The sequence below is a fragment of the Capsicum annuum genome, chromosome 1 (assembly GCF_002878395.1).
Source record: "Capsicum annuum cultivar UCD-10X-F1 chromosome 1, UCD10Xv1.1, whole genome shotgun sequence".
In the NCBI taxonomy this organism is placed as follows: Eukaryota; Viridiplantae; Streptophyta; class Magnoliopsida; order Solanales; family Solanaceae; genus Capsicum; species Capsicum annuum.
In genome coordinates this window covers 200,909,390-200,981,478 of record NC_061111.1, presented here as the reverse complement: position 1 = coordinate 200,981,478, position 72,089 = coordinate 200,909,390, and the positions used below count along the sequence as shown (strand labels likewise).

General features: G+C 34.3%; 3 protein-coding genes across 7 annotated transcripts; 2 read left to right on the top strand and 1 right to left on the bottom strand.

The window, feature by feature from the left end:
- Positions 1-28,982: 28,982 nt before the first annotated feature.
- Positions 28,983-33,006, top strand: LOC107844055 (sister chromatid cohesion protein DCC1). 5 transcript variants are annotated; one of them, XM_016688548.2, is made up of 4 exons: positions 28,983-29,422; positions 31,045-31,521; positions 31,601-32,524; positions 32,633-33,006. In XM_016688548.2, exons 2-4 carry the CDS (start codon positions 31,352-31,354, stop codon positions 32,733-32,735), a joined length of 1,197 nt encoding a protein of 398 aa, XP_016544034.2. In that variant the 5' UTR covers positions 28,983-29,422; positions 31,045-31,351; the 3' UTR covers positions 32,736-33,006. The 5 variants fall into 5 exon arrangements, with proteins under 5 accessions (XP_016544034.2, XP_047256120.1, XP_047256130.1 ...); XM_047400164.1 differs by having other exon boundaries at positions 29,161-29,310; XM_047400174.1 differs by having other exon boundaries at positions 29,171-29,310; positions 31,022-31,521.
- Positions 33,007-33,744: 738 nt separating this feature from the next.
- Positions 33,745-56,592, top strand: LOC107844063 (DNA replication ATP-dependent helicase/nuclease JHS1). The gene is made up of 34 exons (XM_016688560.2): positions 33,745-34,429; positions 35,688-35,855; positions 35,943-36,176; positions 36,261-36,323; positions 36,462-36,647; positions 36,729-36,782; positions 36,865-36,926; positions 38,183-38,315; positions 38,461-38,571; positions 38,702-38,798; positions 38,952-39,034; positions 39,843-39,908; positions 46,180-46,335; positions 46,459-46,514; positions 46,645-46,702; positions 46,821-46,931; positions 47,466-47,522; positions 48,563-48,697; positions 48,786-49,040; positions 49,859-49,933; positions 51,162-51,283; positions 51,390-51,462; positions 51,562-51,666; positions 51,771-51,938; positions 53,516-53,585; positions 53,670-53,821; positions 54,057-54,134; positions 54,206-54,298; positions 54,385-54,522; positions 54,926-54,965; positions 55,067-55,140; positions 55,249-55,383; positions 56,043-56,162; positions 56,268-56,592. Exons 1-34 carry the CDS (start codon positions 33,863-33,865, stop codon positions 56,424-56,426), a joined length of 4,254 nt encoding a protein of 1,417 aa, XP_016544046.1. The 5' UTR covers positions 33,745-33,862; the 3' UTR covers positions 56,427-56,592.
- A 2,311-nt stretch (positions 56,593-58,903) lies between these two features.
- LOC107844072 (eukaryotic translation initiation factor 3 subunit B) lies at positions 58,904-66,740 on the bottom strand. The gene is made up of 11 exons (XM_016688572.2): positions 66,328-66,740; positions 64,701-64,938; positions 63,416-63,562; positions 63,177-63,305; positions 62,851-62,979; positions 62,694-62,777; positions 62,493-62,617; positions 62,125-62,317; positions 61,506-62,038; positions 61,312-61,420; positions 58,904-59,470 (listed from the first exon to the last, which is right to left on the bottom strand). The coding sequence occupies exons 1-11, from the start codon at positions 66,447-66,449 to the stop codon at positions 59,126-59,128; spliced, it is 2,154 nt and encodes a 717-aa protein (XP_016544058.1). The 5' UTR covers positions 66,450-66,740; the 3' UTR covers positions 58,904-59,125.
- Positions 66,741-72,089: the final 5,349 nt, after the last annotated feature.

Genomic DNA, 72,089 nt, shown 5'->3' with positions numbered 1-72,089 from the left:
AAGAAAGAAACAGAAGGAAGAAGAGCAACCGGGTTTTTGACATCTTACTTACCCAAGTTATGAGAGAGTCCAATCACAGGTATCTCAAATGGTTGGAAGAAAAGGAATTATACCGAGTTGGAGAGTCGAGTGTGGTTCCATCGAGGTTTCGATCCGCGGCTCTGTCATTACATCAAAAATGAAAATTACAAGTTAAAAATATAACTTAAATTACAAAAATCCTATCTATGCAACTTCTGTTGGAATCTTGACTCGCTACTTCATCACCCTATTCTTCAGGCGGGCTCCTGACTTGCCATTTCTTCAACTTGTTGCTTGCCTTTCAATTTTTTCACCCTATTCTCCAGGTGGGCTCCTGACTTGCTATTTTTCAATTTGTTCACCTTGTATCTTGGATTTCAACTTCTTCACCTTATTGCTTGACTTTCAATATCTTAACCTTGTTACTTGACTTTCCATTTCATCACCCTATTCTTCAGGCGGGCTCCTGACTTGCCATTTCATCACCCTGTTCTTCAGGAGGGCTCCTGACTTTCAATTTTATCACCCTGTTCTTCAGGCGAGCTCCTGACTTACTATTTTTCAATCTGTTTAACTTTTAATTTCTTCACCTTGTTACTTGGTTTTCCATTTATTTGCCCTGTGCTTCGGGTATGCTCCTGAAATCACATCAAAACTGAAAAGAAAATTATCCAAAACAAAGAAATACATTTTCTAAGAGTTAATTAGAATGACTCGACTAAAAGGTACGTTTTATAGGAATCAAAGGGAATGACTCGACTAAAAGGTACGTCTTATAGGGGTCAAGGGAAATGACTCGACTAAAAGGTACATCTTATAGGAATCAAAGGGGATGACTCGACTAAAAGGTACGTCTTATAGGAATCAAAGGGGATAACTTAACTAAAAGGTACGTCTTATAGGAATCAAAGGGGATGACTCAACTAAAAGGTACGTCTTATAGGAATCAAAGGGGAAGACTCAACTAAAAGGTACGTCTTCTAGGATTCAAGGTGAATGAATCGACTAAAAGGTACGTCTTCTAGGAATCAAAGGGGATGACTCGACAAAAAGGTAAGTCTTATAGGAATCAATAGGAATGACTCGACTAAAAGGTACGTTTTATAGGAATCAAAGTGGATGACTCGATTAAAAGGTACATCTTATAGGAATCAAAGGGGATGACTCGACTAAAAGGTACGTCTTATAGGAATCAAAGAGGATGACTCAACTAAAAGGTACGTCTTAGAGGAATCAAAGGGGATGACTCGACTGAAAGGTACTTCTTATAGGAGTCAAAGGGGATGACTCGACTAAAAGGTACGTCTTCTAGGAGTCAAGGTGAATGACTCGACTAAAGGGTACATCTTCTAGGAATCAAGACTTACGTTAGGAAGTGCATTACCTAAGAAGCAAAATTCGAATTACCCAATCAAGGAAGTGTGTTTCCTTATCAATGTTGTTTGAATTATCAAAATAATGAAGTGCGTCTCCTTACCAAAACTGCTTGAATTACCAAAACAAGGAAATGTGTCTCCTAGAGATCTTGAATTATGAGTTTTACCATGGTTTTGATTACCAAACCTATGCAGCAACCTTGCCTCTTGCATTTGTTGAGGTGAGAAATTACGGCGTTTGATGTTTAGGCTCTGAAATCCTTGATCTAAATGCAACATGTATTCCTATTACATATAAAGAAAACCTGTGAGTTTAAAAAAATGGTGGCTAGTTTGTGGCTTTGGCTTTTGAGGCAATTGCTCCTGCCCCCGTCACATTTAGTTTTGCTTCTAACCATTAGCATATGTCATTGACTTGCTGTATCATTGACTCAAACTCAGCTTATTAAGAGTGACTCTGAAACAAACACAGTATTTCTTCTTTGTCGTGTTTCTCAAATAAACCCTTTGAACCTTGGTATTTTCATGAGTTTCCCGACTTCTCTGTTGACAAAACATCCTGCATGCCTTTTTGGGGCTCACAATCATGTCTCTTTCATGTGCTAGCTTTTGTCTTGCTTTGTGCAATTAAAGAAGCTGGTAGCCAGTTTTCAAATCTTTTCTCACTTATTTTGACACAGACTTGACTCAAAGACAAGAAACAAAAAAAGAATGACAATTTTTGTTTTGATAACTGACTTAAGAAAGATAAAATTAAAATAAAGAGAAGAAACAAAAGACAATGAATGTCCCCTTTTAAAACAAAGAAACGAAAAATTCATCTAAAAATGACAGTCAACACTAATGATTATGCAATGCATTTTGGATTAAGCAGCTTGATCTTTTCATCCAAACTTTCTACCCATTGTTGTTGAGTTAATGGCCTTGAAACTGAGTTGCTTTCTTAATCAATTGCATTTAAGACCCCATTCGGCTAGTGGCGCCTTGAAGGGTTTTCGCCAACAAGCTTCTTTCATTTTCTCTCGGCTCACTATCGCCTTATGGTGCCCGTGAGGGTTTTCACCAATAAGACTCTCTCATTTTTATTTCTCTCAACTTGACATCGCCTTATGGTGCCAGTAAGGGTTTTCACCAATAAGACTCTCTCATTTTTATTTCTCTCTTGATTCCCTATGCTAAGGAAGACAAATAGTTCCCAAATGCATCATCATATCCCTTGCATGCTCTGCCTTAACATCCTCAAAGATTGATCTGAAGGTTTTTCTTTAGTTGTAACTTGGCTTTTGGATAAGGTTAGAAAGAAAGGATGGCATGGGGCCCAAACGACACTTGAAGTGGGGTAGGACTTACAACATTTAGAATAGACTCAAACAATGAGGATTAACTCATGCTCCAGTTTCTTTTGACTGGGTGACTCTAAATTGTTTATTTGGTTGGACCGAGCCCTGAGTAGGGTAGCCTACGTATCTCACCCCCGAGAGAGGAGAATCAGGTCATGCGTAGTTCTGGCAGCTTGTTCTTTCACTTGATTCTATTTTTTTTCTTTTATTGACTCTTTTGTCTTTGGGACTTTTCTAACTTTATTTTTCTTGACACTCATCATTTCTTACTTTTTTGACATATTTTTTTTAATTTTGTTGACTCTTATCTTGATTCTAAAAGAGATGTATGAAACAAAATAACACTAAGGCCCAAATGGGGGTAAACAAAGGATGACACAGTGTTTGGATAGCAGAATGAAATACCTTCATCATATCAAGTCTTGAAAATGCTAGTACATAGCATGCAATGCGAAAGTGCACGATCAAGATCACTTATGAAATATTTTACAACACTAACTTTCCCCGAGCATGTGTGCTACCTCTTTTTCTACACTTGCCCAGCATAAAACTTCACTTTGTTGTACATTCCTCATGTTGAAGGACTCATGACTTCGTGGAGCTAATTTTCTTCCTGTTCCTCTTGATAGGATCACGTAGACGCTGTTTGACCTAATCAAGACATGTCTTTCAATTGATTACCAAGTTATCCTTGCGATTCTCAAAAAGTCTCAATTTTCAAAGAAGGCTTCAAGTTGATCACCAAATGCCCCAACACTCTATTTATTTTCTCAGATGTTCTCTTTTCCTAAATTTAACTCTCTGATTCAATGATTTATGATTAAGCTGGATTTTAAGATCTGACAGAAAATTCCGCGGGCATGTCATATCACTAGAATCAACATAAAGTGACTGTATAAAGAAAACAAACAAACAGCACATATTTGAAACACAAAAAGGAAAGGGACACTTCATTTAGTTGAAAAAAAAGATAAAAGGGTTTGAACATAAACGACAAAGGGATAAAACAAGATAGATCCCGAACTACAACCCAAAAATAATTAGAAAAACAGAAAAGAAAACAAAACAAACTACCAGACCTCTTCCTAGTAGGGAGAGGGGTGACTTTTCAATTGCTCAGCCTAACATATTAGCCACTGGTTTGCATATCAACATGACTGGAGCTTCCACCACTGTCAGACACATTTCCTTCAACAAATAAGCTCTGGATACCCATGCTTAACTCATTGCCTCCCACATATTGTGCAGTACCGCGTGCTGGTGAAGAACTCTGTGGGATGGTCAAAGGGACAATGTTTTGCACCACAATCAATTTATCTTGAATTATCTTTTCTATTTCCCTTTTCAAAGTGCGACAATCTTCAGTACTATAACCCTGAACATCATAATGATATGCACATCGCACATTAGGATCAAAGCTTCTTGAATGCGAGTCAGGAGTATACCCAAGGAAAGGAGTGATCATGCCCTGCTGTACCAATCTCTGGAATAAACTGGCATAGGATTCCCCAATAGGAGTGAAATTATCATTTTCCTTCCTCCTCTTTGCGAACTCTGGCCTCGGATGAAATTTGGATTTAGAAGTCCCTTGGTAAATTTGTGGGGGTTGAGGACGATGTTGAGGGACAGGTGCATGCCATTGTGGATAAGAAGATGGATGAGCATACAATTGTGCATTGTTCATAGGATATCGAGGAAGTGGAATGGGATTTCTTGGATTTCGGAAAGAAACCTTGTTGAAAGTGGTTATGTGGATCTGATATGTAAGCTCGGGATTGAGGCTAACAGTATTGGTGGGTTGGACCTCTCAAACTCTGCTTTGGCCCTGTCATGAAAATAGGTGCGTTTTTCTTCTTCTTTCCTTCAGTTTCCCTTAGTTGATTGCAATGTCGTCCCGAATGTTTCACAGAATCCTTCTATCCATCAGGCTCCCCAAATTTTGATGTCTCAAAGCTGGGAGAAAGGTTAACACTTGAAGACATGCCCCAGTTTTTATATGAAACATCTTCATAGCCCATAAGTCCAGGGGAATTTTTTATATCATTTTCTACACTCTTCACTTTCCCAACCATTTTCTCTGGCTCTTTTGGCATGCTAGGCTTCTTAGTAAGAAATTTTGGCGGTTCACTTAACTTAATTGTAGACTCAAGAGTATACCAATGATCATCAACAGTATTGAACGTAGAGTCACTAGTGGACTGGGGAAGCACAATCATTAGATTGATAGACAAAGTGGAAGCCTTAGTAGAAGGTTGAGCAACAAAAGCACAGACGGTATGTAGTGCTGTGAATGTGGTAGACTTATACTGAGGAGATAAAGAAAGAGTGGTGGAAGTGTTGAGGTGCATTTGACATGGAATGGATTCTGAGGCATGCTGTGGTGCATCAACAACAGTAGGAAACTGACTTTGCGATTTTGGTGGAAGACTCAAGGTATTTGCAGGGTCAAAAGTGGGGAACGGGGGTGGAGGCAGCCCACTAGCCCAAGCTCGGTCCATTCCCATCATTTGTTGTCTCAGTCTCAAATTTTCTTCCTTTAAACTCTCAATTTCCTGACTCTTTCTTTCATCCATGATGCCACTCTCTATATCCTTGTTGGACACAACTAACCCTTCCTTGGATTTGGTGTGATATGGAGGACCAGCCAGGAAACCACAAACCAACCACCTTAAACTAACTGAACAAGAGGCAACAAATATGTTAGAGTTCAACATTTTTCAAAACCTCTTTTTTTTTCTTGAAAAAAAAATCACTGAACCCTAGAAAGGCGCCTACATATCTCACCACCGAAAGGAGAGAATAAGGTGTGCGTAGTTCGTGAAGTCTTGCCAAAATGGCCAATTAAACTCTTTTTCCTTTCTTTTTCTTTTTCTTGAAACTTTAAGAAGAAAAGAAAAATGACAAATTGTCAAAAGAATAGACGAAAATCTTTTTTGAATTTTTCAGCTTTAATAATCTATAAAAAATGAAACCTATGATTACCAAAGAAACTCTTTTTGGGTTTTCAATTTTGCACTTCATATGAAAATGAAACTTGAACATATTAAAGGAAAATCTTTTGTAGTTTTCTTCTATTGATGCATATGACACCTACGCTAAATGAAGAGTGAAAAAAAATATTTTTAGATTTTTGAAATAAGATAAACCAAAAATGAAACCTACGACTATTGAGGAAAATATTTTTTTTTTGTATTTTTCTTTTCAAGACATGTATGAAACACCTACTCTAAATGAAGAGTGAACAAAATCTTTTTTGAATTTTTTAAATAAGATCCCCGAACCAACAGTAGGCTGCCTACGTATCTCACATCCCGAAAGAGGAGAATCAGGGGTGCATAGTTCGTCCAGATTAGACAATTAATGATTAACTAATAGATTGACCCTAACTTAAGAGACACAACCAAAGACAAACAAATAAAATCTTTTTTGAATTTTTAATTAGACACTTAAAATAAAACTGACACCAACAATTACGAAGGAAAATCTTTTTGACATTTTCACTATATAAGAATGTACAAAGCTCCTATTGAAAGGGAAAAATATTTTTGAAGTTTTCGAATTATGAATGCTAACTAAAGAAATAAAAGAAAAAAAATTTAACGTTTTTGATTTTTTGGGAAATGAGTACAAAAAGTAAAAAAAACATTTTATTTTTTTTAAATTTTTAAATTGTGAAAAACAAAAGCCATGAAGAACCCTAAAAACTACCAAATCTTTTTTTTTTCTTCACTCTTTTTTTCTTCTTTTTTTTTTCAACAATTTCTTGCCTACACACTTTGTTTCTAACTCATGTTTTTGCCCAAACCAGTCGGTCAAATAACCTCGTTACCCTCAAAGATGCAACATTTAGCACGTAAGGATGCCTTAGAGGTGAGTCTCCTACAAAGGGCCAAGTGGCCCCTGCTAGGTCTTCAATATGATGCACATAAGCATGATCTAAAGGCTGACCTACGTTGAGGTTCACTAACAAGGCTGTTCGGAGAAGCGTATGGTCGATAGTGGCTGTTTTGCTTTCCACCTACTCCATAACACCGACGGCTCCCCCCCTAAAGTAAGGGTGACTCAACTAGAGGTCGTGTACAACACGTGTACTATGGACTTGTTGAAGAAAGAAGGCCTGGGGGTAGACACATGATGCCAAATATAAAAGCAGTAACACATAGGATAAATACTGTAAACAAAGAGCACGAAATCGCACAAAAGTGATAACAATAACACAAACAAAAATCACAAACAATGCTTATACAATCGTAATGCCAAACAAAGCCGATACGACCCCAAAATAAGCTCAAATTCTGAAAAGTCCTCAGCAAGGTCGCCAGAGCTGTCACACCCCTTTTTTTAACTCCAAAAAGATATTGTTTTTAAGGTTCGAAAGGGTTTTTATTATCAAAGTGACAAAAGATTGAAAATTTATTTCGAAAAAGGATTATTTACATTTTTTATTCAGAGTCGCCACTTGACATAATCCGGTGTGCCAAGTCACCTTTGGAAATCCTTTTCGAAACGATTTTGACTCTATAACTGATTCGCGAACAGAGATTCCGGCTAAGGAATTCTGTTGACCGAGGGAAAGGTGTTAGGCACCCCTCGACCCCGTGGTTCGACCACGATCGCTTGGTGGAGCATATCGGCTAATTTGACATTACAAATGTATAAACCACACAAAAATACATAAAACAATCCATCAAACACATGAAACAAAACAAATCCAAAATATAATGTCCAGTCCAATCATACAGTCCGAAATAGAAAAATACAAAAAAATATAAAACCCATCTAAACTAGACCTAAACTAAGTTCCAATACTTTACCCGATGCTTCGGGCCTTGATCACGAACTTCCTTCTAAGTCATAATACGTCGGGGCATTCCCCGATAAATAAATACATGAAACCTCGGAGCATTCCCCGGCCAAATGAATACACTTGAATAGAATACGATAAATTAGAAAGAAACATTCCCACGCACATTCAACCAAATACAAGTTCTAAATTTGCCTACCCGAGTCTACATTTGTCTATCCGAATCGACATATCACACGAGACTATCAAATTTAACCAATTCGATGCTTATCCCGAATCAAGCGACTATCAATAAATCAACATAAACTAATGTTCATTTTTATCAATGTTTTCAATTCCCGCCCCTCAAATCTCATTTTTCGATCAAACAATCAACTTCAATATAGAAACATCCAATCATAGCCACGACAATCATAGATGTTCAAACATACAATCAAAATATATTATCAATCATCACAAAACACGCAAATCACAACATCAATACATCAAATTGAGTAAAATGAAAAGAAGGAGTTGAAAAATTGGACCTTAGAGGAAGCTTTCAAAATCAATGTATTATTCCAATTAAATTCGAGTTCTCTGCATCCAAAACCTTCGATTCGAACCTCAACAATAGACCAACTCCAACTCGATCAAACCCCAAGAAAGAAACCGATCAACCCCGAAACAATCCCCGCAAAATACAACATTTTGGAGGCTCAGTCGCCGATTTTAAGCATTTTCCAGTAGGTTTTCAGAACTGACTCGACGGAGTTGTTGTTTTTACAAAAAATCACAAAAAAACCACGACAATCGACCAACCCGTGCACGCTTTCCAATGAAGGTTCGATCGAAGACAAAGCTGAGTTTTTATTGTCACATCGCCGAAACTCCGTCGAACTCGATCGATCGGAGTTGTAGAATTTTCGAGACTGTAGGTCATTGCTTTCACTGCACTGGAGCTCCGGTGAGGGAAAAATTGAGAAAAATGGGTCGAATTGCAGACCTCCTCGATCTCCCTTTACCCTCAATCTCTTTCCAAAACTCCGACCAACTCCAGTTTCTTGTTGTCTCTCCTATCTCACTCTCGATCTCTCTCTGTTGTGTGTATGAATTTTAGTGAAATCAAAATGGTGAGAGAATTCTTGAGTGGAAATGGTCACTATCCATTGTGAATTTTGTGTTTTCCTGGGGAGGAAGATGATGACAAAATGGGTTCCCCTTTTCTCTATTCCTCTCACTGATCTCCCTCAATGGTGGGTGTATGAGTGAACATTAGTATGTGAGTAAGTGTGTGCAGCAGTGTGTGCACGTGAATCGTGTTGTTGTCGTGATGGAATTTCGGTGAGGGTGGTATATATGGCGTGAGGTGAATTTTTTTCGTGAAGAAGATGACCCCCCCCCCCTTTCTTATTTGTGCATATGTATATATCCCTGTGTGTTTTCTTGTGGATGAATCCTCCCCTGTATATATTTCTTTTTTGTCCCAGGAAAAGGAGGGGGTCACGTGGGGTAGGGGTATTGTAGGTAGGTAGAGGGTGGGGTGGTGATGTAGTTTATTTTTATTGCATAGGTCGTTAGGATAAAATAAAAAAAATGAAATTTTGCTACGGAGTTTGTTATTTTTTGTCATTTTATGGAGGGATAATTACTTTGGTTAGGGTATACGGTAGGATAAGGTAAAAAAGGGTAAACAAATGTTATTGGGGAGGGACGAAATTAGGTGTCTACAGTCACTGCTCCAGCAAGGAGCTTTAAGCTCCGATGAATTGAAAGCAAACCAAACAACCCCTTTTATCCTATTTTCTTTAATGAAACCCGTAACCACCAAACCACCAGCAATCGGTGGGGATGGAAGACTGGAGGACAGCGGTGGGGGTGAGGGTGGAGTGGGGGCTGCTGGACGGGGGGAGGGTTTGGGTTGTGAAAAAGATTGAAATTTTCATTGGTTTTGGAGGAGATGATGGTTATGGTGAAATAAAGAGTGGGAAAAATGGTTTTTGTGTTGGGTTGAGGTTGAGGGAAAGAGGGGGATGGGTGATTTATGAACGGCGGTGGGGTGGGGGACTGGCAGACGGCGATGGGGGTAGGGTGGGGGGTGTTGGACTGGAAGAGAGTGTTGGGAGAGGGTTTTTTTAAAAAAAATATTATTTTTAAAATTTTAAAAATATTTTAAAATTTTAAAAACTAAAAAAGAGTTGAGTGCATTTTTTTAATTTTTTTAATTTTAATATTATTTTAATATATATATATATATATATATATATATATATATATATAATGCTCTCACTCGCTCAAACGCGCATGACCATACGCACCATATCCTAGTCAGCAATTTTAATGCCACATAGATCAGGTCAACGGTCAAAGGGTTAAAATGTTATTTTTTAGTGGATTCAAGGGTTCAGATGACAAACATGTAAATATGAGTATCCACAGTACAAAACGGATATAGTACAAGGGTCCACTGAGCCATTTTGCCTATTTATAATTGATCCAATTTTTTGGGGTAAAATTCATAAATAGCATACTTAAGACAATAATTATGAGATTCATAGCAACACTTTCAGAATTACGTAAACTAGTAACTTATATTTTATATTTGAACAAACTGTTGCTATAAAAATACATTTACAAATCGTTTTACTGCCCATATTTAACTCAAATCAGTTTGAGTTAAATATGGTGTAATTAGCTATGAATTAAATATGGAGATTCCTTTTTCATTAAAACCTCTTAATTAACATGATTTCTGTTATTTGTTACCCGCTAAAATCAAAATTCAAATTTCAGTTTCACATTATCGTTTTCATCCCAAAAAAAATTAAAATCAAATTTAACTGAAACTTCTTCTGTTCAATATCTTTGAAAATTCAAATTAAATCATTACTATTGTTGAAGGTATTTAATCGTAATATTATTTTCTTATATGAATTTCATCAGTTGTTTGAAATCGATCAAAACATTTTCATTCTAAATTTTTTTTGCACCATTACTGTTACTTCGTTCATTTTTTGTGAGCTATTACTGATGTTTCGTTCAAATAAAGTGATCAAAATTAATTTTTCTTTAAATTGCTTTTGAATATTTTGAGCCATTAATGATTTTTCATTAGAGTGATCAAAATTAATTTTTTGTTACGTTGTACAATTTAATAATTTATTTTGTTAAATTATTTTTGAATATTTTATAAGTGAAATTCGAAAAAAAGTAATGCAACAGTAAATTGAACTGATCGAACAATATAGTGATCAAAATCGATTTTTCAAACTGCTCAAACTCAATTTTTTTCTTTTTCACTTCTCTTTTTTTTTTTTTTTGTTTTTTTACTCTTTAATCTCTAACTTTTATTTTGAAAAGATAAATATGTATATCACATACACATATTCAAAAATATACAAAATACATAGCCATACAAATCTGAATATGTATTTATAGTAAAAAGCATACATATGTATCTGCATATATATTTACAAAAATACATATCTCACTCATATACATATATATAAACATATCAGACTCAAAATCTCTATAAAAAAAGGGACAAATATATACATATACATATAGGTAATCAAAAAAATATATGATACATATCCTATATGTTTATATATACATGTAAGTCAGATATGTATTTCTATAAATACATATGCAGATATATATATATATATATGGATGTTTTATTCCGTAAATACATATGTAAATCTGTATGTCTATTTATTTTGAATATTTTTTGAATATGTATATGTGATATAGATATTTGTCTTTTAAAAATAAACGATAGAGATAGAAAAGTAAGAAAATGAAAAAAAAAAAAAAGGAGAAATAGAAACTAGAAATAGAAGTGTAAAACAAAAGCGAAAAAAATATGAGAAAAGAATAAGTAAGAAAATGAAAAAAGAAAAAAAAATAAGAAGAGAAGTAGAATAGAGAAAATAAAGTGAAAAGAAAAAAAATGAAAAAGAAAAATAAATTAAAATAAAAAATAAAATAATAAAAAAATAAAAAAACTAGCAAGAAAAAAAAGTTAAAAGATATAAGAGAGTGATATTTTAAAATTTTAAATATCACGAAGAAAATAATCTTCATAATTGAGTTTAACTTGAAAAAAAAAATTTATTAATTTAAATAAGAATAATTTATGAGAAAGGAAAAAAATTGAAAGAGAGATCTAAGAGATTTCAATTTCAAACAATAAAAGGTAAATTAAAAATCAGTTAAACGAAAGAAAAAGAGAAGTGACATGAAAAAGGAAACTTTATACTCCCTCCGCCCCAGTTTACTCATCTCATATTGGGATGACACAGTTATTAAGAAAAATAATAAATAGCGTAGTTAATTTATCATTGTACTCCTATTAAATGATAAATAGGATGTTTACATTTAATTTTTAAAAAAAAATTAATGCAAAGGGTATAATATGAAAAAAAAATTATCTTGTCTTGATAAGTAAAAAAGAACAAGTAAAATGGGACACCAAATTAAAAAATTTGGGACGGATAAAATGGGACGGAGGGAGGGAGTACATGGTAACTTCTCAAAGGCAGTAAGTGAGGGATCACACTTAAAATAATAATGTTATCTTTAATACATAATGTAATTTTATTAAAGTGTGGCTACTTTTTATAATTTAAATCTTAATTATGATATTTCTCGTAGTTTTTTCATTTTTAATTATCCAAAGTCAGCTGTTTATAGGAAAGCCAACTAATTAATAGGGGCATGGAATTTAGAATTCTTCTTTATGGCAAATTAGATATAGGGGTCCTTGAATATTAAGAGCTATTTTAGGAAGTTTTGGTAAGAAAAAACATTTATGATTCTCAACCACCAAAGGGGAAAAGGGGTTATGTGTCTGAATAGTTGCAGAAAACAGTAATGGCGGACCACCTAATGTTCAGTTGGTCGTAATCTGACAGCCAAATATCAGTGACATTATTATAATAATAAATTACAGGTCTACTAATAGTAGTAAACTACAGGTCTATTAATAGTAATTTTTTAACCCCTCTAGCCCTTCTTATAGCTTCTATTCATTTTCTGTGTTGGTAACTCGAACCTAGAATTTTAAAATTGAAGGAGAAAAGTTTTTATCGTTTTTTCTTTGAAAATGGAAAGTAAAAATTGGAGTAAAAAATATCTTTTATTTTTTGTGAGTTTAATCATACATATGTAAGATATTTAATCAAAGAATTAGTACTAAATATAAAAGTAATAGTACTTTTTTAAAGCATAAGAAAAGAAAAAATAAGACAATATAAGTTGGAAGTATTTAGTACTCTATCAATATAAATGACAAATACATGGAGCTAGGTGTCTACTGTGCACCATAGTGTTTTTAAGTTTGCCAAACTATTAGGCAAAAAAAAATTAATGGAGTGAGTTGATATTATTTTAAAGTTAGTTTCACGCCTAACTAATGAATGCAGCACAAATAGTGAATAAGGTTGGGCTAAGCCACCCAAATAAGGATGTTTGGTTAACGCTAATGTCCTATCTATATATAGTAACACTCACGAGGGAGCTGAGGTGGTTCAATCAGAGTCGTGATCGAACATAATACTTGTTTGCTGAGATTAATTAAAAAATAAAGTTATAACCTTATTTATTACTTATTATCTATAATATAATTTTTGATATATTGAACAGTTTAAACTAATACAATACGATTTTTCCTAGAAGATCTCCTATTAATAATGTATATTTCTACACGTTTATATACATGTCGCTTCTTCTTCTCCTTTGATTTCAATTAGTATTAATGTAAGAGTGTGTTCATACACCTGACAATCTTCCACTCTAAAGTTACATATATATGGCCAATCAATGGCAGAGCCAGAGTTTGGGGTAAGGGCGTTCATAAAAAGGAAAAAAAATGTTGCTGCATCTACAAGGACTTGAACCCAAGTTGGGGCTACAAATTTGCACACCCTTAACTATTAATTTATGTTTCTTTAGCTTGTCAAGGGTATTTAATAATATAAATATAATTATAAATATCTATATTTAACTTATATGTTCAAAAAATTTTTCCGACGAACGGTGTTCATCTGACCACCCTTCGATGGCCGTAGCTCCACCCTGTGGCCAATCACCAAAATTCGCCAAACTAATTAACGCTGCATGGCCCATTAATTTATGGACCTACATGAAGATTAACTGTGTGTCAACAGTGTCAGCCTATTCTACTTTTTTTATTCCTTTTTAAGTGTCCGCTTTATTTTTTGAGAGTTAATTTAAATTATTTTTAAAGTTAAATTAATTTATTTTTAAAAAATTAAAATTGATATATTCAAAAAATTATACAAATAATAATATAAATTATAATTTTTTTTAATTTAATTAAAATACATCTTAAAAGATTGATCAAACTTTATATCATTTGATTCTTAAAAGGAAACCACTTAACTAAAAAGGAATGGAATGACTACTCAATCCCACTGGCTAGCATACTAAACTACATAGATTCTAGTATAAATTTTTAGATTAAGTCTGCCTAGAAATACTATCAACATAGTGTGATATTACTATTTGCTACTATTTGCTACTCCCTCAGTTGTATTTTACCTGTCCCAAATTGAGATGATACAGCTATTAAAAAAAATAATAAATAACATGGCTAGTTTATCATAGTATCTCTATTAAATGATATTTATATTTTAATTTTAAAAAAAAAATAATGCAAAGGATAAAATATGAAGAAAAAAAATAGTCTTGTCTTGATAAGTAGAAAAGGACAAGTAAAATAGAACATCAGATTAAAAAATTTGGGATGGATAAAATAAAACGGAGGGAGGATGAACCAAATACACCTGCATGATTTTTATCAAAAGAATGTACTCCCTCCGTTTCATAATAAATGAATTGTTGAATTTTGACACACAGATTAAGGAAAAAACATTAAAGACATAAATTTAACACAACTGTTCATTTTTACCCCAAAAAAGGAAAAAACTGACCTTGTAATACATTTTTCAAAAGTTAATTGATTGTTAAATCATAAGGGTAAATTTGAAAAAAAATTCAATGATTCACTTATTTTGAAACACCAATAAATACCCCAACAATTCACTTATTTTGAAACGGAGGAAGTATTATAGGAAATACTTACATACAAAATACCTTGTGATCACAACCCACCCACACCCCCGCCCCCAAACTGTTAAGACATGCACTGTCAATTACTCTTTAATTAAGGGGTAGTTTGATTGCCATTACTTCGAGTTGTGCAAGAATAAAAAGTATGTCAGTAAGTGTAAAGGTGTTAAATTCAAAAAATTTACATTAATAATAAATAAGGTAAATGGATTGTTACAACAAAAATTCAATAGCAGTGGAAATTAGACTGAATAAGTCTTAGTGTGGCTAATTAGCCTGAGGCCAGGTGGATTAAAATAAGAGAGATAAGCTTAATATTATTTAACTGTAAAAGAGGTCATGAAGCAAAAATTATAGGAAGGTCTCCAAAATATTCCCTTATTTAAAAAAAAAAAAAAAAATATTCTTTTTGTTCCTTTTTTGAAGTGGTGGGGTTGTTCCCGTATATGTTGATGCTTACGGGGTGAAGAAGATGATTGGAAGATTGGGTGAGTAAATGAAAATAAATACTGGCTAGTAGCTGGCGTACTGATTAAGGCAGTCACATGCGTGGTTATTAAATTTTGCTTGACTAAAGTCAATTCTAATAAATGACTTTTTAACAGGAGCGCTAAGTTAATAGGAAAAGTGCCTAAAATGCCTATTAATTATGTGAAATAGTATAAAAATATTTTTCGTCTACTTGTTGAGCTTAAAATGTCATTTTCATCTATCTATTGATCTTAAATGTCTTTTTCATCTACCTATTAAGGTTATTTTATCTTTTAACAGATATGAGACTTCATGATTCTTAATCCACTTTACCGACTACTTATTGACCACACACTCTTGAGTGTAAATATAAATATTATTTTAATTTCTTTATTTAGAGTTTAACTCATCATGAAACTAATTGCTCTGGTAACATTGGATCAAAATATGAATCAGTGGGATTAGTTTCTAAAAGATGTAATGTGTACAATTACGACATATGCTTATAGAAATTTTCACAAGAAAACGGCCATATGATGAAATGTTTCAAGAAAATTTAAGCATGAGGAATTGGGTAATGATGTCAACAACAGAGGATGTTACTGATGTCACGTTAATGAAATCAGAAGAGATTAGTTTCCAGAATGAAATGCATTGTGCATCCTCTATATTAGAGTTGGCATTGTTTTGTACAACTGAACTTTTTAATGAAAGGTTGAACCTGAAAGAAGTTCCGACAAATATCAAGAAGATGAAGCTGGAATTTCTTCGAAAATAATGCAACAAGATTTATGTGCTGGAAATATACAGGTAAATATTCAACTTTCTAAAATATTCAGGAATAGAAATAATTATTGATGTGTCTATACCATATATTACTATAGAAACAAATATTTTATTTTTCATATAAAAACATATAAGTCTATCAGAAAAAGTCTCTCTATCAGAAAAAGTCTCTCTACTTCATTTTAGAGATAGGTATGAACTGTGTACACTCTACCCTCTCAAGTCCTACTTTGTAAGAATACATTAATTTTATTATTGTTGCTGCATATAAACACACATATATCTAGGGATGAGCATATTTTGGTTTAAACCGAAAAAAATAAAAAATCAAATCGAAATTTTAATTTCAATTTGATTTTTCGGTTTTTCGAATCGATTTTGATTTTCAATTTTTGAAATTCGGTTAAACGGTTTGATTTTCGTTTTTTCAAAAAATAATTCGAATAAACTGATTAACCAAAATTCTATAAAAAATTAATAATATATATATATATTATATATATATAATATTTAATATATAATAATATAATATAAATATATAATAGCAACCCTAATAACTAGTAATTAATAGCACGCCACATACAACTAACAACATACATCAGTCCAATAGTCGAACAATCGATCGAACCATAGACCGCCGCGCGAGATCGTCGTCTATACAATAACACCAGAGCCGGCAACCAAACAACCATTATGGGCTGCAGCCTGCAGTGCTGACTGTGGTCTTTTCGGCAGCAACTACTCTTTCGAGTTCCGACTGATTATGCAAACTTATGAATAATGAAGTTACATACTCCCTCCGTTTCGTTTTTGTTGGCCCTCCTCTCTAAAAATATTTGTTTCAGTTTAATTATTTCTTTTGATGAAATCAAGAGTATTTTATTATGTTCCTCTAATACTACCCACAACATTAAATGACTAAACAAAGTATATTTACTCAAATTTATATTTTTAAAGCATAATTAATAAGGCTAATTTGGTAAAATAAACCCCTCATAAATATTTTCGTAAGGGAAGTGCAAAGTCAAAAAGGGTCAGTTATTTAGAAACGGAGAGAGTATTATGTTAAACTTATGGTGATATCATTTAGTTTCATCCATGTTGAGTTATTTATATCTGGAAATGAAAAATAGGTTTGAATATATTTTTTTTAAAATCATTAATTTTAAATGTTCAGTTATAACAAAGAGAGGTTCACTACTTTAATCTTCAAAACTGAAATAAAAATCCAAAAAAATGAACCGAATTTGTAGAAACCGAACCGAATTTATTTCGGTTTGGTTATGATTGTCATTTTTGTCAATCCGAAAATCAAAAAACCAAACCGATATTAAACTATCAAACCGAACAAACCAAATGTCCAGCCCTACATATATCCCTTTATAAAAGAAAAACCAAAGTGAAGAAGAAGTTAATTAAGAATCCAAAATAAGAAGGGAAATAATAAGAAAACGAAGTCCGGTAAAATTAAGAAAGAAATTTTAAGTTCAAACATTAAGATTTTAACGTGAGAAACAAATTATGAATGTTAAACTTAGGTCTACTCCTATTTCACATAACTCGCACGGCGAAACTTTTTATTTCCAAATTGATTACTTCTGCTCTAAGCAAAATTAAATTGGAATCAAATTGATCTGTTAAATAAAGAGCAAAATAACCTCAATAGGTAGACGAGAAAGGTATTTTAAGCCCAGTAAATAAACGGGAAGGATATTTTAGGCCCAATAAATAGACGAATGACTTTTTTGGCACCATTTCACATATAGTTGAAAGACATTTTAAGTCCTTTTTCATAAGTTATCGACACAAATGGTATAATTATTTCTAAATTAAATCGAAAAAAATGACCTTTTCAAATCTTATATTACCTAAGTTTATGCAAAAATAAGGATTTCCTTTTAACAGTATAGATTTTTTCGTGTACTGTACCCGCAATAATGCATGTTGTAGGATGGACTTATTGATGCTTGAAATTGACGTAACCAAACCTTCAAATACCAAGTTATGGAGACCCATCGATCACTAGACACAAATAATAATGAAGAGCAACACAAGAATTCAGAAAATAGACATATACCTCATAATCATTTTTTTTATCAAGTATTAGAATTATTTTTTTTTACCATCATTCATCATTTTTCTACATTTGATAACTCATTCATAACTTTTAACTCCGTACGTCCTATAATTAAGTGACAAGCAGGGCGGAGCTAGCCTTCTGTTCGGGGATTCGGCCGAACCCTCTTCGACGGAAAAATATACTATTTATACATGATTAAAATTATTTTTATGTGGTTATAGTAGGTGTTGAACCCCTTCAACTGAGTTTTCTTTAAATATGGAACCCCCTTAGTTGAAATCCTAAGTTTTCTTTGAATATAAAACCCCCTTCGTTGAAATCCTGGCTTCGCCTCTGATGACAAGTAGCAAACTACTAACACGTACAATTATTTAATTAATACCAGCCATGGTTCCGGGACAACAAATATTATGATGTATAAATACCTACCTGCGTGGCGGGGACATTCTTGTTTAACGGATGTCAATTTACCGGAGTAAATATGCAAATTACAAATACTCGTACGTATATTATACTATGTCTAATAATCTCGATCACCTTTTATCATATGTTTTTATTTTTTTATATTTGACTTTCTTTAACCAAAATTTTTATTTATCGTTGCCTAGCTCACTGTATGTTCACCATGATTTGATCGAGGTCCCTCCCCTGCATTATTATAAGGGACGGTGAAGAAGAAGGTAGATAAGATGAAGCCAGCAAATATTTGTCTGTAGACATAAATGCATGTCGTTGTCTTTGGATACGTATCAAATTTGGCTTACAATCTTTCAAAAAATTTAGCTATATTCCTATGTAGATATAGTTAAAGACCTTTCAGGCAACAGCTAAGGTAGGGTGAGAAACCAATCTTATCAATATATTGTTCTAATTGTTCATAAATGATACTACCAAATTCATCGATATATCGTCTATTGTTACGTTGACTATTGAAACACATTCCAAATAAAAGGGCGTGGGATCATTGTACTTGGAGGTAAGAATTCCAGTAAGCAAAAACTTATGTGTACAATTAGGCGTCGTTTGCCATTATAAAAAATAATGTATTAGTATTTGTTTGATATACTTTTTCAACTATAACTAATGACATTAATTATATATGTCACTATTTAGTATTATGTTATGCATGACTAATACATGGAAAATATTAACAATGGAGGTGGTTTAATACATGCATTAGCATGGTTAAAGGCACAATTGTCCCTCAAAATATTTTTCACTTCCTTTTCACCATATTTATGGAAGATATTTTTGTAAACAAATATCTGTTTTTTAGAAATTATGCATGCATGCTATTTTAATACGCCAAATCAGACACTAATCTCAATATAATTAATGTAAGTATATATATAAGTGCATAACTAACACCATCATTACTAATATACCATATTCAATATTATTTTTATACACCCTACTAAACAAACTCTAAGTTCTGAGGGGCAGGGACGGAGCTACCCTTAGTCCAGGAGGTTCATCCGAACCCCCTTTCGCGAAAAATTATACTATATATATATAATTAAAATTATTTTTTACGTATATATAGTAGATGTTGAACCCCTTCAATTAGTTCATACATTTACTTCTGAACCCCCTTAATAAAAATCTTGGCTCCGCCACTGCTTAGGGGTTGTTTGATACAGAATTATATTGTAAGAGTTATGCACATTTCTTTAATTACTTTTATGCAGATGAATACTGACTTACACGTTTTCACGGTTTAAGCAGCAAATTGAAATTAATTCATATTTACAAGTAATTTCTAAGATTAATATATTGCAAAAAGGAACAGCAAGAGTACTGGTTTCTTGAGTAAAAATACAGATTGGGTCAACTTGATGTGTATGCAACATTTCATTAACAAAACAATTATGTATATTAAGAAAAGAAAAAATTTTAATAGATGAAGAATATGATAGTATTATCTCAAATAAATAAATAAATAAATAATGTGCAATTATGGGCAACAAAATAAGTGTGCAATGAAAGAGAACTAATTTTAGACAACAAATTAAATATCCAGATCCAATGGGCAAGTGAGTACTTTATATAGTCATAAATTGTGTGGGCTGGAGTACCAACTACTTCCCTCCCAGATTCCTTTCTCCTGGAAACATTATCATGTTCCTACTAAAATCATTTATTGTGGATTTGATGATTATAATTTAATCTTCAAAAAGGTAATGGGTCATTTGCACTTTCCCCTATCTTGAGATGATTTTAACGAAGTGAATTCTAATGCATGCATTAGTGTAGTCAAATAAAAAGTCATGTAATGTATTTTATTGTTAACATACCAAATCAAAGGACAAATCTCAACATATAATGCAAGCCTAACAAAAATAAACATTACTAATACAAATATTATTACAGTGATATATATATATGTTGCACTGTTCTCATACAACCAATCATACGGCCCCTTAGGACATAAAGTCCACTTGATGGGACATCCAAACATGACCCCAAGTTGTAATAAGCAAATACACTGCAAAAGAGATGGGACATAAAGTCCACTTGATGTTGTTAAAACCAAGTCTTTTATTTTTGTTAATTTCAGTACTGCAAGCTGTATGGTATATTAAATATTTCAAAAGAAAAAATTATGCTTTATTTTTTTAATTCCGATTGGTCTACGTGAATATTTATTCATCACAATCATACAGCGGAGAGACCGTAATCTTTAAATATATATATATATATATATATATATATATATATATATATATATATGATACTGGGGATAGGAAGGGAAATATAGGGAAGCCGGGGGATTACAATATAGAAAATCGAACCTTCATCATCGAGGTAAGAATTTAGGTAGTCAACCAATTAAGTTATTAAGATTCTCCTAATATTTAACATCATGAGTATTCAAAGAAGTCTCTTATTCTTTTTTTTAAAAAAACAATTATCTATAATTAAACGAAATTTATATTTTTCGGCACCCACATTGGAACGGACTAATCCGAATTAGTGTCGCGAAAGATTCATTTGGAAAAATCACTCCCCGTTAAAAATCTTTTCATATCTAGATCATCTAGATTTCGAGATCCTAGATCATGAATAAAGCAGTTTCATCCGCTATACCATATCCCCTCATAATAGGAGAGAGGGAAATAATTACTACTACATACTATTATATATTGTCGAAATAAACTTGCATGGTCAATTTTCGTTGACTATAGCCAATACATATATCCAGTTAGAGCCGTCAATATGGGTCAGACCCGTTGAGCTGGCTCGATCCGACCTATAATTTGATGGAGTTGGGTTTCAATTTTTACAGCTCATTTAAGAACATGGCTTTTTAGCTCGGCCCGGATAATCCTGTGGGCCGTGGAGCTTGAGCAATGTGGGTTGAGCTAGCCTGTAAGTCAAATACATTAAACTATTTAGATTGCTTATTAGGATTTTTATTTGGTTTGAAGGATATCATGTCAAAAGTTATTTAATTTCGCTATTAGGAGTATTTTTTAGGGTGTTAGAGACTTGATTAACAAGTATTAACACTATGTAATATTTATTTTTATTAACATTCTAAAATTAAATTATAAAATATATTTTTTTAAAGTGGGATGGCCCGCGAGGCCCGCAGCCCACAAAATAATGTTGTGGGCTTGGTATTTTTTGGCCCATCATTTTGATGTGCCAACCCGACCTGACCTGTCAAACTCAAAGCCCGTGTGAACTAACCCAAATGATCTGAGTCGACCTGTATTGACAGCTCTATATCCGACGTACAATAAAGGCAGTGTATACTGTACAATGGGAGAAAATAATAGTTCCGCTCACTTATAGAATAAATGGAAGAAAATGAATTAACATTTCTTACTCTCTTATTTCTATATCGGGTTTCGACCAGCTGGTTCATTATTGCTTATATTACCCCTAATTGCTCTGTGATTTATCATATTACCTCTAATTAATTATTATAAATTATTTATATATTAGAATTAATAATATTTTTTACTGTATTACTCCTAATTAATTATTATAAGTTATTTATATATTAGAACTAATAATATTTAATTAAAAATAGATATTTATGATGTTTGTTTCAGCTGCTTTAACCGTAATTTTACTATGTCATTCTTAATTAATTATTATAAGTCATTTATGTATTAAAAAATTAATAATATATTTAATTAAAAAATAGATGACATGTCTGTTGTAGCTGCTTCAACCATTTACTAAATATCGCTCATAATTAATTATTATGAGTCATCTAAGTGTTAAAGTTTTCTATATAATAGAAGCGCTAGTTTCGACCAATTGCTTCATTATTTACTATATTACCCTTAATTGTTCCGTGATTTACCATAGCACCCCTAATTGATTATTATAAGTCATTTATATATTAGAATTAATGATATTTTTTACTATATTACCCCTAATTAATTATTATAAGTCATTTATATATTAGAATTAATAATATTTAATTAAAAAATAGATATTTATGATGTTTGTTTCAGCTGCTTTAATCATGATTTTACTATATTATTCCTAATTAATTATTATAAGTCATTTATGTATTAAAAAATTAATAATATTTAATTAAAAAAATAGATGACATGTCTGCTGCAGATGCTTTAACCATAATTTTGCTAAATATCGCTCATAATTAATTATTATGAGTCATATAAGTGTTAAAAATTTAATAATATTTTAAAAAAATAAAATAAACATAAAATGATAAATTAACTTTTGATGTATTAAATTAAGTTGACCTCCTTCAACCGTGATTTTACCGTATCACCCCTAACTAATAATTATAAGTCATTTATGTATTAAAAAATTCATAATATTTAATTAAAACATTGGTTTCGACGTGGCTGCTTCAAGAGTTGCGCCATGATTTTACTATATCACCTCTAATTAATTATTATAAATCATTTATGTATTAGCATATTAATAGTATTTAATTAAAACAAGAAAAATATGCGTTTATGACATGTTTGTTGCAACTGCTTCAGCCATAATTTTACTAAATATCGCTACTAATTAATTCTGATGAGTCAACTAAGTATTAAAAAATTAATAATATTTAATAAAATGATAAAATCGACAAATGATAAATTAAATCTTGACGTTTTAAATTAAGTTGGCGTCCTTCAACCTTGATTTTACTGTATCACTCCTAATTAATTATTGCAGGTCATTTATGTATTAAAAAAGACATTTATGACATGTCTATTTCAGTTGCTTCAATTGTGATTTTACTAAATACCGCTCTTAATTAATCATCTGAGTATTAAAAAATTAATGATATTTAATAAAAAAATAAAATAGACATAAAATGATAAGCAGGTAGCAGATCGACATGTTTGTTTGTGTTGCCGACTTAGATACTTCCTTTTATATTTATTTATTTTACTTTCAATTTTAATCTATTACATATCTGAGAATTACGTAAAAGTATTATAAATCATAATAATTAACAATTTAAAGTAATTAAAAAAACATAAAAAAAATTGGTTGACTCTCTAAATTTTATTACTGGTACGTAAATTGGAACAGAAAAAAAAGTATTACTACAAATCACAACAATTAATAATTTAAAGTATTTTAAAAATATGTAAAAAATTTAGTTAACTCTCAAAAATTGTATCAATACCACATAAATTGAGATAGAGAGTATAACATATATCATTTAAAAATTACATAAAAAGTATTATAAATCACAATAGTTAATCTTAAAAATGTTTTTCGCACTGCCACCTCAATTCTAACTGTTGTTGTATTTTGATATCTAGATCTGATAATATTGTGCACCCATCTATAAGAATTTCTTAACTTATTAGTGGTTCAAAACATTTCAATATATGTATTTACAAGTGTTTTGCCTTTGAGAAGATGATCCAAGACTTTGTTGATAATTGAAGTATGTTTTGTTCCAGTTTTTGTATGAAATAATTCTATGAATATTAGTTTTACATCTTTTCTATATTTTGTAACAGGTCTCAATCTTATCATCAAACAATTAAAATTGTTCGACTACACGACATATCACACTTTCTTATCATGTCAGAAAAACTATCTTATAAAACTTCACTCCTTAGCGAGTACCATCAAATAGTTATCATTTAAAAAATTATTATTTTTAATCAATGTACATTTATGTTTGTATCTCATCAATATCGAATTTTGATGCTAAAAAATGTCTATAGTGTTGGGCACATGCTGACACAGGCCATGCACCTCTAGTTAAATAAATAAAAGAAATATTATTTTCAAATTTTATGAGTAAAATAAAAATCTCTTGTTAAAAAAACACATAAATTTTTTAAAAAAATTATAAATGACCTAAAAATCAGTTATATCGTATTATTGTCCCTTGAAGGTATAAGTGTCGTTTGGTTGGGAATGTAGTTATGTTGAGATTAATTATGATGGGATAAGTTATGATAGGATAAGTTATACTGGGATTAGTTATGTTGGAATTATTTTTTATTGAGTGTCAGGTTTGTTGTTTTCAAAGTAATATGCATGGTATAATTTCTAAGAATAAAGTAATTGATTACCAAAATACCCTCATCTTATTTAACTTCTTTTTTGTTTATATATATTTCTTTTCAATCTTTAAATATGTATTCTTAAAAATAAAACTTTCATCTTATTTAGCTTAACTTTTTTGTGTGTGCATTTTCATGATTATATTCTGTGTATTTTAAAAATAAAACTTTCAGCTTATTTAGCTTTAATTTTTTTGCATGTGCGTTCCCATGGGCCATGATTATGCCATGTGTGTTTAAAAAAAAAATCTTACTACATCTTATTTAGTTTGAAATAAAAACTTTCAACTTAAGTTTGTTAAAGTAAAAGAAGATTTGTTGTTTATGTCACTTCATTTAAACACATATTACTCTAATAATATAGAATATTAAAATTCATTTTAATTGAAATATAAAATATCAATTTTCAAGTGATTAAAAAACTATTTAATTTAAAATATGTAATTGAACAATAGAGTCAATTGTGAAATGATAATGTGTATTAAAACTAGGCAACACCTTTGTAGTTGCTAAAATATTTTACAAATTACTAGTGAATGGTAATTATTATTATAAAATCTACTTACTTTAATTAATTTTTTCATTGTGTAGTAAGAACTTTTTGTGTTATCAATTCACAAAAATAACACTATGAAGGAAAAAGTTGATGTTGAATTCCATTTTTCTATGCTTAAAAAATTATAGTACCTACATTTTGTTGGATATATAAAAAATTATTGTACCTAGTTTGATCCTTACTATGTATGAATCTAACATATTTTAATTTTTAATTTGTTAATTTTGCATTTTGATCCTTTATATAAGAAAATAACGTATAAGTTTATAAAGTTCACAAGCAATGGGATATAAAGAAATACAAAGTTCAATTAATAAGAGGTTAATTTTTCTTAGTCATATATTTCCGTCGTTCCAAAATAAGATATTTTAGTGTTTTTAATTTGTCATAATAACGCGTTTTAGATAATCAAGTAGATATCAATAATCTTTTTTCAAATTCAACAGCAATAATTAGAGATGATGAAAAAGATTGGAAAAATGTGTTTGTAATGGGTTTGGGGATATTTTTATCATTTTATAATTTACCCAAGGATAAATTAAGGTGGGATAACTTATACTACCAAATATGTGGTATAACTTATCCCGGGACTATTATTAGGCCCGGGATAAGTTATCTCAAGTATTACCAAACCAAACGATGTATTAAAAAATTTATCCCAGGACTATTATTTTATCTCGGGATAATTTGTCTTAGTACCTCACACCAAACGGTCCCTAAAAGTACTAATGGCTTGCCAGCATGGGTTGTGGTACAAAGGTAGAATGCTTCATGAACCACCGTTAATTAGAGATCTTGAGCTCGTCATTCCCAAAATGGGTTTGAAGAAAATCTTATTGGGAGCATCAAAAATATTAAATTGTCTATAACCTATGCAAATACTATAGTGGTGGCTGGGATGTAAGGTGTGGCGTTAGGGGAATGGGGCGGGGGTGGGTTGTGGTACATTACGTGTTGGAGTGTAAGGGGAGAGAAAATTACTTGGAATGCTACTGAACTTGTTTTTTTCAATTTCATTAGGGATTGATTGTTCTTATTTTAAAGAAATTTATTTTTTCATCGAAAATGTTTGTCCGAAATTTGAGCTAGTCAACATAGAAAAACAAGAAAACATATTTGAAAAATATAGTCATCAATCTCAAATCTCATTAAATTGCAACTATCTTGGTCTGTTGTGAATAAGAGAGATGAGTATAATTCTATTCAATTACTAATGAAAGTGATTTATATTAAATTTTCTGGTCCTAATTGGCACATCCTCATGACTAAATATCCAATCAATTTAGAAATTAATGCTCAAATTTTTGCCCTTTTTGGGCTATATAACATTCTAATTAAAGATTCATTTGGTATTGAAAACATCTTTGTGATGGGACAATAGGTCCTTGATGGTGTGCTAGAAAAGCACTACCCACTGCTTTGAATAATAGTTCCAAGTATGGAATTTCTTCTTGGTCTATTTTTTATATAGTTAAATCAAAAATAGCATATCAAATGTAATTTTATATGTAGGATTAAGAAAAATAAAGTATGCAAATTTTATTCTTATCTCATAAAGATAAAAGAGTTATTTTTAAAAAAACCTCGAGCAATTCACCTCAAAACAGTTCTAAAGGTTTTCATACAGTTAAAAGTAAAATAATTTACATGCAACAACCACCTTGCGCACTAGAATTTTAGATCATAACATTACCGTTCGAAAGATGAACTTGTAACTACTAAACTGTGTTACGATGAGCATGAAATAAGTTTTCAACTAATATCTTTTTTCTTTCCATCCCTTAGAAAATGTGTCTTATGAGGGTGTTCGATATGAAGCCAGCAAAATAAATGGGGCTCGCTCTTACTTTTTTTTCCGTATTTGATTCTTAAACAAAAAATATATGTTCTAGAGGTATTCATGTAGTACAATTTTTTTCCTGAGGATTGGGAGTAAGGGTGTGGGGTGGTAGGGATGGGCTACAGGGTGAGAGTAAAGATGCATTTTGTTGGATGGTGGGGGTTGGGAAGGCCAGAACAGAACCAATAGTGATATACATGTGTGGAATTTGTTTTCCTACTTTTATTAAACAAATCATTTTTTCCTCGTGTTTAAGGAATTTGTTGTGAAAACTAAAACACCCTCATTTATAACTCGTTTAATTTAATAATTCATCTATCTAATGTCTCAACAAATCTGTATCCGTAGGTCTAACCTCAATTTGATCGAAACAACCAACTGGAGTTCAACACTCCCTCACATATAAAAATTCATGGGAAAAGACTCAAATATGCCACTGAACTATCAGAAATGACTCATTTATGCCATCCGCTAAAAGTTGGGCTCATTCATGCCATCGCCGTTACAAAACCGGCTCATCCATGCCATTACTTTTTAACAGATGGTTTTTAAAAACAGCCTTACCACATGGTAGCTTATTAGAGGGCCACATCATTTTTTATTTTTTTATTATTATTAATATTTCTTTTTTTTAAAAAAAAAAATATTTTTTTTGATCCATTGAAAATTAGTTTAATCTATACTTTTAAAATTTGATTAATTTTTCATGAATATATTCTTAAAACATTCTCATTCGATTCGATTTTTTGTCATTTTTGATATATTAAGATTGTTTTCATATTTTACCTTTAATATTAATTATTTTTTTCTTCAAATTAATTTCAAATTCAATAGTAAACATCATTTAATAAATATATTATAATAAAATAGTTATTTTAATTGATGGGCGAGTAACTAAAAGGGAACGGAGAGAGTATACACTCCACGCTTTTTATCACTTTTTTTTTAAAAAAAGATTCACGTTAACTAAAGCTTTTGTCATTTTTCAGTTGAAACTGAAGGGATATATAAACATCAAATATTATTATTATATTATTAATAGTTAGCTTCTCATTTTGCCAACTCTACGTATACTATATATGTCGGCATGTTGTCGCCTTCCTGTTTTTGCAATGATAAATGATGATGTATAAAGTGTTACGTAAAATGTTGAATGCTGATTAGGGGCGGCTCAACCCTTTAGGAGAAAAGGCGGCCGCCTAAGACCCCAAAATTTGAGGGGCCTATTTTTGTTTAGTAATAATAAATTACAAATTTTAAGAAATATATTAAATACTATTTATAGAAAAAAGAAAAATTTTATATAAAATAATAAAACGTAAGGCCTCCGTTTGATTTTTGCCTTAGGCCATAAATTTGCTTGAGCCGCCCCTGATGCTGATGATGTCATTCGATGCTTAATAAAAAAATAAAAAGTTACTTACATTCGGCTGACATAATATTTCATGTATGCTAAGACATACTATATGCTTAATTAGAATAGCGTTTGGTTATAAATTTTAGTAGTAGATTTTTTTTTAAATTCTTTAAATATTTGTTTGATCATGAAAAATTAATCAAATTTTAAAAGCATAGATCAAATTAATTTTTAATAGATCAAAAAATTGGGTGGATTCTTTTTAATAGATAAAAAAAAATTTAAAAGAAAATTATTATTTTAAAAAAAATAAAAATAAAAATAAAAATAACGTGACCCTCTAATAAGCTGCCACGTGGCAAGACTATTTTTAAAAATCGGTTGTTAAAAAGTAATGGCATAGATGAGCCAATTTTGTAATGGTAATGACATAAATGAACCCAACTTTTAACGGATGACATAAATAAGCCATTTCTAATAATTCAGTGATATATTTGAACCTTTTTTCAAAACTCATTCGATGCCATCTAACTGCTGGAATGATAATTATTGTTATCAAAAGCCTTTAGATCATTAAGCCCCTATCATATGGCAAACATGATCCACATAGTTGGGCTCTAATAAAAGTCCAAACAAAAAGCTCCTATATAATTTCGAAACAGGGCCAAGCCCAGAATAGTAAGCCTCCCAAGTCCCAACCCATTTAACACAAAATATCTTTTTTTTTTTTTTATAAATAACATAAATATCGATCCTTTTCTAAGTAATTATACTTTCTCTTACTTTGTTTTGTTACTTTACTCTCTTTTTCTATTAATGTACATAATATAATCGATATATACATAATATTCTATGTATATATTGATTTTTTTTTTTTTTTATATGTTTAGAAAGTTAGATTTTTTGTAATATTGGAAAGATAGTTGTGTATTTATGTAATTTTTTTTTTTTTTTGGAAAAATGTCTCTCCTCTCTCCAAAGTTTCCCTCCAAATCCACAGTACCCCTACCTTTTTCCCTCTCTAATCTATTCAACCCTACCCTAACCCCATTGGAGATTAGCCCACAATTATCTCCTCCCAGAAAAACATACTGTAAATTTCTCTGCTTATGCCTTTTCAATAGTTTCAGTGCTGCATTGTTCATTTTGTGTTTAAGATCTTGTTAACTTCGTCTGCTAGACCAATCTTTTGACTGCTCTACTTGGTATTTTTCAGTACTTTATTGTTTTCAATAGATTACAAATTTTGAATTCCAAGAATTTAGGCTTTATTTGCTAGAAACTGTTAAGCTACTGCACTTTGCTCTCTACTTGTCTCAATGTTTTGTTATCTTCTCACTCGGATTAATACTTTGACTGATGTGACAAAATCTGACTGATAACAAGGTTTTAGCGTGTAAGGTGGTTGATTTACATTGTATTAGTAAGAGCAGGAAGTTATTTGCTTTTTTTTTTTTTTTTGCTATCTAGTGTTCTAAAGATATACGTACAAGGCTTCATTTCATTTACTCTTGTGTTTTATTTTTTGGGTTATATAGTTGATAAGCTACTACAGTGGAGGAATCATCACGTCTTTCTTGATGTTAGAGCAATGGTTGGTGAATAGATTGATAGTCTGTTTACATGGACGTGGGCAATCCTCCCCTCATGAGCTATCCTTTGGGGTTGGGTTAGACCCAGGTGCCATATCGTTACAGTTTAAAAGAAACATTTTTTTTTTTTGGAAAGAACTCAAACATATAATTTTATTACCTGGAAAGTCATATGAGACGTTGTGGGATTATGGAAAATGGAATGTACCAGGTAATCTGTGATAGGTTTAAATAATATACTTTTGCATGATATAGAGAACTCCAAGTAAAGTTTCAGGAAAAATGCATTTTAGGGATAAGAAGACTACATTCATCAAATCATATTGTTGCAACAGTAGTCGTCAAGTTATACTGTTGCCTCAATTTTATATGACAATATTAGGCATCATATCCGTGGAAATTTTACGGGTTCATCCAAAGAATCCATCAAAGTTTCAGTTGGAAATCTATGGTTCAAGATTATTTTTCTCAGACTTGTCGCATTATATTCTCCAGAACTGTATTCATTTCTAAGTTGACTTGAATGTTTCGTGGAGCTGTAATTAGCTATGCCTATGATGTCTTGTTTTTTCTTCACAATATGGATAAGCATTTAGAGCAGGAGTCAGTTGGCCCTATTGTGTTTCATGTTTGAATGTTAGCGTAGTTTCCCCATCTTTATGGTATTCAGCTGATTATGTTCTGACTTCTGCCAAGCTTTTAATCGGATTTTTAAGTGATCACATAGAACTGGTTTTGTACTTGATCATTTTCTGTACAAGTTCAACCTTCAAAATATATTCTGACTTTTCGGTCTTCTACAGATAGGAGTTACTTTTTCTTAGTTGATTCTTTTGGTAGATATTCTTTCAGAAGTTCCTAATCTGTAGCTCTTAAAGATGATTGAATGAATTTTTCATCATTGTATTCAGGGCTCAAAAAATTGCATAATGTATGAGTATATAATGGTTGATAATATATTTTGTCATCGACGTAAGGTAGAAATTAAACAAATTACCCAACAACAACAACATACCCAGTGAAATCCCACAAGTGGGGTCTGGGGAGGGTAGGATGTACACCGACCTTACCCCTACCTTTGCGGGGTTAGGGAGGTTGTTTCTGATTGAAACAAGAATGAAGGTTGTCGGATTAAAATAAGATTCAATTCTTGCTGTTCTCAAACTTATCAGAACAAGTATGCTTTTTAGTTAATTTTGTACTTCAACTTAGGTTGGAGATGTTTTGTCTTGCAGGTTAAGTGTAGATACATGTTGTGGCAAGGAAGCGAAGCTGTCATTTAAGTACTGTCGTCATCTGGGGTTTCGATTGCTGATAACTATTCTGGACAGGACTGTTTGTGCTCGTATATGTTTTTAGTAGAGTTCTCTTTGTATTGTTGCTCAAAAAATCTATCTTATGACGACTTCATAGACAAGGGATCTGAGTAGATCATCTTCCTTTAGTTATTCTCTTGAAAGTTTCCCTCTTTTTTCTTTTACCTTTACCCTTTTTGTGGTTGTGGGGGTATTGGAAGGTTTCTCTCGAAACCTGAACCTGAAGATGGAAATAGAAAAATCACAACCTTATGGTCAAGGAGGAGCGGAGGCAATATTAAATGTTCAACCCAACACATCAATCTCTATTGCTTATCACCATCTTTTTGGTCCTCATGATGATTTAATGCTTCTCGAGCTAGATGAGAAGCTCCTGCCTGATATCCTCAATCAAAGGTACGAGGTATTGTTAAGTAAAGTTCTTCAATTTGCTATTATTTATCTATTTGAGTTAAATTTATTATTATTTCTGTAGAGTAACATTAAGAGGGCAGCCACATGAGGATGCAGTTCTCTGTAGTCAGTCAAAGACTTATGCTGTTAAATTTGTCGGAACTTCTAATTCTGTGTTCCTTATACCTCCTTCCAACCTATCTATTGCACTTGGAGCTTCACCTAACCCAAGTGAAAAGGATCATGACAATTCAGTGGTTGCTTCTGTCATCAAAGTGGTACCTGGCAGTATGGAACTTGTCGAGGTTGCTCCTAGATTGGACAAGCTCAAATTGCTTCTCTCAGAAAACCCTTATGGTTTTGACGAAGTGTCACAAATGAATACCGAATTGATGCACAAAAACAAGGGCTTGTATTCATGGAGTGACCTTGTTGAGAAGGTGCAAGCCAGTGATGGGGAACTGTGCGCAGGGTTGCGAGCTCTTTCAGCAGTAGAGATTGATGGATATTGGCGACTTTTAGATGAGAACTTTGTGGATGAGATTCTGAACATGCTGGTGCATAATGTAGTGCTGAATGACTGGCTTGTAAGTGCTCTGAACGAAGATGAAGTTTTGCATGTGCTGGAAGCTGATGGATTTCCTCGCAAAATAGTAAGGCACTGTTTGGAAGTTTATGGAAGTAAGGTGAATGATGAGACTACAGGAGGCTGTACATGGAGGTTAGAAGAGAGGCCAGTTTGTGTGCATTTCGCTAGAGTAGTCCTAAGAGGGAAAAAAATGAAACTTGAAAGGTTTATGGAGGAGTGGAGAAAGAAAGTTCCAGAAGGGATGAATGCAAGTTTTGATGTGCTAGAAGGAGAAGTCTTAACCGAAAAGCTCGGGATAGAGATTCGTATTTATGCTTTTAGTGTTTCGTCACTGCCATCTGTGCCTGCTGAACGGTTTTCCAAACTATTCCAGGAGAAGCCAAAGTGGGAATGGAAAGAACTGCAGCCATTTGTCAGGTTCGGTTTTACATTTCATAGCCTATGATTTCAATCTTGTTTCTTTCGTCGTACTTCTTGATGCTTGAAATATGATGTGCTCCATTTCTGCTGTTGTTGTGTGTATAGGGATCTGAAGGTACCAGGACTTTCTTCAGAAGGTTTACTACTCAAGTACACAAGAAGAACTCAACCAAGTGCGGATGCTGAACCAATTTTCAGTGCAAGATAATCTTTGTGCAGTCATTTCCCCTACACGTTCCACAAATTTGGATGGCTTACTAGACTTGTAAAGAGGAATGAGATCATGTAATGTAAACTTGATTCTGGAATTTGTTATCCAGTCTAGTGGTCCAACCCTCACCAAGACACTGTGTATACTGTGTGAGCTTAGTGCACCAGGCTGCCTTTACTTTATCGCGCATGTAGTCTATTTACCTGAAACGGCAAGAACTATACCAGGGAGAAGAAACTTTGAGTTGCATCTTGTGTTTTGGGGCTTACTTATTTCTCAGTGCTAATTTACATCTTTAGCGAAAGTTTACATTTATGTTTTTATTGTATATTTTTTGCCTGTGATTTTAGTCTAGTATTAAAAAAATTATTCCCTCGTCTTCTCTTTTAAACTTTGATTTAAAAGTGAAAAATGCTCTATTTACATTTGAAAGGACTTATATTTTGATCAAAGAAAAATTATTTGTGTCAGGAAAAAATAAAGCTAATAACAGCACAGGAATTATTTTGGATTTTCTTTTCAACCTTTTCTATTACTACAAGGGAAGAAAGGGAAATCAGAAGCAAAGAGAAAAGACTTCTCTAAACTTACTACTTGTAAGTTGTACAAGCACTTATACAAAAACCTCGATAACTTTAAAATTATAGATGCATGTAATGCTTTGTTTAGAAGGGAATTGAGGGATGAGAAAATATGTAAACCCGTAAAAAAAATATTTCTTCTTTTAAAAATAAATCTTTCTGGTATATATATATATTTTTTTTGCTTTCAATGATTCAAATCCAAGACCTTCAAATTGAAGTTGAACAATAAGGTGTAAAAACTAAAACTAAAAATTGTGAATTATAGTACTTCTTTTTTGGGGAAAAAAATTCTGCACTGTAAATCCTTTAATTAAAATAAAGAAAAAATTGCCTGTCTTACCGTAAATCCAATATCTTATCGCCACCGTTGCTATCAAATCCGACGGTCCAACTTCAATCCTTCTTAATCTTCCGCCTTTCTCTTTTGGCGGGAAAATCCGTCTCTAAGTTCTTACACAAAATTTTCATTTTCTTCCATTCTCCCATTTTCACTTAAAGCCTTTGTTATTCATTCTGAGTTGCATAACAAATCTCAGTAAAATGGCTCCTAGAAAACGAACAAGTTCTGGATCAACAAAGAAATCAACCAATCAACATCAACAGCAGCAGCAGCAATCTCAGCCGTCCAAATTCGGGATTGAGCATTTCTTCGAACGCCATACCCAAAATATCCTCTCACAGAAATCCAAAACCCCTCTTGTCCCCCACAATTCCAATTCATTGCAAAACCCTAAAGAAACTTCTACCGTGTCAGTACCAAAAACTCCTGCAAATGTTTTAGATGTAAGGTGTTTGGATTCTAATGAAATGAACTCCGCTGCGCGAAAAGGCGAAAATGGATTGAATTTGAAGAATTCAGTGTCTCAAGTTGAATCTAATAAAATTGTAGTTGAGAGAATTAAGGATAAGGGAGTTGGGGGAGGTGAAAAGGAGGGAATTAGTGTGAGTTTGAAAAAGAATGAATCCGGGAGTTCTTCGTCTCAGAGTACACCTACGGAGACTGTGGTAGCTGCAGGTATAGGAGAGGAGAAAAATCAAGCTGAAGTAACGCCTGAGTTTTGCAAGTCCGTGTCTTTGAACAAACGATTCAAGTTTTCTCCAGGAATGGTATTTGTTCTTGATTTTATTTTACTTATTTATTTGATAAGTTTAATCAGAACTGATTTCTCAGTGCGTGTAGGCGAGTGAAGGGTGTCCTTGTTTACTTATTAATTACAAGATCGCATCTTTTTTAGTCTCATTCTGTAAGAATAGTATCTGCTATTCGTAGAAGGTCAAATTGGTACACTTGGTGAAGCCAAAGACGTAGCAAATCTAGTCTGAATCCATTATGAGTGGAAGAAAGTAGCAGGAAGAATTTTAGTAGATGATACACCGTCTACGTGAATTTGGACACTTGAGAGAACCAGGGAAGTTAAAAGGGGAGAATAATAACATATCATATAAATGTGTTACAAATTAAAATAAACACCTTTAAATGTAATGTACATAGCTTAGCAAAGATGTAGGGATACAACATAATATTTTTTGTATTCTTTCCTTATTTAGCTTCCATAATTAGAGCTCATTGTATTTGCATATGTACTGCTTACTTAATGGAATAATACACAAGTTATTCTTCATAACTTCTCTATTACTACATGCCATTATATCTAGGTACATCCTTGTTTGAGCTCTTGGTCCACACTCCAGTTGGGCCTTGGTGTAAAGGGTTTTTTAGAGTGGGTTAGAGTCCCACATAGGTTGGAGAATAGACTGGTAGTCTGCTTATATGCACTTGGACAAACCTTCCCTCATGAGCTAACTTTTGAGGTTGAGTTAGGTCCACAATATGGTTACCATTGTTTCTATGGAGGGCTAAATAAAGTAGGACAGTAATGACTCTAACCACTGAAAATGTACTTCTCTGGTACATCAATATGTTGTCAACACGACATGAGAGTAGGAGATAAACTAAGAAGTAGTTCTGCATGTTCAATGCTGCAGGACTTGGCTTGTTGCAGTGTCAGCTTTCCTTCATAGGAGTTGTTTTCTGTCTAGGTTGTCAATCTCGCACTGCAGTCTGGGGAATTTAGGGTCCTAACCTCGGAGACCTATCACAAATATTGTATGGACGTAGGAGTTTTGGAGAGATATAGATGGTCTTCTTTGCCCCCCTACAACCTATTTTATCTTGCAAAGAGGATTTGGAATCCAACAGTCGTTTAATAAACTTAATGCAGCTTTTAGTCTATATTTTTGGATGCTTAGATTGTTGCCTCCATGGTTAAGAAAGAAAGAGAAAGAACTAAGTCTAACTGATTCAAAAGTTTCCCAAGTTTGCTTGTCAGTTACTTATGAATTAATACATGCTGTTGTTTGTTAGCTGATCAAGCAAAGCCAGGATGATGGAGGTGATGAAGTAACATGGAGAATATCTCCAGTGAATGAACGACTTCATGCCGTGTCCAAACAAATACCAAAGATGGTAAAAGTGTTGGCGGATGCATCACGGTTCAACTCCTTGTATATTCAAGAATGTTCACTAAAAAAGGTACACTAATATAATGCACAGTTATGCTCTGGGGCACGTTTTGTTACTGAAAATTGTAATACAATAACATTTTAACGATTACTACAGACGCCTCCTGGGACAGAAAGAAAATTTGAGAAGTGTCTTTATTCACCTCCACCAAAGGCACTTGATAAATCGTTAGTATGCTCAAATAGGGCAAGCTTGAGAAACAAAAGCACAGATCGCACGATGGATTTGTGGGAAAATAATGGAAACTCTAACCACCAGAGCAAAACTGAAGTAATAAACAGCCAGAGTCCTTTCCAGACTCCACCATCTCTGACATACGGCAATGATAAGGTAGTATCTGCATCATCAAACAAGTAAAATCTGTCAGGTTTCTTGTAGAAGATATGTTTCTGATGATTCTGGCAATTAATGCAGCCTGCCAACGCAGTCGATCCTAATGAAGCCACTGATCAGCTTGGTTCCAGGCAACACAAAAAGGTCTTTAACTGCTCTGGTATTTTCAGCTAATGTAATCATTAACATTTGTTAGTCATTTCTAACCCCATGTTGTGCAGAAGGTGTACAGTCATATTTTGACAGTCCCTGTGTTTTATAGGTTTATATATCCTGTTTCAGGCATTGATTGAGCTTTTAGACCAAGTAGAAGATGTAATTTCTGTTGAACCACAATGTGAAGAGAAAATTGCATCCCATGGTCATGATGGGCCTGCTAAGCCAGCTGCCGTTTTGCAGAAACTGTCAGAAAACGTTTCTGCAAGTGATCAAAGGAAAGAGTCAACTATCTATTTTCTTGTTTTGGAGGTATGCCAGCTCTTCTCTCATGTAAATAGATCCTGTATGTGAAATATGGATCAATTTACTTTTATCCATATGTAACTACAGGTTTCCGAGAAGCATGGACAAGTTGAAACATCTGGACCGCAGTGCTCCTTCAAGGTTTGTGCCAAGCGCCTTGCTAAAACCTTTCTGAGTTATCAATAAAACAGGTGATGTGTGGACACCTGACGATGACTTTCAGGTTTTGCGCTTGCTGAATGAACAAAGTGGAGAAGAAAGGGTTTTGCAATTGAGGGATGAGTGGTAATTAGTTGAATCTCTGTTATTTCATCTCCTATCAAGCTGCTGAATACACTTAAAACATAAATTCACACACAAGCTATTTCGTTGTCACTCTTCTATAGTAGATAAATGATATTCTTAAATAGTTTCCTCTCTATCTCTGTTATAGTAGAATGTAGACAAGCTCTAGATGGAAGATGAACTTTCCTGTTTGCAATGACTTGTTACTCTTACATCATCTTCCCAACAAACAAGTATAATTGTGATGATTTAAAGTCTTGCAAGACAATGATCTCAATGTGCATTGTGTAGCTTATATTATTATTTGCTTTTTTATAACTGTCATATGAACCAATGAGATCATCATGGCAAACAACGATTACTACTAAATGACCTTCTAAAGACTAGTTTTGTCCCCTTTCTTTTGGGCCTCTGGCATCATTTGTCTCTTCATGTTGCGGTAGCAGGTTATGTTTGTCTATTGTGCATTTGACTTTACAATGGCATCTTTATCCAAATCCGAAGACTATAAAATGACATTCTAGTCCCATCCACGTTTCTGCATTGCTTGTTTTTTATCAAGTACCTTTCAGTTGTGAGAAACTGTAGCTCATCATTAGCATGAACCTTCTTTGATGCATGGATGCCCCAGTACAGTGGTGTGAGCGGTTGACTATGGTTAGTTTCAAGAGAGGTAGAGGTAGGGCGAAGAAGTATTGGGGAGAGGTGATTAGACATGACTTGACACTGTTGTAGTTTAATGAGGACATGACCTTAGATAGTAGGTTGGGTAGGACACAAATTAAGGTAGAAGGTTAGTAGGTAGTAGAGCAATGTCTTGCGTACCCTTCCATGCTGGTAGTTGTAGTATTTCTCCTGTAGCTTCTTGTCCTTTGACTTCTATTGCTATCTTTTTTCTCTTGTATTTCAATTATCGCCATATTTTGTTGTAGTCACTGTGCCTTTTTCAGTGTGCTTCATACTTTCTAAAGTTTTTGGTCAGGGTTTCTTCACTTCCATTATTTCTTTTTCGATCTGCTTTGATATGCTTTTCCTTGAGGTGAGGGTCTACCAAAAACAATCTCTCTGTATCCCAAGGCAGGGTAAGGTCTACATACACTCTACCCTCCCAGACCCCAATTTTGGGATTACCCTGGGTATGTTGTTGTTTTTGTAAGAACCTTCTGTGGAAGAGAATTGAAATCATCTTTTCTTAACTTTTGCAATTCTAGTTGTTGACAGCATGTTATTGATGAGAAGCATGAATCTCTTTCCAGGTGCTATAGTGTTGTTGCACCAGGGGATACTATTCATGTCATTGGTGAGTTTGACAGTGAAGGAAAATGTGAAATAAACCGCAGGAATAATTTTCTCATTGTTCATCCGGATATTTTAGTTTCTGGAACCAGGGTATGTCCAAGCAATTACGTTTCATCTGTTTGTTTCAATTCCTCAACATGGTGTCTTTCACTGTTGTTGCTTCTGGAAAGTCTTGCTTCCATCACTTGACGATTCTCCTTTATCCATTGTTCTTGAATGTTGAGTACTCTGTTAGGTTGCTGGCAGCTTCAGTTGCTCAAGGCGAGCTGTGCTGGATGAGAGGTTAAAATCTGGCGAGTATTCAGCCGCTGCATTGATTGGCACATTATTACATCAGATGTTTCAGGTTTTATGAATGAAAAATTCCTCGTCTTTCGATGGTCCTAGGCACATTTTCCTGTCCTCGTTTATATTTTCATCGCTATGCATTAACCATAAACTTTGATATATGAAAGTGACTGACTACCGTTTTCCAGGCTGGGCTGATCAGAGAGTCCCCTACAAAAGAATTCTTGGAGGATTATGCAAGGGTAGTGCTCCAGAAGAGTCTTGAGAGCCTATATGCATGTAGAGGTGGGGATCATAAGTTTCTACCAGTTGCTCCTTTGTGAAGTTATTATTGTTTACATAGAAGTCCTTGAAGGATAACTTTCACAAAACTGTCTCCAGTAAAGCATGTACATGTTCAATTCCTTTCAACACTGAACTCAAACTTTGTAATTGCAGTTGATGAAAATGATACTCACAAGACATTGATTGAGGCAATTCCAAAACTGATGAATTGGATACGTTCCTTCCGATATTCAGAGGTAAATGGCTCTATATTTTAACAAGCCTGTTTGTTTTTAAACACTATCTTGAGGCCATTAGTAACTAAGCTGGAAAGGCGGTGTCGTGATTTTGAAACTTTAGAATGGTGTGGACTACTTGTTAGACTGTGATTAAATCAGGCTACTTCGTTCAACAATGCATGCAACCCTGGCAATAATATTCTTATACAGAAAGGTGACATTTTATGGATTGTTTTCAGATTTTCTATTAATCACTCGTATAGTCCAAATGGAACAACTGAAAATTTCAAAGTTGTCTACGGTATTTAAAGAAAGCGTAGTTAAATCCATCCTCCAAATTATTCCTAGTTCATTGCATAGACCAGTTCTCTTTGTCATGTCAACCAAAATGTGTACATGGATACAGGTGTTAGTATGGATCTGGAAGTATGATTGTCATCACCTAAATTTTAGGATTGGAGAATTAGAAAGGTGGTCAGTACGGGTGTGAGATACCACTAAATATGTGTGGTAACAATGCAGCCAACCTATGCTTCTTGGCCATAGTTTTAACCATTGCAGCCTAGGTGAATTAACCAAGTGTGGTGGCATGTCATACCAATGCATCAGAGTGTTTTGAAGGAACCATGTAATATAGGCAACACTTTTCCTTTTGCTCTATCCTCCATTATTTTCTGCTTCATTGGCGGCTAGATCTTTTGTGTTTGATTCTCAGGACATCTTGATTACAGTTTGTTGCATATTCTTACATCGGTTCCCACATTGATATTATTTCTCTCGACTTTTCCCTAATGTATTTAAGAGCTGAACTTATTGTAACTCTTAGGTTTCAGAAAGCCCAAGCATTGATTTTGGAAGAGAGGATGGAGTTAAGAAGATTAAAGTATCTGAAGTAAGAAACCTCCCTTTCTTTTCTTGGTAATGCAGGCTTGAGTTAATACTTCCAATCTATACCTTTTAAGAATATCCATCGAATAAATAATAATCTTGAGATATGAGCTTAGTTAATTCTCAGAAATATCATTTGCAAACACTTCTAATATATAAAGCGCTAACCACATCAGGATGGTCATTAGAAATGGTTGCAATTTAACACATTTATCTCTAAAATTAATGTCTTTTCATATTTGTGATTTGTGATGAACAAAATCAAATAATCAAGAAGCTTCCTATCTCAAAAAAATAAATAGTAAAAAGAATCAACAAGCTTCACACACAGCAATCTCTAATTGAAACTTAATTTACTCACTCTATCTATTATACTACAGTGTCGCCGCTGGACTATGAAAATAAATGTAAATGGTTCTCCTACTTTATAATGTTAAGATTTTTTTAAAAGAAAAGGTTCATTATTAGTAGATGAGTTATGGATTCTTATTGAAATTAAAAAAAAAATAGTAGATGAGTTTGGGATATTAGATATAAGTTGTGTTTGTAAAATTTATGGGGTAGGGAAATTATTAAAGGATGTTTAGTATTGAGCAACCAATGTCACGTAATGATCTAACATTTTCTCTTAATCTAGACAAAAATTAGTAAATTACTGCTTACATTCCCCAAGCATTTACAAGATTCATCCTTCAGTTCAGTTACTACATGCATACTACTTTATTTATCCAAGATTATGCTGATTTATTAGGTTTGGTTGGGTATTGAGCAGTTTTTCTGAAGGACATAATTTGTGTTAAAGGGCAATAAACTGCATTATATGCAACTAATGGTGCTTTTTTGCATTACCTATATATCAGACCTATATTTTCTTGAAAATAGTGTTGAAGACATTGAAGAAGTAGTGAACTCAAACAGAAGATAAAGTAAACTTGGTTCCAGCTTTCAGTTATAACTGTTCTAATAGTTAGTTACAAAGTAGTTAACGACTAGTTGAGTTAGTTAGGCATATCACAAGCTAGTATATATACATAACAATGTACATTGTTCTATTCATTCAATACAAGCAGTTACTCTTCCTTCTCATCTTCTTCTTCTCTCAGTTCTCTTCCCTCCCTTCTTCTACAAACATTATCAAACTCTGTACTTCCTCTGTTGTTGAATAAACAAGAAGCTTACTGCTATCTTGTATAATTACATGGTATCAGAGCCATTACTCACTAGAATACTAGTAGAGCAAGGTCGATTCTAGTAGATTGAATCAAGATCAAGAAGTCTGCAATCAAAGATTGCAGAGCTACTGCAATGGATAATCAGACTGTTCCTGTGAATGTGGCTGAAACAAGCAGAGCTACTCCCAATTCATGGACTACAATCATCCTCTCTTTCTCAGCCCTTCTGATGTAAGTGGCAAACAAATCATCTCTTTTCAATTGACAGTAATTGAGAACTTTTCAGTATGGTTTAGATCCATGCGTACAGCCTTACTAGGGAGAAATAAGTTGGGCATGGTAGATGGAATATGCTCTAAAGATAAGTTCTCAAATGAGTTGAGTAGTTATTGGGAAAGAGTCAATGCAATTGTACTTTCTTGGATCATAATTCAGTTTCTAAAGAGTTACTTGGTGGAATCATGTAAGCATCTGTAGCTAGTGTAGTTTGGAATGAGCTATCTGAAAGGTTTAACAAAGTTGGTGGGGCAAGAACCTTTAATCTGCACAAAGCTATAGCCACATTGTCTCAAGGAATTGCCTCAGTGTATTTCTCGAAACTAAAGGATTTGTGGGAAGAATTTTAGGCTCTTGTGCCTGCACCTGGGTGTGAATGTGAGAAATCAAAAGAATATGTACTGCATCTACAGAAACTGAAATTGTTTCAGTTTCTTATGGGTCTGAATGAGATGAATGAGACCTACACACAAGCAAGAAGTCAAATCTTGCTTATGACCCCTCTCCCAAATGTGAACCGAGCTTATGCAATGATCATAAGTGATGAAAGTCAAAAATTTGTTGCAAGTCAGGCTGGAATCTTGGGAATGAATCCTGCAGTTAATGCCAAGAATCTTGAGATAGTCATGTATGCAAGAAATGGTCCAGGTGGAAACAACAATCAGAAGTTCAAGAAAAATTTCAATTTGCAATGTGATTTCTGCAAACTGAAGGGGCACTCTAAGGAAAACTGCTGGAAGATAGTAGGCTATCCTTAAGATTACAAGGCCAAGAAGAAGTTCAAACATGAAGGGAACAACACAGCTTACAATGTGTCCTCAATAGATCAGGGTGGCTATGATCAGTGTGCAGGTCAGTACTCTCATTCTATGCAGAAATGGTCTACTAAGGATGCAGAATAGTCTTTAGTGTATGATAGTTAGCTGGAGCAGTTGAGTTAGATGGGAAATGCTGCATTCACCAAGGAATAATATGGTCAAATCTTGCAAATGATCAACAAAAACAACTCTGTCAACACACCTTGTGAATCTGCAAATGTAACAATTGCAAGTATTTCTGCTTGTCTAACCTTTTTTGATTCTCAGATATGGATTATAGATACTGGTGCTACTAACTATATGGTTGGAAACTCAGACCTGTTACTTAACAAGAGTGTTACAGAGTTGGAAAAACCAAAGAAGGTATATCTACCAAATGGTGACACTACAATGGTCACTCATGTGGGAACTAGTTGCCTGTCAGAAGGAAATAACATCACAGATGTCTATCACATTCCACAGTTTGCATGTAGCCTTCTATCAGTGTCACAAGTAACTAAGGAGTGGAATTGCTCAGTGAATTTCTTTCCTGATTTCTGTGTTTTCCAGGATCTTTGTACTGGAAAGGTGAGGGGGATCGATAAGCTTGATGGAGGACTATATGTGCGTAGAGATCAGTCAAGGAAAGAGGTTGCAATAGCAACTAAAGCATCTAGTAAACCAGTTGTGGAAAGAACTCAAACTGAAGTAGATTTGTGGCATCAAAGGTTGGGACATGCATCAACTAGTGTGGCTGAAAAGAGTTATATCTCAAGAAGTTTAAGTAATAGAAGATAGAATAAAGTAATGTAGTATCTGTCCTAGTGCTAAACAAACTAGGTTACCTTTTATGTCTACTAACAGTTAAAGTACATGTTTTGATCTTGTACACATGGATGTTTGGGGACCTTACAAAGTACCAACTATGAATGGAAATAGATATTTTCTAACAGTGGATGATTTTTCAAGGTACACTTGGATATTTCTGTTAAAACTTAAGTCTGATGTGTGTGTTCAGATTCAACACTTTCTTGTATATGTCAAAACTCAGTTTGACAAGGCTATCAAATTAGTGAGGACTGATAATGGTACTGAGTTTGTCAACTAAATATGTAAAGAGTTGTTCCAGGAACATGAGCCACATCCTGGAAGTGACAAGAGCTATTAGATTTCAGGCTGAAATTCCAATAAGGTTCTGGGGTTATTATGTTCTAACTGCAGTATATATCATCAATAGGCTGCCTAGTCCAGTCATTCAACTTGTGAGTCCTTATGAAAAATTGTATGGTAAGCAACCCAGTTGGGATTATCTCAGAGTAATGGGATGCCTGTGCTATGCCAAAGTACTGAATGAACATGATAAGCTCATGTTTAGAACAAGGACATGCATCATGATGGGGGTACTCTAGTACTCAGAAGGGATATGTTCTATATGATTTATCTACTAACATTTTTTCTGTACGTAGAGATGTGTTATTCAGGTAAGATAAATTTCCTTTTAAGGAACTCAAGAAGCAGCCTTAGGCACCTCAACATGTGTTCCCTTTAGAAGATCAGTATCCAATAACTACTGAGGTCATTCTTATACAGGTCTCATCCCAAAGGACTACTACCTCAGACAGTCAGCAAAAGCACCTACCACCAAGGGAACCTACTCTCAGACAGTCCATAACAAAGGTATACCAAAGGAGGTCAAGTAGAAGTCAAGGGGCTACTCAGCAAGAGCAACAACTCCAGAGGATTCCTACCACTACACAAGCTGCATCTCAACCAATTGCATCTCAGGATCAAAGAAAGTCAATTAGAGAAAGAAAGTCACCTGCATGGATGAATGACTTTGTTTTCAAAAACACAAAGAAGGTACCTCATGCTCTTGCAAATCATGTGTCTTATGATAGACTTTCTCAGTCATACAAGAGCTATGTGATGAACACTTCATGTGTTGCTGAACCTACAAGCTACTCTGAAGCCTGCAAAGACCCTAGATGGGTGGAAGTAATGAAGAATGAAATAGAAGCATTGAATGCTAACAACACCTGGAAGGTTGTTACCTTGCCCGAAGGAAAGAAGGCTATTGGTTACAGATGGATATATAAAGTGAAGTATAAGGCCTCAGGTGAAGTTGAGAGGTTTAAAGCAAGACTAGTAGCAAAAAGGTTATGGACAGAGAAGGCATTGATTACCAAGAAACATTTTCTCCAGTAGTGAAGATGAAGACCGTAAGAACTGTACTTGCTGTAGCAGTCAGAAATCACTAGTGTGTCCAACAAATAGATGTTTACAATGCTTTCCTAAATGGTGATCTTTATGATGAAGTGTACATGGATCTACCTCAGGGATTTGCTAGTCAGGGGGAGAATACAGTATGTAGACTACTCAAATTCTTATATGGTCTTAAACAAGCACCAAGGCAATGAAACACCAAGCTATCAGAGGTTTTGGTAAGATCTCACTTCATTCAGAGTCAGTATGATCCATCCTTGTATATCAGGAAGACAACAAAAGGCATGATTCTTGTACCAGTATATGTTGATGACATGTTCATCACATGAGATAGTCTAAAGCTGATAGAAGAGACCAAGACAATTCTACACCAAAACTTCAAGATGAAGGAATTAGGTGAGCTGAGATACTTCCTAGGAATAGAATTTGCAAGGTCTGACGAAGGAATATTGATGCATCAGAGAAAATATGCTTTAGAGTTACTATCTGAACAGCAGCCAAGCCTGCAGCTACTCCTATGGACTACAACACCAAGCTAACATCTAGACAGTTTGATGAGCATGTTAAGCATGGACAGACTACTGAGGATCCACCAGCAAACCAACGTGCTTATAAAAAATTGATTGGAAAGCTGTTGTGCCTAACTATGACAAGACCAGACATAGCCTTTTGTGTTCAAACACTCAGTCAGTTTCTTCAAGATACTAAAAGATCACACATGGAGGTAGTACTCAGAGTAGTAAAGTATGTGAAAGGACAACCAGGTCAAGGTGTGTTGTTGTCTAGTGGTTCAAATAATAAAGTGAGTGCCTACTGTGATGCAGACTAGGCAGCTTGTCCTCAAACTAGAAGGTCTGTAACTGGTTACTTTGTGAAGATTGGAGAGTCAGTAGTATTCTGGAAATCAAAGAAACAAAACACTGCCTCTAAGAGCTCAGCTGAGGCAGAGTTCAGAAGTCTTGCAGCAGTGACAGCTGAACTGGTATGGATTCTAGGTCTGATGAAGGAAATTGGAAGTGAAGCAATGCTACCTGTGGATGTGTTCAGTGATAGCAAGTCTGCACTACAAATAGCTGCTAATCTAATATATCATGAGAGGACAAAGCATATTGATATTGACTGTTTCTTTATAAGGGAAAAAATAGTCCAAGGAATGATCAAGACACACTACATTACTACTCGAGATCAACCTGCAGACATGCTGACTAAAGGACTGACAAGAGCTCAACAAACTCATCTCAATACCAAGCTAGGAATCTGTGACATCTTCACACCTTCCTAGCTCGAGGGGGGAGTGTTGAAGACATTGAAGAAGTAGTGAACTCAAACAGAAAACAAAGTAGACTTGGTTCCAGCTTTCAGTTATAACTGTTCTAATAGTTAGTTACAAAGTAGTTAACGGCTACTTGAGTTAGTTAGGCATATCACAACAACAACAACAACAACAACAACAAACCCAGTGTATTCCCACTAGTTAGGCATATCACAAGCTAGTATATATACATAACAATGTACTTTGTTCTATTTATTCAATGCAAGCAGTTACTCTTCTTTCTCATCTTCTTCTTCTCTCAGTTCTCTTCCTTCCCTTCTTCTACAAACACTATCAAACTTTGTAATTCCTCCATTGTTGAATAAACAAGAAACTTACTGCTATCATGTATAATTACAAATAGAATAATGAAAGAACTTACATTGCCTCTAATTTTTATTTTTATTTTGAAATGCGTACAACATGGTTCACCATCTAGTCCGTCTATTCTCCCTGAGTTTATATTCTTTTCCTTTTGGATAACATTTAACATAGGTACTTGACATTGAAGAAATGGCGTGGGCTCCAAAGTATGGGTTGAAAGGCATGATCGATGCATCCTTGCAAGTAAATGTAGAATCCAACAACAATGTACCTAATGAGATGATTATGCCTCTTGAGTTTAAAACTGGGAAGGCAACAAATGGGCAGGCAAGTTTTTTTGAGCATTTGCGAAATAAATACCACTTAGTTGTAAGTGATGATAATTTTCCACTTCACATGTTCTTGCTAGGCACCTAACCTCTAGGCTATTGTTGACATTACATTTTGCAGACAGCTACGGAACATAATGCTCAAGTTATGCTGTATACCCTTCTAATGTCAGAAAGGTGCACAGAACCACCTACCTGCATAATTCTTCACCTACTGTTGACATATTTTGTTACTGCCATGTACATTTTCCTTCAATTTTTGCTTACAGTTTCATCTTATTTTTATCATTTTTTTTCTCCTTGCTAGATACTCACAGCATATTGGTCATGGTCTCCTGTATTATCTGCACACAGATCAGACACAGGTAAAATCTAGCATCTTTTATTTTTTCGATGAGTAGGTAAAAACAAGCTTCTATAGGAATTATATTGATTGGTTTTCTTTTCCTTTGCAACCTTCTAACACCTCTTCATTTTTTCAAGGGAATTACTGTTTACAGATCTGACTTGGTTGGCCTTATAATGCGCCGTAATGAACTTGCAAATGATCTTCTCAAGGCCACTATGACTCAGCAATTGCCACCAATGTTACAGGTAAGATATCTACATCGCATCCTGTTACACTTGGATTAAATACAGTAGTGTTTGCTAGTGCTGATGTTTCGTATTAGTAGTTACTAGTCATTGATCATATTGCTGATCGATTTTCACATACCAGTGTGTCGTCCACTCAATATTCAGGGTTATCTCACATTCTCTTGTGTCCTTTAATTATTCCTGGTAACATATAAAAATCTTCAGTAAAGTATATCCTTACCCCTCCCCCCTCCCCCCTCCTGGGTTTGGTTGTCTTCAAGGAGTTCAGTCTTTTTCACCCTTCAACAGTGTAATTCATTTTACACCTTCATAACTTGTAGGTACTACTACTCTCTATAGAGACCTAAGCATGGTTGTCATCTTCCTCCACTATCCCAGGCCGCAATCGTTTATCACCTTGAATTATAAGTAAACACCACAACTGTGATCAGAAAACTGAATTATCTTATTACCTGACCAAAAAGAATTCACTTAACAAAATCTTCTAGATATTAGTAACTAATTCTGCTGAATTTCATTCTTTTGATGCAGAGTCCAAATATGTGCAGAGGCTGTCGCCACCTCAGTGTCTGTACCATTTATCATAAGGTACTTTGAGTTCTCTTATAAAAACGGATGTACTTTGAGTTAGGGTCTTCATCGCAACAAGAATCCTTTTTTTCCTTTTACTTGTTTTAGATTTCCAAAATAATTGGTCAATGTGGCCTCCATGATAACTCCGTTATCAATATCTTTACCCCTGCTCGCCTGTTAATAAAGTGTTCTCCTTCCAAAATTAGCAGAAATTCTGAGAAACTCAAATGATAAACCATCTACAGAAGAAAAAAAAGGGAGCTTAGTTGTTGAAATCAGTAATGACATTCTTTGATTAGCGAATGTGCTTGTAATAAATATTCAAAGATAATAGCTTACACACACATAGTACAATGTAGTTCTCTTCTCTGACATTTTGCCTGTTCATGTGGTTACGGTAAAATAGGTTCTTTCTGATAAACGAAATGGTATTTAGCAATCAAGAGAAAATTATCATTACACATTCCATATTCAGAATACTAGTATTAGACCCAAAATCTATTAAAAGACTAAAATTTGACATTTATGCAACAACTAGTACTTAATTTTGACCTGAAACGTGGAAAAAGGTTGAAAGATTGCATTTATTACATCTCATGTAGTACAACATGTACTAGTTTTCTTAGGTCTCAGTTTTCTTGACAAATGTGCCAAAACTTCTTCAGGTTTAAGAAGCTAAATATTTAACCAAGGCAATCTCACAGCCTTTCTGAATATGAATCAATTTGCCTAATGATGAGGAGTCAGCATCTTGCAGTGGAAAGCATTAAGGAACATATTTGAAAGTTGAGTGGCAATTGTTTTCCTTTATTGTTTATCCAATTGGGTAAAATGAAGGAGGAGCATAAATCAAGATTTATGCTTCACATATGAGCCTAATCAACCTTGACATGAAAATCAGCCTTTTTTTAAATCTTGATCTATGCACCGAATTCTTCTGCACAATTCTCATCTTAGTCATATATCTCATTATGAGGAACATCAACCTTCCAATATTAATGGGACTTCGTCGAAATTAATAACTTATGCTACTGTATCCTGAATAATTTCCGTAGTCATATGGTGGCACCACAGAAGGCAGTGGCTTGGGCAGTATGTTTGATTCGCTTGTTAGCCATCTAACAAATGCACATACAAATTTTCTTCAAAAATGGGATCAGTTGATTGACTTGGAGGCTAAAGAGGTTGAGGTACAATACAAGGTCAATTGTAAATTAAGTTATCAACTCCCAACTATTGAATATCTCTTTATTTATTAGCTTCATTTTTTTTCCTCAGGCCGTAAAGAAACAAATTTGGTCTTCACAAAGTCTAAAGAATGACCGTTATGCTCCTTGCTTATCTTCTCTTGTCCTTGATACATCAGAGAGAACCACACCAACAAACTCGTGCAAAGGAAATCAGTTTACGTATCACTTTGTACATCGAGATTGGACTTCCTTGGGCACTCATCAACAGGATGGAGATGCTCTGAACAGTTCCATTTTTCCTGTGAAAAATTTTGAATCCACACTTAGGAATGGGGACTATGTGGTACTTCTCTTTCCCGCTCTTTTTGTCTTATGCTCTCCTCAATGTTCTATTTTAGTATTTTTAGTTTTCTACATCATTCATATGAAGCAAGAATTATTCATCCATTTGTATAACATCATCTGTTTGAATCCAACAGATCAGTGGTGTGAAACCGAGCAGTTATGTTATGCATCTCTAGTGAATTGCATGATCCTGATTCCTGACCCTATGGATTATATTAATCTGATGGCTTGAACTAATGGTTCATTTAGTTGATTTTGTAAAGTCATGAAGCTTTTCAGAATTCAATCAATCAACTGTGCCTTAACCCAAATTAGTTATGAGTTACAGGAATCCTCTATTTATTTTGATCTATTCAAAAGCACATTCCTTGGTGGGCTCTGGGCTCATCCCACAAATTAGGTAACTTAGAGGATTCATTGTGCTCAGGCCTCAGACTACTTTCGCACTGACCTTCAACTTATTGAAACCCTACGGCTTTACTTGGGTTTGAGACTGGCTATGTTTCATGAAACTCATTTAGGAAAGGGAGTTATTTCACTATTCAATGACAAAAATAGAATATTAATCAATTATTTTATGAAAAGATGGAGGAATTCCTTATTTAGTTGGGGTCATGGCTTATGTTTGTAAAAGTTGCCAGCAACAAGAGTAATTTCTAACTTTGTTGGGCCTCCTATTAGCTGAATTGTTTGTTTCATCCTCCAGTTTATGCTTTGTATTAGTTGTGACTGTCTGAACTGAAGTTGCAGACTCGTCAGTGTTTGGTTCTATTCGTGGTCATGAGCCATTGACAGTATATACTTTATGTTATTCAGGTGTTGAGCACTGAACCTGGTGGGATACTAATAGCTACTGGGGTTGTTGTTGATATGAGTTGTTCTCGCATCTCGGTAAATATTATATCTTTATGTGGTATTCATTCTTTAATGCAAGGAGTTGTTACTTAAGTGACTTCTAAGTTCTAACAAAGGCTATAAAAAATCTAGAATGCATGGATGTACCTTGTTTTCAGTTCCTTCATTTCATTATCGTTAGGTAGAGCAATCCAAAATTTGAAATAATCTCATGTTCCAATGGAAATAAGAAACTTGGGATTCGTTTAGCCATAAAAATTATTCACTTTTTTCCCGATTAATTTTTCACATTATTTGAAAATCAATGTTTGAAAATCATTGATTATTTGGGAATACACTGGGTATGTTGTTGTATTTGAAAATCAATGTTTGGCCATGAAGATTCCAAATTCAACTTGAAGTTGGATTCCAAATTTGAAAGCAACTTATAACTTGTTTTCTAACTCCTTCATAATTCCAAATAAAATGCCCTCTTCTCTTATTTGCAAAAAGTATAACTGAACAAAACTCCATCTTAAAATATTCCTAATAAAGTGATAAATAATTGGTTTCTATGGCCAAACACCTTCTTATAATTCTCATCCACCAGTATCTTTGTTAATGCTTTAGCTGTCAGTTTGGTCCCTTTCAACAGCTGAAAATCTTTTGCCTTTAATATTAAGGTAGCTCCAACTTATACAAGGGATCATAAGGACGAAATACTTTGATTAATTGAGATATATAGAATATAACTATTTACAGAAGTAAAGCTTCACATGGATCTTCATTTTTGTTCCAATTTAAAAAGGGAAACTAATTCTGGACCTGGAAGTCCAGAATGAGAAGTTTAAAAAGTGTATACACGGAAGTTTTCTAGACCAGTGTTCTTCTTAAGAAATAATTGCAACTAAAGCACACTATTGTGCAGCTTACTATATTTATTTAGGAGCCAAAGTTTTTGCTATAAATACTAAATATATATATATTTATACAAGATTGCCCACAACCTAACCTGTCTATCTTATCATAGTATTGTTTTCAAGTATTAGAGGCCCATTGTCACTCATTCTGAAGTGAGCCAGGCTACATTCCCATGCTTTTCTTTGATTTAAAAAATAAAATATTGTGGATTTATAATTCTTTATGATAATTCTAGCACTGATCAACAAGTTTGGAATGTAAAATTAACCACGGAGTCTTCTTTGGATTCTGGTTCCAATGCATATATTTTTTAAAAGGCATGCATTGATTTTTACCTGTGTAATAGCTCGCTTTCATAATGCAGGTATCTCTTTCCAAACGCTTAAGGCTTCCAGGAAGCAGCCGGATTTCACAGACACAAGATCTTCATCAGCAGTTGTGGCGAATTCATAAAGATGAATTCATGGGTTCATTTCCAATTATGAGGTATTCCGATTTTTTTTATTTTCTATTTTTGAGAAAAATCATATTTTTTTATGTTTTATTCTTCTTTTTTTCCGAGTGTAACTTGCTCCTGCTTTTGGTGTTGAAGATTCAACCTCATCCAACTCTTTCTACAAAATGAGCAGAGTTCTAATCTGAGGAAGATGATAGTTGATCTGGAGGTGAATGCTCTACTTAATTATGAAGTTTTATTTGCAGCTCCTCAGCCACAGCCCTCATTAATGAATGACAGAAAGAATCTTACCAATGAATCTCTGCAGGTGCCTAGGTTTGATAGTGGATGTCAATTTAGTCAAGATCCTGCCATTTCATACATTTGGTCAGAAAAAAATTTGAATGATGATCAGCGCAGAGCCATACTTAAAGTGAATAATTATTACTATCTATAATTTGATTTATAGTTGCACCTGAAATAAAAAATACAGTGAATTATGAGAATTATAAACATATTGAGTTGTCATTACTGCAGATACTCACGGCAAAGGATTATGCGCTGATACTAGGAATGCCAGGGACAGGCAAAACATCCACTATGGTCTATGCTGTGAAGGCACTGTTGATAAGAGGTTCATCCATTTTGCTTACCTCCTATACAAACTCAGCTGTCGACAATTTGCTTCTCAAACTGAAGGCTCAGGTCATCTCTATACTTGATGCTTCTAAAGAAAATAAGTATTTTTATCTTTGTTTAACTATTTTTATTTACATACTATGCTGTATCTCATAAATTAAGAAGGTATACGCTGTAGAGCTGGTGTCAACATCGTATAAAATCTTTCTTTAAATCGGTCATGTCTTGGAAAAGCCGGATTTAGCAAAATGAAGAAATATACATTCAGTGCGAGGCATGCATGTGAGTTAATGTGTAGCATTAGGATGAAACTGATGATTTAAGAAGGGCTTACTGTGGCAATTACATCACTGTTTCCTCTTTATCCTTCAATCGTTTAGAAACAGATGCATACACATCCCATTATACTAACTCCAAACTCCTAAAATAAATTCTAGCATAAATCTGTTGCATTCCTCTCAGTTCAGTGTCAATTGAATTCACTCATTCAGTAGAATGGCAAGTGTTTTTCGGGACTTCTCATTTCTGAACCCTAATCTACAAAAGTTACCGGTGACTAGTTGCAGTTATATTCCTCCCCAGCTAGCCATGGAGAAAAGTACTTTACATCTTTTGCTAATTTAAAAGCACTGGCATAAATCCAGCAAATAATGCAATGTCTCTTTGGCCTTTTGAGTTCACATGAAGTGAATAACACTTGATAAATGATTAAAGAGAACGGCTTTCACGGCTTGCAGCAGCACCTGAACAGCTGCCTATAATCTTCCAAATGCAGGCATCAATTTTTAATATACTTAATAATAACCTTTAAACTTTCACTGGGTATGTTGTTGTTGTTGTAATAATAACCTTTAAAGTGTCTTGTAACTGGAAGCATTTTTAAGAAAAACTAACGAGTATCAGAAATTCTGCACAAGTACGTGAACGTACTTTAGTGTTTTGACTACTACTCCCTCCGTTCACTTTTACATGTCACATTTGGACTTGGAACACTCATTAAGAAAACAATGATTGGCAGGGCTATTTTACCACTCTATCCCTATTAATTAATATTTAGTATTAGGTCTTGGAAAATAAGTAATTACTTCTAAGGGTAAAACATGGAAAAAAATAATTTTTCTTTTCTTGATACGTCAAAAGAGACAAGTAAAAGTGAAAATCTAATTTTGAAATAGTGGACAAGTAAAAGTGAATGGAGGAAGTACTACTTTATGTAGTAATTTAATATTAATGGTAAAAAGGAAAAAATATACGGATAGTCTAAATTGAGCAAGTAAAATGATGCCAAGTAATACGAAACAAAGCAAGTAAAGTGTTATCGACAAAGATCTCTCTTTGCTTCTTCCACTAAGGGCATGGATTTTTTTTTGAAACGGTTTTCTAGAAACGATCTCTTTACATACTCCAAACAATATATTACTGAGTATCATTTATTTTTCCTAGTGCTTTCACTCTCTGGTATGCTTCTTCTGACCGGAGTTGAGAAAAGAACTCACTTTTGCCCTTATTTTGCATATTACTTGTTGGGTTTGCCTGAGAGATGGTGGAAGGTGGTGATGTACTGCTTAACTGCTCTTATATATACATACCAATCCTAGTACCACTACAGGGGGACATTGGGACTAACATACATAGTGTTGCAGGGAATAGATTTTATACGTATTGGAAGATATGAGGTTGTGCACGAGGAAGTTCGGGAGAATTGCTTATCAAGTTGGTTTCCAGTAACATTTTCAAAGAGTTTGCTTCATGATTGGCCCATGGAATAATAACTTACTGCTGGACTTTCTCCTACAGTGATGGACACTCATGGTCTTGAAGAGATGAAGCAAAGGCTAGAGCAAAGCAAAGTTTTTGCTGTTACATGTTTGGGGATAGCTAGCCCATTGCTTCCAAACAAGAGATTTGATGTGTGTATAATGGATGAAGCTGGACAAACTACATTGCCGGTACGTTCATAGTTTGGGTTGTAGTAAAGATTTGAACAATTTGGTCAATAAAGGTAGTGAATGTGGTTAACTTAGCTGTTATTGGTTGCAATTGTTCTATATAAGCTCAATTAACAGCCTCCTGTGTTTTTCTCTTCTATGATTTTAGAGCTAGTTTTTTTTATGAACTACATCTGCCACCAGATGACCAATCCATTTTGGGAAAAGAAATGACAATATTAGATTTACTATCCAGGTATCGTTGGGACCATTGACATTTGCATCAAAATTTGTTCTAGTAGGGGATCATTATCAATTACCACCACTTGTCCAGGTATCTTGATTTCCTCTGCATTGAGCTCCAATGTGATTGTAACTTGTGAACCAAATCTGTTTGCATATTAGAGTGCAGAGGCTAGAGAAAATGGAATGGCTGTAAGTCTGTTCTGCAGACTCTCAGAAGCTCATCCTCAAGCAATTTGTGCTCTGCAAAGCCAGGTATTATCAAAATTCAGTAAGATGTTGTTTCCTTCCACCTCTGAAGTTCGTCCAGCTTGATGCCACTACTATGCTACACCTTGCAGTACCGCATGTGTGCAGCCATAATGGAATTATCAAATGCCTTGATATATGGCAACAGATTGCGATGTGGTTCTTCTGAAGTAGAAAATGCCAAAATCAAGTACACAGGATTGCAATCTGGGCCTACGTGGATAAAGGAGGTACTAGTCACTCATTTCATTGCCTCCAAGTATGATGCCGCTTTATTTTAGTACTGATCCAAACATAAGAGGCCTGCTTCATCTGGAAAGAACTACATTAGGACGGAAAATAAAGATTGCTTCCAGGAATGATGCTACTTTATTCGACATATGTCCCAAAGAAACTTGTCAGTGTTTGAGCACTCATTAGTTCTTTCCTGTAAATAATTTAAGTGTGTGAGCTGCTGGTTCTTCTCTCCTAAGATAGTACTAGCAAATTTTGTTCTACTGACAATTTACATACTAATTCTGACCTCATCTTAAGAATTATATTCCTTCCAGAAAATATGTTGTATGAATTGTATTAATATATCAACTGCTTGTTTTATTCTGTGAAATAACCTGGTATGATTGGTCTTGGCAGGTTATGAATCCAAACAGACCTGTCATCTTTATAAACACAGGTTACGCAAATTTCTATCTCAAATCAAATTCTACAGGCTAGTCAAATGCAGGTAAAATGTCCTTGTCCTAAACTGTCGCCTTATCTGTGTTTTCAAACTAGATTTGTTGCTTGCTTTCGAAACAAATGAAAGGAAAGCTGTAAATAACCCAATGGAAGCAAGTATCATTGCTGAGGTATGCATGCCTCTTGCTTCTAATATAAACTTCTTAATGACCATTGGCATCGGATCACAAGGAAAATATTAAGCTCCAATATCTGTATATAATTATATTGGCCAACAGATCGTGCATAGATTGTTGAGCAGAGGTATATTGGAGGAAGATATAGGCATCATTACACCCTACAATTCTCAGGCTGATCTTATACAGCAAGGTGTTTCCACATCAGTGGAGATACACACCATTGATAAGTACCAGGTAAAATCTATGCTGATGTGATTACGTTCTCGAAAAACATCCTTAGTTTACAACTTTTCTTATTCACAAATCACAAGAAGAAGCTACTTTACCGCAGGGGATAATAGAAAGGAAAGAAAATCAGTTGACCAGCCTAAATAGAAGCATAGCTGTCTAAGGTTATCCGTTGACATGTTGTGTAATTGTCAATTATATACATAGGTTGATCTAGTATATGGTTTTGATATGGCTATAGGAGCCTGAATGCCATCTGGAAGAAGAGGGCAGAAAAATGGTTGGCTTTTCCATTTATGAAACAGAAGTTTTGGAAGGCTAAAACTTCAGAATACCCTATCCCAGAACAAGAAGTCTATCTCACTATGCTACTTCACAGAGACCAGCTTACATTCAATGCTGTCTTCAGCCTAGAAAAAGCTACCTAAGTCCTCGTACAATTGGTTCCCATCTCTCAAACGTTTTAAGATTATCTGTTCCATTTATTAGCCTCCCAACCACTCGTTTTGCAAATCATGAATGATCCAATCTACTCAGTTTGCTTTTAGAATCGTTTTTCTGTCGCTCGAGAGACCTTGCTGTTACATCAAATAATGTAATTACTTAGGTAGAAACTGGTACATTGCTTCTCCTAATTGTCCTAGTTTTTATCTATGTTTTTGCAGGGCAGAGATAAAGATTGCATTCTGTTGTCCTTTGTAAGGTCAACTGAAAATCCAAGGAACTACACTTCTTCATTGCTTGGAGACTGGCACAGAATTAACGTGGCTCTTACTCGTGCTAAGGTTTAGATATGGTTCCTCTGAATGCATTTTTTCTTCTTTTTTAAACTTTTTGCACAAGTTCATCATGACTTCAAGAAATAATGTACTCTTTTGTTGATTGAGCAGAAGAAGTTGATCATGGTAGGTTCATGCAGTACGCTATCGACTGTGCCTCTGCTAAAGCTTCTCATTGAAAAGGTGGAAGAGCAAGGAGGCATTTTGAGCCTCTCCATGAAGGATATTGCTCATAAACCAGAATTGAGAAGATGCTCCAACCTGAGATAATGGTGAAGATATTGCACCCAGTTTTGCTATTTGTGATCATGTAATATATTACATGTGCTTCTCTAATTTAAATGTAAATATTGAGGCCATACCCAGCCAGCTACTCATTCTTCTGTAAATAATAAAAATTTCTTAGTGAAATAGTTGTACAAGAGTCCACTTACCAAAGAATCTCTGATGAGTATATTTGGCTTGCCAGCCCTATGCTGGTTCATGGCTAGTATATTTTACGTTTTTCATCAGTAACGGAAATTACAGACATTAGTTAAATATTTTAATTCACATCTTCAACTTATAAGCGGCATTCTTATTATGAGTCAGAGACCGATATTTTTTTTTTCCCTACATAAAGATAAAAACAAACAAAACGTAAAGCATGGAAGCCAGTTCTCTATATTGCATTTGACCAGTTTAGTAAGAAAATGTTATTATTAGATATGATGAGAATTCTCGAATTTTATTCAGAAGGGTGCTGTCCAACATGGGTTACAGGAAATAATGAAACCACACATTTCATGCTCTGACAGGCTAAAAAATGAACACAAAAAGCTTTAGGTATAAGATTCTGCTCCACAAATTCTGGTTTATTTCCCAACAATTATCAACCAAGCAAATGGAAATTAGTTTCTGATATAAAATACTGGAAGAAGCACTGTTATTGATCCGTTGCAGCCTCCCTCGATAGAAAAAATAATTTGCCCCTTAAAATTGTCTCGAATAGTAATTTACTCAATTAAATCTATAGGATGATCACTTACCCTTGTTCTTGTTCAACATTGTGTTAAAATTACTTTCAGATTTTGGATTTTTCTATATAAGAGGCCATGAGCAAAAAAAATACCAGAACACAATTGCGTAGGGTGAAGGAGAAAAAAAAAGTTTTATTTGTGCTATTAAGAACATGTGCGAAATACTTTTTCGTTGCTCTCCGTGATATTCAATCTAGGGGTGGATATGATGAAATTTTCAAAGGTTGAAATGTATATTTATGTAGTAAAAGAAACCAAAGATGTAATGAACTTAGATGATGCTCAAATTGGTGGAGGGGCAACTTCCATAAACCCCAACTATTTAATACCTAATTGCATTCTATATCCATTTTTTCAAATTTACATAAAATCTTATTATTTGAGATGTCGAATACATTACTTAGGATAGCAATTTCCGGATACATCACTTTCCGATACATAACTAATCAATTAAATTCTTATGTACCAGTAGTAGTACAGTTCTCATTCCGATACGTAAATCTCATGTATTAGTAATATAAAGAATTTCGATACATATTTTTTATCATATTTTCAGCCAGATACATCATTCTTATGTATCTGAAAGTCGGAAGGAGGGCTTTGGGCAAAGAGCAACTCGAAAGTACTTTACTTCAGTCCTAGTACTGAAAGACGTGACTTCAGGAGCGGATTTCGAAAGGAAAGACTCTGCTCCCGCGACAAGTTCTTTTCGGTCTTGCAATAATATTGCTTGCCAGTCTTCGGTCCCTCCTCTTGTAGGGCATTCATAGTATCACACATAGCACGGAACTTGACAGGTCTCGCAGCTAGCTGCTAAGCTTTCAAAAGGGCGGCGCCCACCTGCGTTTTTACTCTTATGCGCCCTTCCTTCTTCGAACCTTTTGGTATGAATTGCCCCCCTAAAATAAAATCAGTACGATAAATAGCATTTGTACTCTTTATAATCGGTCTCATGATGTATCTTCATGTCCTTCACCGCTCCATTTTTCACCTCCTCCATCTGCACCTTCCATCCATCCGCCATTAACACCATAAAAATACTCCCTCCATCGGGATCATCCATTAACGCCGCCCACCGAAACCCATAGATATCAATTCCACGGCGAGCACACCCCACTATTGTTTCTAAACCGAGAGAGTCACCAATCGACGTCACTGATTGATGAGATTCACCAGTTGGTTGCTTTTTATGAACTCAAAAAAACCTAAACGATTTTGCCTGAAAGTTGAGAACCTTAATAAATCCATAGTCATTATCCCAGGTGGAAGATTTAGACTCGAATTATGGGAACGTTGAGCATGATAAAGATGAGGAAATACTTAAAACGGGTGAAGAAAACCAAGGTCGAAAAAACTAATGTATCCGATGATTTGAAGAGATGTAAATAAAATTCAAAATAATAATAGTAAGCTAAGCTGCGGTATCATGTAATGTTTCCAAATAATACAAATAATTAGTGGTCATTAAGAGAATCAAACCCATGGGCCGTATGTATGTATGTATGTATAATAAGAAGTTCAAGAAAAAGATTTTACAAAAAGTGATTCATGTTATTTGATGGCATGATACTTTATCAGCCCATCTGCAAACCACATTCTGAATAAATGTTGATAAACAGTTTATGCACAGTTTACTTTTGTCAAGAGCCAACCCACAAACATTTGCACATAAATCACAACTGAACTCCCCTATTTGTGTAGCCAAAATCATAGATACCCAACCAAAAATGATGAAAAAGTATCTGTAAATCATATTCATAACAAAGGGCAACAGGATTTTCGGACTAGTTAACAGACAAAACTCCGAATATATAATCAACCAACAGTGAAATTAAAGAAAATGAGTTGGAACAAAGCAAGTTTTTAACCAAATATCCTACCTAAAGCTCAGCTTCTACTTAAGCAGCTCGCGCAGAAAACGTTGGACTGGGGATTCTCAAACTCTTGAATTCACTGTTGACTCTCTTCAAAAGGAATAACCTCCTCGGTAACGCTTATTATTTCCTCTACTTCAACTTCCTTTGCCTCGTATTCCTCCTCTTCATCACTAGCTTCTCCATCACGCAACCTTTCCCTCTCCATTTTCTCCTCCTCATGCAACCGCTTCCACTCGTTAACCCATGCTTCCCATTCTTCTTTCAACTTCTTTCGCTTCTCACGATCTTGCTCGCTCAACTGCAATGAAACATCCTGATCCTCTGCTTCATACTTCTTGCTGTATTTTTTCAAGTTCTTAGCTATCTCTTCCTCTTTTTCCTTATTCAAGAAGGATGGTGGCCTAGGGCGCCACAAAAACTGCAGGAAACAAGAAGCATTGCTATGTATGAGCATACAATAGGTTACGTAGCGGATAAAAGCATATAACTTCAGATAAAAAGAAGGCATAACCAAGCAACGCATTCAACCGCACAGCAAATACAAGACAATAGGACAGGGAAACTTGAAGCATATATACTCAAAAAGACAACAGGTCCTAACATATTTAACGAACATAGTAAAAACTGCCAGAAACCTACCTAGTGCTGAGAAGACACAAGTCCTAGCACACTCACTAACATAGACCCAGCCCTAGAGCACCATGGAATTGTGCAAAGAAAGCACATTGAAAGAGAGAAAGGGAGAGAGGAAGACGAGGAAAGGAGGGGGGGGGAGCTAACCATCCCCAACATATAATTTAGGAGGTTAAATAATTTGAGACGCGTTATCGTCGCTTATAGATAGGAAACAAGGAGTAACGGAGCAGGGGTAAATAGCCCCTTATCTTCTAGCATAAATTCAAGCTCATCCATATTCTTTAACATGAAGCACTAATAGTCCTTGTTCTCTAAATTGATGCACCTTTTTTAGTCTCATTCCAGTTATTGTTTTAACAGAGCTGCTCAGATGAAATTATTTCCCCCACAAAATTCAGGACCTCTCGGCATTTCTTCTCTTCCATAAGAGAGACCAACCTTGGTATTTTAGTATGTGATTTTCTATTCTTGGAAGTCGTTTTATTTGACTGTCTGATGCCAAAAAATCAAGCAAATAAAAAAACCAAAGTCCAACAACTAGATGCTGTAATCATGCTTTAGCAACATCTGCCTTGATTGTGAAACATCAACTACAATATAAAAAAGGGATATGCTTTCAAACTGCATATAATTGATTCGATCACAAAGTTGTCTTTATATGGCATGATAGTTAGCATGTAACTGCTACTGAGTAGTATGATGCTTGGTTGAGACCAGAGAACAATTCCTAAAGCAATGTTAGTTATAGTTGTCATACGAAAATGTATGACTTAAGTTAAACTTGAAAAGGGGATGTATCATGCTAAGAGAAGACGAGTTTTACTAAAGCAACAAAACTCAAAAGAGATATCTATGGTGTAACTTCAGTAAGAGAGTAAAAAATAGGAGTCAACTTTGATCCTTGTTGACCATATAAACTCGTAATTCCTTGTTCAATTGTCGTGCAACTCGCGTACATACTAGAGAATCCTAACATGGATCCTGCAATTCAGCTTTAATACTTAAACAGCCCTTTTTGTGCAACCGCGGAATACGCCAAACGATCACAACCTTTTATCATCACTAAATGCCTGTGACTTCTTGAACAATGGATTAGAGAAAATACGTGCATCTCACAAAATGGCTATTACCCTCTTATAATTTCACCGTTCTTGCCTTTTTCAGTCAAAGCAACTCTTAATGAAAATCTTAATATATGCTATTAAAAATGAAAAGTGTAAAACATTGGGAAAAAAATCAATGTGCAGCAAGTAGCATGCTGATGGCAGAGCAGATATAATAAGTGGCGCTTGGAAGTATGTTCGCACTTTAGCATCAAATTCTACTGTATAATACTTCAAAGAGATTTTCCAGATCTACTTGTAAGAGAAGAAACAATAAAGATGAAAAGTTTGGATTTACGAGGGAGGGAGTCACATCTTCCATGACCAGTAGCTAGCTCTCTCCCATTAAAATTACTGGTATTTGAGAAGAGACTAAAAATGGGCCAATTTTAAAAATATTAAGGACTATTAGTGCTCTATATAAAAAAAAAAGAAGGGGATGACTTTGAGTCTAAGACCAAAAAATAAGGGACTTTTTTAGGCTTTTCCTCGCAAATAACGCGTGGCCAGACTGTGTTACCTGGAAGAAATGATCCTTGAGTATCCTATACAGCAGCTTTCCGTTGAAAGACCAAATGTTGAATCCATTTTCCATCTCATGAACAGAAGTAACAGCTGTCGCTACATACCTGAATTGCAAAAATAAAGCAAAAAGCATAAGGACCAAACAGGAAGGTCTTGCGGGCAAAACTGATGAGAGATGGATGCAATTACCTTCCGGTTGGATCCCATTCGACATCTGTTGCCATAAAATGCTCAGCAGATGCCATGGTATCAAGCTCATCGACATCAAAGAACTCCAACTGTCCATTGAAACCTTTCATTCCAGCCAAGATAATGAAGCGGCCTCCAGGTGACCAGTAGAGAGCATTAGCCTGCTTTCCCTTGAGAGTAGTCAGCTTTGAAACACGGCCTGTGTTAGGGCCAGACCGCACGGAGTAGAAACTGACATCTGGCCTGGGGTTGTCACCATGGATGACAGCGAATCTGTGACCCCTGGGCTCCCAAGCAAATGCAATAATTTTATCATTCTTGTTGTCAAGCTCCAAAACCTCAATTGGAATATCTCGTTCTTTGATCCTGAACAGCTCAAAACCAGTGTAAGTGCTTTTCTTAGTTTTCGTGTACCGGTCAACTTTGACAGCAAGGTAGTCTCCATTGCTTTGCCAATACATTTTGCAATCACTGACACTGAAGAGATTCTTTTGCCTCAACTCCTCTTTGCTTGGGATTTGCACAAGACTGACCTGTCAATTTAATACAGGTTTAGTTCAAATGAAAAAACAATTACTTCCTCCAAATTACTGGTGACTTGCATAATTTTAGAACAAACCCTGGCAGGCTGATTTCCGCATTCAGGAACAAAAAGTGAAAGAATTGGATCTGTTGGCGACCAGCTAAAATCCATAACATTTTCAACCTTGATAGATTTCTTGTCAGTAAGTGAGAAAGTCTCTGTTTCATAAACAGAGATGACATTCTTTCCTATTCTTGCAAAGTACTTATCCTCTTTACCGCCACTCCACCTGAAATCGTCTCAAAAAGAAAGCAGATGAGTATCCCACTACATCCAATTTTCATTATATTTCTGAGACTTTCCATATTTAGGTATGGAATCAAGCATGCAAGAGTTTACAGATGTTAGGAATAACTGAAAAGAAGTCATAGAAAATGTTTCTAACAATAAGATCAAAGCTTTACCTAAAAACTGGCCAAGACACGCCAGTAACACCTCCAGTTCCTCCAACTGCAAATTCATCAGCGCTTCCCTTGAAATCTCTCATCACTTTTCCAGTTCTCACATCAAAAATATTTAGCACAACCCTCTGAAAGAAATCTGTATTAGAGAGAATCCAGTATGGCCACAACGGGGTACACAAACACGACAAAGCTGAGACTTACGTGAGTGTCACGAGGGTTACTTGGTTCGTGGCTGCTGTATGTCACCAGATATCTTTCACCAGGGGAGAAATCAATCAGTTTTACCTGCATTTAAAGCCTGTAAAGCTAAATCACAGAAACTTGCAACATTTTATTACAGAATAAGCACAAAACTAACCTGAGGATGTACATAGCGCATGAGACGTTCAAAAGTGGTAGCACCACCCCAAATTGCAGCACCTGGTCTGTGAATTGTAGCCAAGTACGTTCCCATAGGGGACCATTGAACAAAACTCTCAGTCCAGAACTGCACTCAAAGAGACATCATTAGCAAAGTTTAGTAATGACGCATCTGAATAGAAGAAAAAAATATCCTTGGAAGGATGCAATTTCTGTACAGGGGCACTTTAGTTTTTGAAAATATGAGATACACTAAACAGTACAAATAAGAACAACCAAGAATGGATAGCTAAATGAGCACAACAAAAATACAATTACACTTACAAGACGATTATAAACATGTTCAGGCTTCAATTGTCTTGCATCATTCCAGAGGACCTCGGTGTCATTGCCGGCCCGAATCACGTACTGGTCTCTAGCTTTCTCATCAGTAAGCCACTTTAGCAGCATCTCCTGACAGTGACACAAACATCTCAGCAATAGTACATGAATGAAAAACTGACATTAGCAATTAACACTCAGTTCTGGCTGAGGAAAAAGCCAGAGTGGATGAAGAGCCTAACCCCTGGTTCATAAGGCTTGATCTCTGGTGGGGCCCACTGGTCTGGAATATTCAAGAACTTCTCAATGTCTTCAAACATGTTAACAACAAATATATGTGACCTGTCTAACTTGTACCCATGTGTCTTCTCCTTACTCAGCTCAGCTTCCTAAAGCAGGAAAAACAGCAACATGATACTGATTATCCGAATAAACATAGCTTCATATGCCAACTTCAATTACATGAAGTGGACTACATAAACAGGCATGGCGAACTGGATAAACGAACAATAACACATGAACATTCATACAATTTGAAATATTAGTCATGCATCACTGAAGTGGAGCTCCTAGGTTGTCTAGACACTCCAACAACAAAGCATTCACACTGGCAAAGGCAGTATACTAATTATGAGTTTGGCCCCTCTTTTGAGGTAATGCCTACCTAGAAATGCATAAATGGTCATGAAAACTTAAGATGACTTTTTACTGCTATTTTGTTACAGTAAGCATCAGTACACTGGTCAGTTTCAGACATTGCAGATCCATTTCTACCTTTTGGTTCATAGTTGGATATAACAATCAAAAAGAGTACATGAACAAGTGAACACTGAACAACTTCCTGCACTTCGTATGCCATGGATCACAACACTTGAACCATATGAATTCCTCATATCCATATCACACAAGCACGACTTAAAGAACGACAATCTAGGATGTAGCCAAGACATGTTTATAATCAGCTTCTAACTAAAGAACAGATTATGACACTTTATAATTTCTCAGTGTAGATGACATGGTGCTAGCCTGTGAGCATTTTACTTCTTTTGCTGACTTTACATTTTTACATATCTTTTATCCATTCATAATCACATACTCCCCCTTCCCAATTTATGTGATGGTGTTTGACTAGGTGGTGTCTAAGAAATAAAGGAACATTTCTGAAACTTGTGGTCTAAAATAAGGGATAAAAAGTTGTGTGGCTACAAAACATCATGATGGGGATTTTAAAATTAAATTATTACTAATTATAAGAAGATGTCATTCTTTTTGGACCGTCGAAAAAGAGAAGAGTGTCACCTAATTTGGGACAGAGGGAGTAATATTCTTCCTACCCTAAGTGAGGTCCGCACATAGAAAGTACTAATCAAAAGTCCAGAAAGAAACAACATATTTACCTGCCACAAACATAAAGATGGTAGAAGAACTAATAGATCAAATCTCTCAACAATTCTACTACAAGTCTCAAGCATTTCTGTCTATAAAATGAGATACTCTATGGTTGCTAAAAGAGACAAATTGGAGTACCTGGGGGGTATTGTACTCGATGAAGCAGTACCCAAGGGTTTTCTGAGTTTCGGGATCAACTGGCATATAGAGACCACCCTCCTTAATAACACCAAGTTGGCCGTAAATTTTCCGAACCACTCCTTCCAATTTCTCAAATTTCTCTTTAGGCACAACTGGAAGATTGTCCACCACCAGTATGTTTTCAAAACCTTGATCAAACTCCAAGGAGTCCTCCTCCAACAAGTCATCATCATCACTGACCTCATCACATCCAAAAAACGCACAAATCAAAACCCAAGAAAAGTTTAAGAAATCACAGCATATGATCTAAAGACCAATAAAAAATTATAAGAAGAATCTAAACTTAAAACAAAAGAAACAAAACTACGCAGAACACATAAGAACCGATATATATATATACAATGGCGGATGTACATGTATTCCAGGGGGTTCATCCGAGCCCCCTTCGTAGGAAAATTATACTATTTTTACATGGTAAATTTTTTTTTTATGTATAAATAATAGAGACCGAACCCCCTTCGACTAATCCGTATATGTACTACTAAACCCCATCACTGAAAATCCTAGATCCGCCCCTTTATATATATATATAAATATATATCGAGAGAGAGAGAGAGAGAGACCTGGTAAGAAAATATAAATCATGATATCAAAACCCGTGGCTCAAAAACCCTTAAAATTCTATCTTCCAAACGAAGAGGCTTAATATATCAAACTTAACAGCAAAAAAAACAGTAAGAATCATACATAAATAGAGATTATTGAACTGTATATTCAAAACTCACAATGCAAAACGTAAGACATTCAAAATCCATATATAATTTAAATCTTCAAAAACCATAAATCCAAAACACAAGAAAACACTAAAAATTCAAATCTTTACAATGTATGAACCACATTCACAAACTCAATAAAAGAAGAGAAAGAGAAATCCCAACTTTACATCATAGGAAAAAAAACCATACATAACAATCCCTATGAATATATATATATTGGACTGAGTAGAAATATAATAATAAAACCAACAAATTCAAACACCCAATAAAAAGACTAAGACCTTCCAACATTCAGAGCATATCAACCAAAGCCATCAAATTCAAACCCAATAATCTTCTTTAAAAAGAAAAAAAATAAAACTTTACGGCAAAGAAAATCCTATAAACATGAACAGATAAAGTGCAAGGGAAAAACAAAAACAATACAACAATCGAGGTACAAGAAACAACAGATGACAACAGAAATAGAAGGAATATGATTGAACTGGGTAGGAAACCATATGAAAATAAAACCAACAAATTCAAACACTCAATATAAATACTAAAACTTTCCAATCTTCAGAGCCTCTCAAACCCAATAATTTTTATTTTTTAATTACAAGATTAAGACTTTACCGAAAAGAAACAAATACCCATAAACATAAACACATAGAAGTAACAGAAAACGAAAGAATATGATTGAACTGGGTAGGAATATGAGACTCTTAACTAAACCCATAAATTCAAACTCAATAACTCTTACAGAAAAAAAAAAAAAAAAAAGATAAAACTTTACGGCAAAGAAACAAAACCCACTAACATTAATCAAAAGATAAAAGTACAAGGATAAGAAAAATCAAGAATGAGACCTGGGTATGCCTAAATTATCACCAGGAGGAAGCTGAATGGAATCAAGATCGATTTGGGTAAGATCGACCTGAAGCCTATCAGCAATGGCTCTGATTTCTTCCATAGACACAACGTCCGACATGATTGGAAACTGTACTAGGTTTATTCTCTTTGTTTAACTTTCTTTCTGTGTTCTTCAATGCGACTGTGAGATTGTTTAGCCGTTTTGAAGATGAAAGTGAAGCTCAAGGATGAGATAGAGAGAGAGGAATATGCACACACTATGATGGCACAAAGATGTATCTAGGGTTTTTTATTTCGGGTCGCTGTTTCGGGCAAATGGGTCCATCCTACGGGCACAACATGCTCTCTTCCCTTCCCATGTTGTTTCAACCTATGTCCATATTTTCCAACTAGGAAAAGAATTAAATTTACCCATTTACTATAGAAAATTTACCTTTATATTTCTCTACTTTGAAAAAAACATTAAATATATTATTTTATGTCTCTGCTGATTGAGTTAAGATAGTCTCCTTATGTGCAGATTATGACATCTCTTTATTTTTATATCTTTATATATAATTTGGATCTACACAATTTTTTCATCATATCATTTGTTCAGAAAACATATCTATTGATTCTAGAATCTAGATTCACATAAACTTGCATATTAAATTTTGAAATTTGAACATAACTTAAGGAGGAACATAGTTTTTCATGTATATTTTCTCTAATTTCATGCTTCCATTTTCTTTTTTGTTCATTTATAAACAACCTATCAATGCAGCACGTTAAAAGAGAATATATTTGTTCATTAAAAAATTCAACCGACAGAATTGAGGGAGAGTTATATTTATTTGTGTAATTTTTTGTGGGTCGGATTGAACGAGTTAGATTAAGGTGTGTTTTATTTTAAAAAAATAAGTCATTTAACGTTGATTTAAATTTTTCTGTTAAAACAAAGATACATGTGAAAAGTTTCATAACAACTAAGGTAAATTTGACTCAAAGTATAAAATCGAAGGTAAATTTATTCTCAAATTATGACCAAGGGTATATCAATCAATGTTTCAAAGTAGAGGGTTAAATTTGGCCTCAAAATATGACAGCGAGGGTAAACTTGCTCTCTAAGTATGATAAGTGATAAATTTAATCAATTTTGCAAAGTAAAGGATAAATTTGACTGCTTTCCTTTTTCAAATAATTGTCATAAATCTGCTCTTTAACTCGACTTCAACTTTCATTTATTCATCTAATTTTGGTGTGTATAAGTAGACACTTAAATTTGCATAAAGTTAAATAAGTAAACAACATTCATCTGATGTGATCAATTTGCGTCCTACATAAAATCCTACATGTATCATGATTTATGCCACATAAAGCGCATATGTGTAATTATTCAATTTTACACAAATTTAAGTGTTTACTTATATATATTCAAAGTTAGAGGTGATGGAATGAATTGACTAAGTTATAGCCTTAAAGACATTATTTATTAAGCCAAATATTAAACTAGTACCTACATAATACTATGGTAAAAAGAAATATAGTGGTAGAAAATAAAATTAAAAAATCGACCTTCTCAGGATCGGAATTTTCACGAAAAATAAAAATAAAAATTAACATAGTTTTAAACGTATAAGTATCAATAATCTAGTGATTGAAAATACCCTACCGCATTGACGATGGGTTTTTGAACTCTAATGCCACATTCTATTACTTTGTAATTTATATATATAAAAAAAAATTCTCCTAAAAAATTGTTTTACAAAAATCAACCTCCTAATGTCGATTTTTTTTCCAGTCAACACTTGCTGGTATTTTTTAGTAGTGCAACTCGGTTAATTTTCGATAAGTATCATTTTTCTAAGGATGTCATGTAAGTGTCACAATCAAAAGTTATGACACAATAATATGCATACGTTTGTAGGACTTCAGCAAAATTCTAGACAATTCTGCTATATAAAAGATGACGAACATGAAAGACGATAAGAATAAAGATTCATTTCATTATTTTACAATAATGTCTAATAAAGTTAAATGAAGATTAAAAAATTTAAGTAATATGAGTAGAAATAATTTAATTAGGATATGACTTAAGTGCCCCATGAATATTCAAAAACAACCCGATACATTAAAATTTTTGTACAAAGAGTTGTTGTAAAGATATCCAATGCATTGTAGCTTAGCTTGCTATAGCTAGCTATTCAAATTGATTGGAATATTTTGTAGCTTATTAATTGCTATTAGAGATATCTAATAGGAGCAACATAATATAGAATTCGAAGTTCCAACTTTTGGCGTAAACTACATATTGGTTGTAGTCTTTTGAATCAACTTAAGCTCAAAACAAAAGTTCTAATTAATATTTAATTATTTTAAATTTGATGATAAAATATATTTTACACAAATATTTCCTTTTTCAATTTGTTTTACAAAATGAAAAACCTAACTAACTATTTGGTATAATTATAAATTTATATATAAACCTATAATTTTGTTAAAGAAACTTAATAGTAGTAATTTATTCGGTCAATTATATCAATTTAATAAATAAATATTACTAATATTTATAGACGCTATAAATTTTAATTTCCAACCAGTGAATAAGAAATTAATTTCAACACTTTCAATTGAAAGTATCAGGAAATTAACAATGAAAGCACGGGCGAATATATTATTTTATGAGCAAATATAAAGAACGCAAATAATATTTTAGTAAGGTCAATTTTTTATTTTTTTTTGAAAAAACTTTTTTTTTTGTATGTATTAATCGCGAATAAAAAAATTGTGTCAATATTCTGTTGTAAAAATGAATTTGCAACTGGTAAAGATGCAATGGAACAGTGAAGACTAAAGGAAAAACTAGAATAAAATTACTTGTAGGCTAAGAAAAAGAGAAGATAAATTAAGCTAAAGGAATTTTCATTCATGTCCTTTCCTGAAACATTTAGTACTATTAATAGACCTTGATCAAGCAACATCTCTGACACATATTACTAATTACAACTGAGCCACTTAGGGATTAAAAAGAAATGCATAACAAACCAAGAGGACTAAACTGTAAACTTCCTTTCTACTTCTAACTAACTCGTTCTTTAGCCGTTAAGAATTGCAACATTTCCCCCTCCATAAAATTTTCCTTGTCCTCAAGGAAAAAATATTGGAAACCTTGTTTTCATTCTGGCAAAATCTTCCCAGGTTACCTGTTCAGGTGACATATCCTTCCATTGAATCAGGAGTTGAGATACTACCTTGTTGCCCCTCTTTATCATCCATCGTTCCAGTATCTTAGCAGGCTCACTACAGTAAGGGCTAGCAATATCCACTATAGGAGGGTGGTTGATAGAGTCAGGGATCACATAGCAAGGTTTAAGCTGGGAAACATAGAATGTAGAATGTATTGCCACTTGTTCAGGTAGTGACAATTTGTAAGAAACTTTTTCCACCTTCTAGCACCTGATATGGCCCATAATACTTTGTCGAGAGTTTGGTGAAAGATTGGTTAGATAAAGAAACCTGTCTATGAGGTTGAATTTTTAGATACACCCAATCACCTTCTTGAAATTGCCTGTCACTCTTGTGCTTGTTGGCCATATCAGTCATTCTCTGTTGTGCTCTAGCAAGATGAAACCTCAGCAGCTGGATTTTGAACTCCTTAGTGATCAACCTCCTATCCACTTTTTCATCTACAGCTTCATCAGGCATATAAGGTAAGTGTTGAGGGGGTTGTTGCCCATATAGAGCCTCATAAGGACTAGTCTAGATAGCTGAATGGAAGGTGGTATTGTACCGCCATTCTACCAGAGGTAAGTACATATTCCAATCCTTTTGGCTATTAACACAAAAACACCTCAGGTAAGTCTCAAGAGTTTTATTAACCAACTCTGTTTGTCCATCAGATTGAGGGTGGTATGCTGATGAAGTACTCAATTCAACACCTTGTATAATGAACAATCCTTGCCAGAACCTGCTGAGAAAAATAGGATTTTTGTCACTTACCACATTTTTAGGCATGCCATGTAGCTTAAACACCTGATCCATGAATAATTGGGCCACTGTTAAAGTTGTGTAGGGGTGAGTTAATGCCAGAAAATGAACATATTTTGTTATTCTATCTACTACCACCAGAATGGTAGTCGTTCATTGTGACTTAGGCAAACCTTCAAAAAAATCCATACTTTTGCTGGATCAGGCTGTATAGGGAATTTGCAAGGGTTGTAATAGCCCATGGATAAGCTGCATTATCACTTTTACTCCTCTGATAGGTTGCACATTTCCTGATATAGACCACCACATCTTCTTTGAGACCCTTCCAGTAAAACAACCCTGCTAGCTTTCTAAAAGTGTGATCCATTTTGGAGTGGCCCCCCATAGTTGAATTATGCCATACTTTAATCAAGTCTTGTCTCAGCTGAGCATCACTTCCTACCGTCAGTTTACCATGCTTCTTTAATTGTTGCTGAATGTAGGAGTACCTCTTGTATTGTCCAGTGTGATTTTGTATTTTCTCAATTAAAGCAGCCAATTCTTTATCTTTACTCCAGCTCTTTTGGATCCTATGGAATAAAGTAGCATCAACAGGTGTTAGAGCCAACAAGAATACCTCAGTCATAGGTAGTCTTGACAAGGCATTAGCTGCCTTATTCTCTCTTCCTTTCTTGTACTCAATCTCAAAATCACATTGCATGAGCTTTGCTACCCATTTCATTTGAAAGCCAGTATACAACTTCTTATCCAAAAGGTATTTGAGAGCCCTTTGATCAGTCCTCACCACAAAGGACCTACCCATGAGATATTATGACCATTTGGTAATAGCTATGACTAGAGCTAAGAGCTCCTTGTCATATACTGAGAGAGTCAAATGCTTCCCTAATAAACCTTTCCTGATGAAAGCTATTGGGTGACCCTCTTGCATTAATACAGTACCCACCCCCAAGTCACATGCATCTGTCTCCACAATAAACTACAGAGAACTAACATGCATTGCTAATACTAGAGCAGAAGTGAGGGCTAATTTAAGGTCTTCAAAAGCCTTGGTAGCTTTGCATGTCCATTGGAACCCATCTTTTTTGAGCAAATTAGTTAAAGGCTTGCTTTTAATTTCATAGCGTCTGATAAACCTTCTATAATAACCAGCTAAGCCTAAAAAAAACCCTCAATTCTTTGATGCTCTTAGGAGTTGGCCGTTGTTGCACTAACACTATCTTTTTAGGGTCAATTTCCACTCCATCAGCTGAGATAAAATGGCCTAAGTACTCTACCTTGCTAGCTCCAAAAATATACTTGTTCTTTCTGGCTACCATGTTATGTTGCAGTAACAACTCAAAGATAATTCTTAAGTGTCTCAAATGATCTTCCAAGTTGCTGTTGAACACTAATATGCCATAAAAAATACCAAGATAAACTTCCTAAGGTGATTCTTAAAGATATGGTTCATCAAGCTTTGAAAACTAGAGGGGGCATTTGTGAGTCCAAAGGGCATCACTAGATACTTACAGTGACCAGAATGGATTTTGAATGCAGTCTTGGGTCATCACTGGCCATCTTTATTTGATGATAACCTGACCTTAGGTCAATTTTAGAATATATGCTAGACCCTCCAAGTTCTTCTAACAACTCTTAAATGATAGGGATTGGAAATTTATCCTTCACGGTAGCCTTGTTTAGTGCTCTATAATCAACACATAATCTCTATGACCCATCTTTCTTCCCCACCAAGACAATGGGAGATGCATATGGGTTATAGCTTGTTTGAATATTTCCTTGGCTTAATAATTCT

Coding starts and splice junctions, on each gene's coding strand:
- LOC107844055 (XM_016688548.2), top strand. CDS start 31,352: ATGGAAATAGAAAAATCACAACCTTATGGTCAAGGAGGAGCGGAGGCA. Junction 31,522..31,600: donor CCTGATATCCTCAATCAAAG/GTACGAGGTATT, acceptor TTATTTCTGTAG/AGTAACATTAAGAGGGCAGC. Junction 32,525..32,632: donor GAACTGCAGCCATTTGTCAG/GTTCGGTTTTAC, acceptor TTGTGTGTATAG/GGATCTGAAGGTACCAGGAC.
- LOC107844063 (XM_016688560.2), top strand. CDS start 33,863: ATGGCTCCTAGAAAACGAACAAGTTCTGGATCAACAAAGAAATCAACC. Junction 46,336..46,458: donor GGAAGGCAACAAATGGGCAG/GCAAGTTTTTTT, acceptor TACATTTTGCAG/ACAGCTACGGAACATAATGC. Junction 55,384..56,042: donor ACACCATTGATAAGTACCAG/GTAAAATCTATG, acceptor ATGTTTTTGCAG/GGCAGAGATAAAGATTGCAT.
- LOC107844072 (XM_016688572.2), bottom strand. CDS start 66,449: ATGTCGGACGTTGTGTCTATGGAAGAAATCAGAGCCATTGCTGATAGG. Junction 62,618..62,693: donor GTAACCCTCGTGACACTCAC/GTAAGTCTCAGC, acceptor GATTTCTTTCAG/AGGGTTGTGCTAAATATTTT. Junction 62,039..62,124: donor GCGGAAATCAGCCTGCCAGG/GTTTGTTCTAAA, acceptor TTAAATTGACAG/GTCAGTCTTGTGCAAATCCC.